This window comes from Megalops cyprinoides, chromosome 1 (assembly GCF_013368585.1).
Source record: "Megalops cyprinoides isolate fMegCyp1 chromosome 1, fMegCyp1.pri, whole genome shotgun sequence".
In the NCBI taxonomy this organism is placed as follows: Eukaryota; Metazoa; Chordata; class Actinopteri; order Elopiformes; family Megalopidae; genus Megalops; species Megalops cyprinoides.
The window spans coordinates 49,352,626-49,418,767 of record NC_050583.1 but is presented as its reverse complement, the minus strand read 5'-3'; the positions used below and the strand labels follow the sequence as shown (position 1 = coordinate 49,418,767).

At 43.4% G+C, this 66,142-nt stretch overlaps 2 protein-coding genes and 8 non-coding genes across 10 annotated transcripts; 1 reads left to right on the top strand and 9 right to left on the bottom strand.

Moving 5' to 3' along the window:
• Positions 1-7,933: 7,933 nt before the first annotated feature.
• LOC118794203 lies at positions 7,934-8,050 on the bottom strand. The gene has a single exon (XR_005005751.1). It is a non-coding gene; the product is annotated as a U5 spliceosomal RNA (small nuclear RNA).
• A 1,797-nt stretch (positions 8,051-9,847) lies between these two features.
• On the bottom strand, positions 9,848-9,964 carry LOC118794197. Its single transcript, XR_005005750.1, has one exon. It is a non-coding gene; the product is annotated as a U5 spliceosomal RNA (small nuclear RNA).
• Positions 9,965-11,294: 1,330 nt separating this feature from the next.
• Positions 11,295-11,411, bottom strand: LOC118794192. The gene has a single exon (XR_005005749.1). It is a non-coding gene; the product is annotated as a U5 spliceosomal RNA (small nuclear RNA).
• Positions 11,412-12,741: 1,330 nt separating this feature from the next.
• Positions 12,742-12,858, bottom strand: LOC118794185. Its single transcript, XR_005005747.1, has one exon. It is a non-coding gene; the product is annotated as a U5 spliceosomal RNA (small nuclear RNA).
• A 1,330-nt stretch (positions 12,859-14,188) lies between these two features.
• On the bottom strand, positions 14,189-14,305 carry LOC118794208. Its single transcript, XR_005005752.1, has one exon. It is a non-coding gene; the product is annotated as a U5 spliceosomal RNA (small nuclear RNA).
• A 1,206-nt stretch (positions 14,306-15,511) lies between these two features.
• Positions 15,512-15,628, bottom strand: LOC118794215. Its single transcript, XR_005005753.1, has one exon. It is a non-coding gene; the product is annotated as a U5 spliceosomal RNA (small nuclear RNA).
• A 1,095-nt stretch (positions 15,629-16,723) lies between these two features.
• On the bottom strand, positions 16,724-16,840 carry LOC118794181. The gene has a single exon (XR_005005746.1). It is a non-coding gene; the product is annotated as a U5 spliceosomal RNA (small nuclear RNA).
• Positions 16,841-17,944: 1,104 nt separating this feature from the next.
• On the bottom strand, positions 17,945-18,061 carry LOC118794175. The gene has a single exon (XR_005005745.1). It is a non-coding gene; the product is annotated as a U5 spliceosomal RNA (small nuclear RNA).
• Positions 18,062-18,363: 302 nt separating this feature from the next.
• LOC118772968 (alpha-centractin-like) lies at positions 18,364-34,052 on the top strand. The gene is made up of 11 exons (XM_036521675.1): positions 18,364-18,587; positions 21,776-21,840; positions 22,870-22,945; positions 23,113-23,238; positions 23,915-24,039; positions 24,445-24,661; positions 24,793-24,885; positions 25,864-26,038; positions 26,896-26,957; positions 27,477-27,517; positions 29,138-34,052. The coding sequence occupies exons 1-11, from the start codon at positions 18,540-18,542 to the stop codon at positions 29,238-29,240; spliced, it is 1,131 nt and encodes a 376-aa protein (XP_036377568.1). The 5' UTR covers positions 18,364-18,539; the 3' UTR covers positions 29,241-34,052.
• A 936-nt stretch (positions 34,053-34,988) lies between these two features.
• mfsd13a (major facilitator superfamily domain containing 13A) lies at positions 34,989-50,890 on the bottom strand. Its single transcript, XM_036551626.1, has 9 exons — positions 50,783-50,890; positions 45,771-46,019; positions 45,358-45,437; positions 44,053-44,502; positions 40,541-40,658; positions 39,780-39,876; positions 39,242-39,413; positions 38,285-38,478; positions 34,989-36,780 (listed from the first exon to the last, which is right to left on the bottom strand). Exons 2-9 carry the CDS (start codon positions 45,933-45,935, stop codon positions 36,533-36,535), a joined length of 1,524 nt encoding a protein of 507 aa, XP_036407519.1. The 5' UTR covers positions 45,936-46,019; positions 50,783-50,890; the 3' UTR covers positions 34,989-36,532.
• Between the last annotated feature and the right edge of the window lie 15,252 nt (positions 50,891-66,142).

The window sequence follows — 66,142 nt, the reverse complement described above, 5'->3', positions numbered from 1 at the left end:
GGATGCTCTCATTCCACAGCTAAAAAACAGCATGTATACGGTCTTATGCCTCTACCATGTGCTCTGTTACTGTGGGGTTCCATTCCCACCGATAGGCAAATCAATTAGTCAGATGTTCAACAACCATTTATTACTCAGCTGCTTCCATTTTGTTCAGCACGTCCCTTCATACCCAATATATGATGAACGTACAAATGGAGCGAGGTTTTTGAACAAATTATTTGTGATATTGCATCCACAGAATAAAGCATTCAAGGGGTCAATTACAAGACAACCAGGGATGTACAAGACTCATCAAGGGGAAAATATGGGGAGAAATGAACAGCTTTAAATTGCATATTGACATTACAGTGGTGAGCTGCCGACAAGCCAACAAATTAATACAAACAATCATTTTTCCATTCATGCTGGTTTCCTGAAGCCTCATGTTACCAGGAATTTACTGGCAAAAGAGTGTTTCCCAAAAGACATCTTCAGAAGACAACCAAAAGAAAAGTTTAAAGAGGAGAACTGGGCATCTAGCCCATTTAGACTTACTCATACTGTGTGAATATAAACTGTAGGACTCCTCTGAGTGTGTGTGCGTGTGAATGCAGCTATGCAGGTTGTGTGTGTGTGTGTGTGTGTGTATGTGTGTATGTGTTTGCTATGAGTTTCAGCTATGAAGTTATGCACTGTCAATATGTGTGTATTGTTAGTGTGCATGTGTATGTGTGTGTGTGTGGGTGTATGCTGCGTGAATACCTACATTACCACATGGGAGTGGGATGGTGTGAACACCTGTATGAGGACAATCTGGCACCATAGGCTGTGGGTTGCTCTGAAATCAGCAATCGACATAACCAATCCTCCCACTGGCAACTGTATTTGTTGAAACTTAGCACTATCTGCACACTAACCAGGCTGGCAACTAAATCCACCACTTGTGCACACCTGAAGAAGAGGCCCTCGTAGTCCGAGTGCCCACCTGGGCAGCAAGAGAGACAGAGACCCCAACACAACCAGCTTAAGGAAAGTGGCTGTACTTATTAAAAATAACAGGGGTTCTAATATTATGGCCTACGGTTTTCTGCGTAGGCCATGTTACATTACATTACATACATTTAGCAGCTTTCCAGTACAAGAGAACAGAAGTGTACCCATCCAAGTTAAATGAGCAACAGTGTTAGACCCGGCTAACAACACCCCCAGACAAGTGAGTGTGAATATCTCTCGAAAAAGTTTTGTATATCAATGAGATGAAAAATCTGGCCAAACGGAGGACGGGTACAAAGACTTTGATATGAAGAGAGAGACGGTAAAATAATTGCCATGGCAGCGCAAGATGAAGGGTGAGGCTTGGATCACTAGCATGCCTCTGTTCTTCCAACAATCTCATACACAGGGATGGAAACTGCATGCAAACACAATTAAAGTTAAATTAAAACTGTATGATGCGTGTCTCTAGGCAACTGTTATTACATAAATCATTCAACGACCTCCAGAGTTCGGGCGATGAGCTACATATTTATGAGCATGTGGAAAAAACTGAGGGTGGGGGTGAATATGCGCCATGGCAACGGCACACAAGACTAAAAAAAGCAAGGTCACCCACACAAACAGGCAACAGCGTTTGCATTAGAGGAGTTTTAATGAGAACAGGTACCACCGACACACACAGACTTGCATCTCCCCGTCAGAAAGGTAATGCAGACAGAGGTGTGTTTTTAAACTATGACACACGGGTTCGGGAGTGAGTGAAGATTCCTGTTCCTACAGGCTGAGGTCTGCCACCGGGCTGGGACACTGGCCCTGTCACCTGCTCATGATGGCTGCAAGCCTGCAGCAGCAGGACCAGTTAGCTTTGGTCAGCAGGGGATGGGGGCAGGAAGGTTAGCCAGGGTTCCCCCGTTCTGTTGCCTGCCAGTAACTTGGATAGCATCAGGCGACGTGCCTATATGCCTTTTGGTGTCTGCGTTCTGGTGCATCATGGGATTTGTAGTGTGAAAAAACTGCATTGCTTGCTAGTGTTGAAGGATTGCATGCACCTCATCCTGTACTCCAGCATAGGTGCACAGCCTGTTGCAAGTCTAATGTACAAATGATGGTTGCAAGTAGTTTTAATGAAAAAAGGAAGGAAAAAAATCAATGTTCCCTCAGTGTTAATAACTGATTTTTCTGCCCTAGTACTGTCAAAATACATTTGTATTTGTGACAGATAGGCAGCATGTGTCACACACACAAATCTCAATATAAAAACCCTCTCATCAGGAAGTAATTACTATATAAAAAGATACAGATGAATTGTCACCTTTATAATACTGAACACTTTATGCTTTTTAACAGCCCGGATACCTCACATGTTCCATCCAACTGACAACATACACAGCAGACCTTTAATAAAAATCCTTCTGACCAATGACAGGCACAACACACATATCATTAACCTATATAAATAAAACATATTTCACCAACCAATGACCAATCAGTATACTGCAGTAATTGTTTTACTGACATTATATTTAAAATAATGAACTATGCATTATACTCCTATACTATACACCTATGAGAAAGATGGATTCTTGCGATATCATCACCAATCAGAGCAGTCAGACATGAAGCGTCATACTCAATTCATAGTCAATGACATTCCACTCCTGTGGTCCTTCCATCCTCTGCCTCAGAGATGTTTCCAGTTAATAACAGTCCTCTCTGTGTTGCCATGCTATCTACGGATGCTCTCTTTTAGACCACGTCCCTTATGGAATGTTCACCACAAGCCAATGAATCAGAGCAATTACTCCTTGGACAATGGAAAAGATGGAACTTTCAGTGTGAAGGACACAGAGCTGCTTATCTAGTCTATATAAAGAAAGTCGGTATATTCCAACGTTAACTTACTTTCCTATACTGAAACATAAGGTTCTCGCCCTACTTTCTGCAGTATTCATATTGCTGTAGGGTATGTTGCACAGTTTGATTATTGCACTAATGAATATACTGTAGCTCATATGTTCTTACAACTACACTAGTTGTCACAGCACTGCATGAAGGAAAGACAAGTTCCAATGTGTTCATTTTCATGCTGCATTCTTGCTCCAGCTCTGTTAGGTGCGCTTTGCTCTCTTACTTTGAAAGTTGCTCTTGATAAAAAAAAAAAGTGTCTGCTAAAAAGTGTAAATGATAGGGGCAGGAACTTCACAGCAACACTACATTGTCAGTTTTTTTAACGTTTGTTGAAGCTACGCATCTCCACTGAAAACAGAAAGGACAACAGTGGGGGGATTATGGGACTGTGTATTCCATGAGGATAACAACTCTGCTGTTCCCAGTAGGCTGTCTGCCAGAGTGTTCCAAGGAGAATTTTGCAAAACTTTGCAATGTCACCCTTCTACCAGCAGAGGGAGATGGTTGGCTTTGGACAGCAGCGTGACAAGTCAAGAGGCACATTACACAGGAGAAAGCTTCTTCTCGATTCACCTTGACTGGCATGGCAGCAGGAAACACAGTGCTGTCCTGGAGCTAAATCATGACTGTTGCTCTTCCAGGGTGTACAGGGCTTCGGGTGGTAACAGGTGATGATGTCACTTCCTTTTACACCACTGACTACCACCTTTGCATACATGCCTAAGAGCAAGTGCAAACAGCTGGCCATGATCCAGGTTCTTATGTGGTTAAGGCAAGCTTTACCTGGAGGGCTGGGTGAGTGCTGAATAAAGTCTCCTCATTCCTCATGTCTGTAATTAGCAGGATGGCATAGTGGCAAGGGCTCTTAACTGAAAGGTTGCAGGTTCAATTCCCTGCTCACACACTGCTGCTATACTCTTGGGCAATGCACTTAACCCACAATTACTTCAGTAAATATTCAACTGTATAAATGGATAGCATATGAAGCTGTAACCTGTAATGTAAGTCACTCAGAATCAGAATTTTTATTCGCCAACTACAGATGTACAAGGAATTTCTCTTGGTGCAGGTGTCAACATTGAAAACATAAATGCAGACAGAATTATACAATACAAAACAATACAATAAATACAATAGACTACAATACAGTACTGTTACAGAAACTGTGCAATGCCTTTGGTTATGTGCATTTGTGCAATAACCTTACAGTTTTACAGTTCCATTGCGGGATCTGTGGGATGGACAATTAAAGTGCAAGTGTGCAACTGGACAGGGGGGGCGGATATGGGAAGGGTCCTTATTTGAGAGGATTACAGCCTGGGGAAAGAGGCTGTTCAGGTGACGTGTAGTCCTAGTCTTCATGGATCTCACTCTTACTCTGCATTTAGAGGGTGGCCGCTGGAAGAGAGAGTGGCCAGGATGTGAGGGATCAGCCATGATTTCCCCCACCCTCTGCCTCATCCTGGACGAGTACAGGTCTGTGAGGGGGGTGAGCTGATGGCCAATAACGTTCTCTGCACATTGCACAATGCACTGTAGTTTCCGCTTAGAATGCAAAGATGCAGATCCGAACCAGAAGGAAACAGATAAGAGGATAAGAGCATCTGCTAAATGACAATAATATAATGTAACATTATTAAACCAGTTGATAGTCAGGCATGTAACTGGCATGAGAAAGATGAAAACTCAAAACCTACGGCCTTACATATTTTACACAATTTCAATGATAAAAAAAAACAGCCAGCAAAGGTTAGTGGGGGGGGGGGTGGACTTCAGGCATTAGCACTGATGGGGGCAGGGATGGGGGTTTTCTTAAGAAGGGATGCAGAAAGGTATAATCAGTATATAATCTAAGATGTGATTATCTCAGCAGGAGGCCGTGACTTCTGTAGCTTATATGTTATCCATTAACCCAGGTGGATTGTTTACAGAAGCTATTTGGACGATGTCCTCGCTTTCATGGGTGTAATGGCTATGCCTCACCTTGGATGTGAGCCTGCACACCCTGAGCCTCCACATTTGCTCGTCCTCTCAGCCACAGACATAGAGTCACTGTCAGCAGAGCAAGGCCAATCCCTACGCGCTGAGGCAGAGTGCCATGAGGCTCAGGTTCGACACTGGATATGTCATCTGCTGACACTGACCAGAGGCCCACAGTGGCTCAACTAATTGGCTTCACTCTGCCACTGAACATTAAACACTGTTCCATCACAAAAAGTCTCCCGTTTGCTGTCTTCAGTTCTGAGAAACTTAGCCGTCTGCAATATTTGGGTCTTAAAAGTCTGCTGAGTTTGTTTTCAAAGCCACAGCCAAACCGTAAAATAATCCCTGAGAGAGCACAGAGAATGAATTACCATTTACAGCTGGCAAGTAAGCTTTCAGTACTCTCCTACAGAAAACAACGAAAAAAAAAATAGAACACATTCATACTCTGTCAAGACTAACGGTTATGTGCAGCAAAATGCTGAAATGAAAAAAAAGCAGTCCAAAGAGTTATTCTTGTTGTATCCAACCTGCAGGCTGGCTTATTAGGAGAACTGGGTCAGAGATACTCCTCATGGCATCAGTACAGGGAGCCTGTATCACACACAAGAGCACATCTTTGATTACAAACCAGGCAATGATTACAAGAAGTACAACATCAGTATAGGTACAGTTATTACACAGCAAGAAGGAGTTGCTGGTATTATTAGTCACATGAGAGCTTGTTTGGGGCAAAAAGAGAGGGCCTTCTTCTGCTCCTTTGCCCATTTGGTTAGACACGTCCCAGCTGAGCCACTGATGCACACAAGACTACAGAGCTGGGCATTCTGCTGAATCTGCTGTCTGCCTGTACTCTGATACATCATTCAAATTACATATAATTAGCCGCTAACTCTTCGGAGAGGAGGGGGAAAAAAAATGGACACTTCGGAGATGTGCAGAAACAGCACATTTGGATGGGATGACTCGACTACAGAGGACACTGTAATTGGTGCGCTGGACAAACTGCAGGTTCAGAATGGGAGTTTTCCAATAATAAACCCGGCTGACTTAAACGTGGTGCTTTAGGGCAGATCTTGTTACTAAGGGGTAAAAAAAATAAACTAAAAACTCTATAGGAACAGCTCTGGACCTGGTTCTTCCCCAAACGCAACCCTGCGCTTTAAGTGACTCAGACAAATCTTTACCATCAGTATTAGTATTTTCTCTACACTTTTGTACTGTTCTGCTTTTTCACTTTTTCTGGAATAGCCAATTACAGACATGTTAGCTTAATGTACTGTATCACCCCTGCTCTTGTGTAGAAATAATGCAACCCTCTGAAACACTCGCACGCAGCCCACAGCTATGTTTCACGCCAGAACCGGCAAACGCCCACCAGAAGACAGTGGCTCACAGGCACCTCCTATGCCACCCCAGGCCAAAGGACCCCACCCCACCCCTGTGGAACGCAGCCAATCACGTTACACTGCTGTGGAGTCCCGGTCGACGGTGGTGAATGACACTGCCCGGAACAAACGCCTTAAATGACCGATTTGCGCCAGAGCCCACGTCTCAGGCAAATTTAATTAACCAAACACCCCGAGCCTCATGGGGCACTGCTACACCACCGAGGCACTTCTCAGGGGAATGCCCACGGTTACTCTTTCCACAGACCATCCATGTGACTACTACACAGGTGCTTGCTGCGAGAAATTACACAAGCTCTCGCTGTAATGTTATTTCCAGTAAGACCTCATTTGTGCAAGCTTTCTGTGTATCTTGTGATCTGTATTTTTTTTTCCCTGCAGACAACTTGCTGGCAAGCTGGCAGCAAAAGAACTTCTCAAAGGGGCACAAAAGCCAAGCCCACCTTTGGCAAAGAAATTCTTGAAAAAGTACAGAGAAGTGAAATGAGACTAGTCACTGATACCAAACATAAATTGTGAAGAGGGACTCAAGAAACTAAATATGTAAAATATACAGATTTTACTCAACCACTTGATACTGGTTCACTTATGACATAATTTACAAAGAGGAAATGCTTTAATGGATCTCACAGTGCTGTTTTTGTTTTAAGACAAGCAAGTGCCGAAAACATATGGAGCAAGCAACATTTCCTGCCAGCCAATCTAACTTGAATGTGTTCCAATGATAATATTTCTAGATTATACTACAATGACTAAAAACCTTGGACAAGATGCTATTATAAAATCCTACTCTATTTTAGTGTGTGAAGAGGTATCGCCAAAGGGGAAACTGAATGGAATTTATTTGACTTATTACAAAAACTTCTACAGGATATCCTATCAAGGTGTAGGAGACATTTTTCACCCAGCCAAAACTAATTTTGAAAAACATGCTGAAACAGGAATACTCCCTCATACCCCTGAAAACACCCCAGCCAAACCTCTGTTTTTAGCCAAGACAAATCCCACCAAAATACAGGACAACAAAAAATTAATTTCCAAACGGAAAATCCCACAACAGGGTCCATCATGCTATTGCTATGGATTGCGGTTATACGCAGCCGCTCCAATTTAGGCAAAACGTTCTACAAACGGGAAGAGAAAACCCTCAGAGGACACAAGTCACGTAGAGTTAATCAAAACATCTCAAACGGTATGTATTTCCAAACAATAATAGAGATTACTGGGTAGTTCTTACAAACCGTAGCACAAGAAACCGCTTGCTGTATTTCCTAACAGTGCTGCCTCACATTCTGTGATAATGGTGTAATCACGCACTGATCCGGGATCAGTTATCCCCGCTGCCATTCAAACAGAAGGAAATGCCAGATCAGAACTTAAATGAACTGACAATAGGCTGCAGTCACTCATGGAGAGCTTTTATTATCACGCCACAAACAGCCACAAGAGACGTTTTACACCCCACACACAAAGGCAACGGTTCAGCGATACTCTACTGAGTTTATATTATGAAACAGGATCATTCCAAAAAATAAACATTACCAACGAAACTGCATACAGTACAGACACAGAAAAGCTAAAGAACCTGCCATAGAAACTATTTCTCTACCACCAATAACTTCCTCATAAACACTCTACTTTTTAACCAGGCAGAAAGCCCCGCCGTAAGGCAGGGCATCAAAAAATTAGTTGAAACTCATAAATGTTCCTCTCCACGGAAATCTTTAGTAAAAGGCGAAAGATTTATACGATCTGAAGAGAAACCAGAGTGTACTGACGTCTATGTGCAAATGCGGACAACCGCATCCAACGTGCTACCATTCTCGATCGCGGTTATGTGGAAGACGCTACGATCTCATATCAAAAGTGTGTCACAGAAAATAACAAAGAAAAAAACGGTCTCTCATGTGGTAAATATTTAAGTGGCATAATTTTTAATCGAAATATTACATTATATATGTGCAGATAATGACACGACAAAGCATGCTGGGTAGTTGCTGAAACTTGTAACACAACGCACTGCCATCTACTGTTAGCTCACGGTACGCGCAGCGTCGCCAAGCGCTGCTCCGGGACGGCTACCCCCATTGTGATCAATACTATTTTGTTCAAAACCTGAAGCAGCTTACCCAGACGGAGACACTATCCACAATATAAGCTGGACATTTCCAAATTGCGCGTTGTATATCGCCTGTGCCTGCGTTCAGTTTAAATTAGACATATACAAGGAAAGCCAATATAGCCTATTGCACTTCGCGAAAGGTTTTAAAAATACTGTACAGGCCTACGTTTTCATCATTCTATGCTCTTTGTAAGAAACAATAGCATAGCTAAGAAAAATAGCATAATATTACGCTAATTTCTATCGGACGGTCCAGTGTTTGCCGCTTAAGAAGAGATTCAGTGCAATGACAGTGCAGGATTCGTCCGTATATTTTCTGGGTTTCAACTCCATGCATTTCCTGGGAGGGTGACGAGACCGCAAAGTTGTTAGATTTGCAGTTTTACGCTCCTTTCCCCGAACTTAAGAGCTAAGTAACGTCTTGCCCGCAAAAGAGCGAGTAGCCTATGCTTGGAGTTGTGGAAACCCTTCTGGTAATTTCGGCTTCCGTTTCGTGTGTGAATGGACGGAGATCAAACGAACTCGGAAGGTTTGTTCACGCTATTTCAGCGGGGCAGCTAACTCGGCTGGGCAATAAAGTAAATCGAGTTCATTAAACGTGTTTGCATAACACAACCTTTATGTCAAGATTCCGCAATGCATCTACTGCCTAACGTCTTTTAATAAATGTTACCTTCATAAAACATTCAGAACGACACGAGACGGAACTGCAAACCAACTAAATGTTACACTCAACAGAAATATTTAGTGAGAAAAACTTAAAAAAAAAAAACAAGAATTGTACGATTTGAGAAGAGTGTACTGACTTCCAAACGAAACGGTTTGCTATCATGGATTGATAATACAGATAAATTCAAATTTCAGTCGTAAAAACAGCAATGTTAACAGGAAAATTACTCAGAGGACACAAATTTCAGCCACACAGAATTAATCAAAGCATCTTAACCTCTATGTGCTTATAAGATGACACAGAAAAGACACACTGGGTAGTTACAGCAAACTACAGTACAACGAACTGCCTAGGGGCTACAAAGCCGCATTCGGAAAAGGTGTCGCCACACACTGATCCAGGATCAGCTATCACCATCCCGACCATTGCAATTCTACTCAACATCTGAAGTAAATGCCAGGTCACCACTGACCCTACTAACCCACTGAGAACAAGAGGATACACCCATTCATGGAACGCTTTTATTGTGACGCCACAAACGGACAATAATAATAAGGAACACTAGAACAGGAGTGTGCTTACCACAACAGTAGTGGTAAACTAAAACCCTACATCTACGAAAACGGATTCTTCTAACACACATGTCAATCTGCATTACCAAAAACACGAACCCTTCAAACTTAACAAAACACAGTAATATAAGCCAAAACTCTTCAAACATCTCCTACTTAACACATCCAACAACAACGGCTCTAGTTTTTTTTTTACCAAATAAGAAGCCCCGCCGTAAGGCAGGGCATCAAAAAATTAGTTGAAACTCATAAATGTTCCTCTCCACGGAAATCTTTAGTAAAAGGCGAAAGATTTATACGATCTGAAGAGAAACCAGAGTGTACTGACTTCCACATGCAAATGCGGACAACCGCATCCAACGTGCTACCATTCTCGATCGCGGTCATTTCAGAAACACTGGAATCTCAGATATAAAGGGTGGAACAGGAGAAAAACTTTTTAAAAAGTAAACAAAGACAAACATTTCGGTCATAATGTTAATCAAAATGTTACAACGTAGATCCTATGTTTAATTAACGGCACGACAAAGCATGCTGGGTAGTTGCTGAAACTTGTAATACAACGCACTGCCATCTGTTGTTACAGTAGCCTACTTGCGTTTCTCCATACGCTGATCCAGGGTCAGCTATCCCCATCGTGATCGATACAATTTTGTTCAAGACGTGAAGCAACGTCTTGTCTGGAACCTGACCACAACAGAAGGCCACACACTTCCATGTTGCTCACTGTACTACAACCTACCGCCTATGCCTCGATGCTGAACATAAATTACACTACGAAATTATACTACATTTTAGCACAAAACTTCCGAATACTGACAAACACTAATTGTCTTTTCACTATTCTGTGCTGTGCTCCAAGGAGGAAAAGATACGATGGAATATTGAAGAGTAACATATAGTGAAGAGCATGTGCTGTCAAGTAAGAGTAACTTTACAGTATTTTCAAAGAGGAGGTCTAAAGTTTGCGGCAGGACAGATACATTGTAGCGACAGCGTAGGCTACCTCAGTTTAGTTTCAGCTCCTTAGAACTGCTCCATTTTTATAGTTTGCGTGGCCAGGTGTTTCAATATTTTGCACGCCTCCCCCCCGGAATCATTTTTGCGTGCTACATTCTACCTTTCTGGTAATGCCAGCTTCGGTGTCGTGTGCGCAGCGACACAGTGCGTTTAAAACGGAGCCGCTACGCTGCCTTTGCTGCTTTAGCTGAGTTACTTGCTGTTTTAAGAAATAGGTTTTTGGGCGGGGGAAATCATATTAATTCAAATAAAATGTTCGTAATATATAATGTGCCACATATGACGTCTTCATATCTTTTAAACAAGACCCATAGCCAAGAAACATGCAACTACCTGCAAACACTGCTAAACGTTGTTTCAGACGGTTGGGCTGCGTTTTACCAAAAAAGAAGGCCTAGCAATTAAGCTAGGCCACAAAAATTAGTTGATACTCATATAATTAGTAATATAGTTGAATGCATTTCATAGGACTGATAATTTGAGTGTCAAACATTTCAAGGAATTACATGACTTACGCTCCATTCACTATGAGAAGAAATATAAGTTCCCACACACACTTAGGACAAGATGGGTCTACTGGCAACACCAACATACATCTACAACTGATGCTCTACTTTTTAACCAAAGACAGAAGCCCCGCCGTAAGGCAGGGCATCAAAAAATTAGTTGAAACTCATAAATGTTCCTCTCCACGGAAATCTTTAGTAAAAGGCGAAAGATTTATACGATCTGAAGAGAAACCAGAGTGTACTGACTTCCACATGCAAATGCGGACAACCGCATCCAACGTGCTACCATTCTCGATCGCGGTCATTTCAGAAACACTGGAATCTCAGATATAAAGGGTGGAACAGGAGAAAAACTTTTTAAAAAGTAAACAAAGACAAACATTTCGGTCATAATGTTAATCAAAATGTTACAACGTAGATCCTATGTTTAATTAACGGCACGACAAAGCATGCTGGGTAGTTGCTGAAACTTGTAATACAACGCACTGCCATCTGTTGTTACAGTAGCCTACTTGCGTTTCTCCATACGCTGATCCAGGGTCAGCTATCCCCATCGTGATCGATACAATTTTGTTCAAGACGTGAAGCAACGTCTTGTCTGGAACCTGACCACAACAGAAGGCCACACACTTCCATGTTGCTCACTGTACTACAACCTACCGCCTATGCCTCGATGCTGAACATAAATTACACTACGAAATTATACTACATTTTAGCACAAAACTTCCGAATACTGACAAACACTAATTGTCTTTTCACTATTCTGTGCTGTGCTCCAAGGAGGAAAAGATACGATGGAATACTGAAGAGTAACATATAGTGAAGAGCATGTGCTGTCAAGTAAGAGTAACTTTACAGTATTTTCAAAGAGGAGGTCTAAAGTTTGCGGCAGGACAGATACATTGTAGCGACAGCGTAGGCTACCTCAGTTTAGTTTCAGCTCCTTAGAACTGCTCCATTTTTATAGTTTGCGTGGCCAGGTGTTTCAATATTTTGCACCCCCCCCCCCCGGAATCATTTGTGCCTGCTACATTCTACCTTTCTGGTAATGCCAGCTTCGGTGTCGTGTGCGCAGCGACACAGTGCGTTTAAAACGGAGCCGCTACGCCGCCTTTGCTGCTTTAGCAGAGTTACTTGCTGTTTTAAGAAATAGGTTTTTGGGCGGGGGAAATCATATTAATTCAAATAAAATGTTCGTAATATATAATGTGCCACATATGACGTCTTCATATCTTTTAAACAAGACCCATAGCCAAGAAACATGCAACTACCTGCAAACACTGCTAAACGTTGTTTCAGACGGTTGGGCTGCGTTTTACCCAAAAAGAAGGCCTAGCAATTAAGCTAGGCCACAAAAATTAGTTGATACTCATATAATTAGTAATATAGTTGAATGCATTTCATAGGACTGATAATTTGAGTGTCAAACATTTCAAGGAATTACATGACTTACGCTCCATTCACTGTGAGAAGAAATATAAGTTCCCACACACACTTAGGACAAGATGGGTCTACTGGCAACACCAACATACATCTACAACTGATGCTCTACTTTTTAACCAAAGACAGAAGCCCCGCCGTAAGGCAGGGCATCAAAAAATTAGTTGAAACTCATAAATGTTCCTCTCCACGGAAATCTTTAGTAAAAGGCGAAAGATTTATACGATCTGAAGAGAAACCAGAGTGTACTGACTTCCACATGCAAATGCGGACAACCGCATCCAACGTGCTAGCATTCTCTATCGCGGTCATCTGAGAAACACTGGAATCCCAGATGTAAAGAGTGGAACAGGAGAAAAACTTTTTAAAAAGTAAACAAAGACAAACATTTCGGTCATAATGTTAATCAAAATGTTACAACGTAGATCCTATGTTTAATTAACGACACGACAAAGCATGCTGGGTAGTTGCTGAAACTTGTAATACAACGCACTGCCATCTGTTGTTACAGTAGCCTACTTGCGTTTCTCCATGCGCTGATCCAGGATCAGCTATCCCCATCGTGATCGATACAATTTTGTTCAAGACGTGAAGCAACGTCTTGTCTGGAACCTGACCACAACAGAAGGCCACACACTTCCATGTTGCTCACTGTACTACAACCTACCGCCTATGCCTCGATGCTGAACATAAATTACACTACGAAATTATACTACATTTTAGCACAAAACTTCCGAATACTGACAAACACTAACTGTCTTTTCACTATTCTGTGCTGTGCTCCAAGGAGGAAAAGATACGATGGAATACTGAAGAGTAACATATAGTGAAGAGCATGTGCTGTCAAGTAAGAGTAACTTTACAGTATTTTCAAAGAGGAGGTCTAAAGTTTGCGGCAGGACAGATACATTGTAGCGACAGCGTAGGCTACCTCAGTTTAGTTTCAGCTCCTTAGAACTGCTCCATTTTTATAATTTGCGTGGCCAGGTGTTTCAATATTTTGCACCCCCCCCCCCCGGAATCATTTGTGCCTGCTACATTCTACCTTTCTGGTAATGCCAGCTTCGGTGTCGTGTGCGCAGCGACACAGTGCGTTTAAAACGGAGCCGCTACGCCGCCTTTGCTGCTTTAGCAGAGTTACTTGCTGTTTTAAGAAATAGGTTTTTGGGCGGGGGAAATCATATTAATTCAAATAAAATGTTCGTAATATATAATGTGCCACGTATGACGTCTTCATATCTTTTAAACAAGACCCATAGCCAAGAAACATGCAACTACCTGCAAACACTGCTAAACGTTGTTTCAGACGGTTGGGCTGCGTTTTACCCAAAAAGAAGGCCTAGCAATTAAGCTAGGCCACAAAAATTAGATGATACTCATATAATTAGTAATATAGTTGAATGCATTTCATAGGACTGATAATTTGAGTGTCAAACATTTCAAGGAATTACATGACTTACGCTCCATTCACTGTGAGAAGAAATATAAGTTACCACACAAACTTACGACAAGACGGGTCTACTGGCAACACCAACATACATCTACAACTGATGCTCTACTTTTTAACCAAAGACAGAAGCCCCGCCGTAGGGCAGGGCATCAAAAAATTAGTTGAAACTCATAAATGTTCCTCTCCACGGAAATCTTTAGTAAAAGGCGAAAGATTTATACGATCTGAAGAGAAACCAGAGTGTACTGACGTCTATGTGCAAATGCGGACAACCGCGTCCAACGTGCTAGCATTCTCTATCGCGGTCATCTGAGAAACACTGGAATGCCAGATATGAAGAGTGGAACGAGGAAAAAATGAGAAAAAAATGAACTATGACAAACATTTCCGTCATAATGGTAATCAAAATGTTACAACGTAGAGCCCTGTTATTGTGTTAAACGACACAACAAAGCATGCTGGGTAACTGTCGAAACGTGTTATGCAAAGCATTTCCGCCTATTGTTGCGCTATACAAGTAGGCTATCTTCAAGCCCTGACCCAGGACCAGTTATCCCCATCGTGATCGATACAATTTTGTTCAAGTCTTGAAGCAGCGGCATATCTGGAACTCGACAGTATCCACAACCGACGGCTACACATTTCCATTTTAGCGCGTTTTCACTCCCCTGCCAGTGCCTCGATACATAATGTTCACATTCGCTGTGCAATAAGGGATCTGTGCAATTAATGCTCAGGGTTCTTCACTCTGCAACATAGGATCTGTGCAATTTTTCTGATCTGTGCAATTTTTCATTGTAGATATCTCTGGGTGCTTTTACTTGTGTTCTACCTTTTTTACTTTTTTATAGTCTACTTTTAAATTATTTTTTATAGATTATTTTACTAGTTTTTTATTACTATAGTTTTTATTGATGTTTGCACTGTTGAGGATTGCACTCAAATTTTGTTGCACATGTCAATAAAGAAATTCTGATTCTGATTCGATGCTCAACTTAATACTACGAAAAACAGCAGGTCTATATTGCATTTTTGTGGAAAACCACTAAATAGCCTATAATGCGTAACATATAAAGTTTGGAAAAAGACCTACGGGCAAGAGGCATGGAAACACATTCCTTGCAAACACTGCTAACCATTGTTTCAGACGGTTCAGCTACTTTCTAACCAGGAAAGAAGGGCAGCAATTATCGGGTTAGGGTTAGGTAGGACATAAAAATTAGTTGACACTAATAAACGTAACTGAATACCTTGACTTTTACTGGGCAAAAATTTGAGAACGGCGAACATTTTTTTGTTTCAAGAAATTTCATTAAGTTCAATTCACTATTGTCAGCTCCCCATCCTACCATTATAGAACATGACACACCTATCCTTAATCCAAAGGCGGATCTACTACAATCACCAGGAGATATTTAAAACTGACCCTCTATTTTTAAACCAAGATTGAAGCCCCGCCGTAAGGCAGAGCAACAAAAAATTAGTTGAAACTCATAAATGTTCCTCTCCACGGAAATCTTTAGTAAAAGGCGAAAGATTTATTCGATCTGAAGAGAAACCAGAGTGTACTAGCCTCCATGTGCGAAAGCCAACAACGAAATGCACAGCGCTATCGTTCTCGATAGCGGTTGTACAGTTAACCATTACAAACCATTACATCATAAACGTAAAATGAAGACTAATATTTGATAATGAAATCTTCAGTCACATACTGTGAATCAAAATCTTAAAACATATGTGCGGTCCACGTAGATAGCCTGTGTAAATCAAATACTGGCAAAAATGTACGACGGGTAGGCCTATACACGTGAATACTGCTTACTGCAATACCATGCACTGCCTACAGTCGGCCAGAAGCGCATTTCTGTCGCTACGCACTGATCCTGGATCAGCTATCCACACTGTTATCTTAACCACTTACCACTCTGAGCAAAATCTGAAAGAAATATCAGTACTTAAAGTCACTTAAATGTGCACAACAAACATCTACACATTAGTGGCGTTTTCTTCCAAACCCAGAAATTACAGTGCAAAGTAGGAGGCTACTTTAAAAGGTCATAGCTACGAACATAAGACCAAAAAGACAGGAACGACGGTTTCTTATTACCTGTATATCTAGTGACAAACAGCACACAAGAAGGGTAACCGCTGCAAGTAAAACGTTTTTTTGTTACGAGTCTACGTCACATTGACTTGTTGTGAAAGGAAAATTAAGAGGTTATTTATAATCAAATATGGACCCCAAACAAAAATAAAAGGGACATGCAAGAGTCCGTATTTTCATTTTTAATTACAGTTTTACTCATAAACGGAACCAGGTGACAACATGAAAATAGATATGTCGGTAGGCTAATTTACAACTGCTTATTCGAACATGTTTTGTGTTCTCCTGGTGGTAAAATTCCCACTGAACCTCAAAGAACGCAGACTTTCAGAGCCAACTGCAAGAACCTTAGTCCTCCTCAAGTCTGGTTCCGGAGAGTCGCCAGACTACAGGTTTTGTTCGAGACAAGCTCTTAACTTTTAAAAGGCCAAAAACTTGAGAATATCACAACTTTTTCTAGAAAATTCAAATGAAACTGGGTGTTTTCAAAAGCGAGGCTATACTAGACACGCTAAACAAAGAACTACAGTATTGATTTTAATTTTATACCAAGACAGAAGCCCCGCCGTAAGGCAGGGCATCAAAAAATTAGTTGAAACTCATAAATGTTCCTCTCCACGGAAATCTTTAGTAAAAGGCGAAAGATTTATACGATCTGAAGAGAAACCAGAGTGTACTGAATTCAAAGTATAAAAGCCAACAGCCGGACCCAGCGTGCTGTAATTATCGATTGTGGTTACTTTGAGTATACGTCAGTACCTCACATATAAAATCAGCAAAAAAAAAAAATCACGATTAACGGTCCGGTATACTACTTTAATGAATAAACATACTACAATTAACTAAATCTTAACACCGGGTGTTTAAATACCCCTATGCCACGAAAACAATGCACGCTGGGTAAGCACTTCAAGTTGTAATACAACGCGCTGCCAGCTGTCGTTCAGAACAGCGCTGCAGATCCAAACTCAGAAAAAGCGTCGCGAAGCATTGATCCAGGTCAGCTAAACTCTTAATCCTTGTTACCTGTGCCTTATACGAAAGAAATGTCAATGGCTGGGGGTCACTCCCATTATTATTCCCACAACAGAAGACTGGACATTTTCAGTTAATGTTTAAACCAAGAAAGGACCGCATAAAAGGAGTACCTACTTCACACTGTCCGAAACAGCAGTCGTTTCTATCCACTGCACTACGACAAACACACTTCGTAAAAGAACACTGATTATAATTATTGACATATTTACGTCAGTCCTACAGATTCACCATACAGGCTACTGGTTTTGTTCCAGCCGAGCTGTCACTGAAACTTTGACTGAGATGTTAACTGACATATGGATTCTATCCAGGACTAGTTAGTTCTTTGTTTCTGATGACCGACATTTTAGTTGTCCATCTCGCGAAACTAAGGCTACTGGTTTGGCAGCTGTTTCGGTAAACGACAATAACAGTGTAGCAAGCACACCAATGAGCTAAAGAAGAATGATCGCAGTAAGAGATCAAATCTCTCTTTGTGGTCATGCAACTAAGCGATTTTCACTTAGAATCCTCAGTTTCCACAAAGAGGAGTGTTATGTAGTTGCTTATATATTGTCAATCGTAGATGTTTTGAGCAGCTCCCTGACTCAAGTATCGTGGGTAGTATAGAATAAAATGCGCATATCTTCATACATCATGACATTAGACTCCATACGCCACCACAACGCCACTCTCCCCACCCCTCAACAGATATTTACGTTTACCAATACTTTTAGCTCTTTCTTTCCAAACCACACAGAAAGCCCCGCCGTAAGGCAGGGCATCAAAAAATTAGTTGAAACTCATAAATGTTCCTCTCCACGGAAATCTTTAGTAAAAGGCGAAAGATTTATACGATCTGAAGAGAAACCAGAGTGTACTGACTTCGTTAGGTTTCTGTCCACGACGGGATCTGGCGAGCAGTAACTCACGTTACCGGTTGCACAAATTGGCCTTTTCATTATTCAATTTACGAAAACTGCAAGTAATGCGGCTACCTGTGAAAGATGATAGCCTTGCTGCTAAAAGATAAAATTAATGAAACCGTAAATGTATATGTTCAAAAGAAGACACCACAGATGCACGATGGGAAGTATATGCAAATTGTAACAGAACCCCTGTGTCTCAAAACAATGTGCCCAATGGTTTTTAGTTAAAACCTTTATCGCATCCCCCAAGGCGGGAAAGAAAAAAGTAAAACAGAATGTTATGAGATCTACAATCAGCTACAACCTCACCCGAATAACACTAAGGTGAAAGTGCACACCGTTGTCAAAAAGAAAAAAAAATCGTGTCAACGCTCTCGATTCTCTTGCGCTTGCGCACAATAATCGGACGACTCATCTGAAGACATACCATGGAGTCTTACGATGTAATAGCCAACCAGCCGGTTGTGATAGATAACGTGAGTATCATGGATCAGGTTATTTCTATCTTATGCGATTGTCGTTATTTTCAATCATGTCGTTGATCGTGTGCATGTAGCTATTTTTTTTAAAACTGGCAATTATATGCGGTCAGGCAATGTCGGCCTCTCCAGACTACCAACCGCACCCGATCGAGCTGTCATTGTGGAAGCAAGGGATAGCCGCTACTTACAGAATAATAAGCTGTATCAGTCATTTAATTTGCCTACGTTATATGCAATAATCGTGGGGTTTTTAACGTTTTACTCTGAGTTATACATTTACGTACAATGCGTATTCATACAAGCATTTTTCATTCTCATTTGCGAACAATGCGGTCGAAAGTACTGAGGTGAGATACAGTGATTGACACACCGTCTCCGGCAAACAGACTACATTGCAACTAATTGTAACTGAACAGCAGGGAGAGCTTTGATCCTATATTGCGCATATTACATGGAATTCTGACTGAATAACCAATTCTGGATACGAAATCGATGTGAAAGGTTTGCTTCGCCGGACAACCAGTTAGCTACAGAATTGCAGAACTTTTAAGCTTCAGACTACGCTAAAGCTGTCCGTGGCCATTTTTTGAAGTTATCTAGGTAATGCTACATTTACATTCGTTAAAAAATTATTCCTTGAAACAATTATTCCTAAACTTTATCCTGGATTTGGACGACAGTCCTTAAATCAGTGTTCACAGAGAGAAATTAAAAGATGTTCAACGGGATTGTACTGTCCTCTCATTGTTGTATGTATCTTGAGGGGATAAGCGGTGAAGCCAAGACAATCCCTCACTATCCATACACATTGTGTCGTGGTAGCTATCTAAAATACAAGCTGAGATGTCTGCTGAAGGACTAACTAGCTAGTATAAGCCTACCTCCAAAGTAGCCTAACGTAGGCCTATGCCTCATCCTCTCCCAAGATGCCCATCCTCAAAGACCGCTAGAATAGGTACCCTTCCTCCCATGACAATGTTCTAAAATACACCTCCATTCATAACATGACAAATATTCTATATATAATCGCAATGTAGACTATCTGTCTACATTGTATATGTATATGTACAATCTCTGTCTTAATTTTGCTTTTTTACATCCGGGTCAATGAGCATTCCAACTTCTTAGCAACGATGATGTGAGGGTAAAGGCATATTGCCATATTAGTGCATGATAAAGTTGCCCCTAAGTGCTAATCTTGGGCTAATTTCCTCTTTATCTTTAAAAAAAGGATAGACAACAACATGAGTTTAATGACAACAGGCCGTTCAGCCGAGTAGACTAGCCATGAGAAAAATTGAGAAATTTACAAACATCAAATGTACAAAACACACTTATCAACCCCCCACATGGATTTAAATTCATCATACGTTTTTTTCAGCTAGCCAGCTAACTTTCAGTGGCTGTGGCAGTGTAAATCCCATTTGCTTCTTTTACATGATTTGCTCTATGTATTTGGTTCAGCACATTATTGCTGAGTCATGTTATGAAAACCACAGAGCCGACCTGATATTCACTTTATAACAACTGAAAGGTCGTTACAACTTACATTTAATTAATCGCTGAATGACAGTATATTTGCAAAACACTTTTAGGAGTACAAACTAGTAGCCTACTTTTTTCAGTCAGCATTCTATGCCACATGGTACATGCTATAACATGCCCAGACAGCTACCGAACTCTCATTTGCAAAATCACATGTTCAGCGTAAAAGGAGGCACAGTGGACTACAGTTGATTTACTAAGCCTGCCTGGCGCCCTATTCACCCGAAAAGCCAGAAAAGCAACGAGAATGACATGAACGAAAACTAGTCAAACTGAGAAGCGTACCATGCCACGCCGCCCAATTACAATTAACCGATCTGCCAAATTTAACGCTGCATTAGCAGAATTAAACTTCCACAAGTTACAGTGTTTTGCAGCTAAAACTGACTGATTGCACATGTAGAGGTCGTGCGCATATGTTACCGAACCGTTTTAAATACCAGGAACATGGCAGGTCAACAGAAAATGTGTACAATTTACAGCATTTTCTTAACAGCACTTTAGTAGGCCGGTTTGATTAAAGATTTTTTTTTACGTTTGCCAGTGTCAATTAGAATAGCTCTCATCCAGACAACAATACAGTTAACCAGTCTATCATTCATAGGCAATAATGTAAGAAAACCATAAAACAGACATATTAACGTCCCATCATTAGCCATAGAATACGACCCAGCTATAGCGTTTCTCTGGTGTAGGACTACTTAACCCCTGTTGAGAATGCTCAATGGATTTTTTTGGATTTTCTCTTCTGCGGAAACGCTGAATAGCGACTTTGCCACGAAGGCAACAATCAATACATACAACCAGTGTTTTTTTTTTTAAGATAAATTTTGATGCAACTAAGTTCTCCCGATTCTGTCCCAAATCATTCGAGGGACAATCGTAATGCTATGCTAACCGTTGGTTAAGACGATTTGCCATTGAACTAGTCTAATAATCTAAGTGGCCACCCTTACCATGTGTGCACCTTGAACTATGGAATAATTGATGGCGTAAAATAAGCAGTTTATATCCCGTTGGAGTTTTCTTTCTGATAGCACACACCTGCAGTTCAACGAGGTCTTGAACTTGATACCAACTTCAATGGTCCCACTGGCAGCCTTGCAATTAGCGTTTCACTCCACCATTCGATCACACTTGCGGAAAGAACGAAGAGATTTATAAAGCATCTTAAAGTACACGAAGTAGCCTAACTAAGACTCTAGCACCGTTCAAAAGTAACAAACGACGGATATTAGTTATTCTCTGAAGAACAGAGGTCATCCCAACCAACGCAATTTTAAGTCTCCGCCAGCGAGAAAATTCTGTCCGTTCAAAATGGCGATCGTTCTTCCCTACAAAGGACTTTCGTTGGCCACGATGTGTCGGTTGATCAGAGAGTAAAATAAGTTACACAAGGAAGCTAGCAACGTGTTTGGAGCAGTTCCACTTCATACGGAGTTTAATTTTCACCAAAGATTTATGTTTGGTCGATCTCATATATAACATGTAAAGCTCTCTGCTATATTGAGGAATATGTCAGAAAAGTGTAAGAAGGCAGAAAAGCATTTCTAAGGAACACAAAACCCATCGATTGTGTACATTTGATTTTGTAATATTATTTTTTCCAAATTAATTCATATATATTCCTGTTGCAGGGTTCTGGTGTCATAAAGGCTGGTTTTGCTGGAGATCAGATTCCAAAATACTGCTTCCCAAATTAGTAAGTGCACCCTTATATTCTAATCTAATTCCGAATCACTGTTGCCCCTATTTGTTTGTATTTAGATTTCAGTTTTGCCAGGGGTAAGAATCCAGATACTCTTGGTAAGTGCAGTGAAATTCTTTGGTGATTTGGTGTTAACCCTTGAAGGAAATGTTGTTTTCCACCCACAGCCACAGGGCAAGTTAAAATGTGCATGCAGAGACAATTATTTGCGAACACAGGGCTCTTTCATCTGATGCAAAACCTCACCAGCTCACTATCTGAATTTGCTTCACACGTCCACATTTGCAGCTTGTAGAGGTTCTTGTTTTTGTTTTTACCCATAAATGAATGGATGATAGAGAAATGTTGTGTTCCAAAACATGTAGTGAATATCACACTGTGTCCTCTGAAGTACTCTGTCTGCTGTCCTGGGGTAAATGTTGATATAAAAGTTTATTATTACTATTATTATTTTTGATGGCATTGTATATTATCATATACATATAATGTTGTTGATATATTGATTAACTGAACTTTAAACAGAGTGTCTGTCTGGACCTTGTGATGTTTAACAGACTTCATGTAGGCTCCAATTGTATCTTGATTACAGAAGAGATTCTGAGGCTGTTACACAGAAAGATGTTTAACAAGGAAATGTTGTTGGTCTTGAAAGCCATCAACAACTGTGGTTCAGTGGAACCACAAGGGTAGACTGTTGCACACAAACCCAGCAGTGACTGACCTGTCAATCTTCATGGTTTCATGTGTGATCCCTGCCATGATTGTGAAGGAAAAAAATACATTATGAATTGAACTAATGCTGTGATGAAAAATGTTATTGTTGGGTGCTGTGAAATATATAGTGAAAATGTCAGGTATTAAAATGCAAGAAACATGTCTCTGTCACAATGACAATGGTAAATTCTTGCTCCTCTGGGTCAGTTTAACCAACCTGATGCTATTTTGAGCGGGTTAGCATGCTGGGATACACTAGGGGGCAGTATAGCAGAGTGTTACCGATCTGTCACGGACACTGTTTTTCAGTGTGGGCCGCCCAAAGCATGTCCGGGTCATGGCTGGGGCGCTGGAAGGGGACATATTCATCGGGCCAAAAGCGGAGGTGGGCAAGCGGCGTTTTAACTCTCATGTGCTGATCTGACCTTTCCTGCTCCCTCTGGTCATAAAGCCTTTCCCAATGTTGTCGTTTTCACTTCCTGCTATTTGTAAGCTTTGTAGGTTTTTGATGATGGGTATGTCCTGGGTTGGCGGGGTCCCCCTTTTTTGCAGGAGCACAGGGGCCTGCTGACCCTGCGGTACCCGATGGAGCATGGGATTGTGAAGGACTGGAACGACATGGAGCGGATATGGCAGTATGTCTACTCCAAGGACCAGCTGCAGACCTTCTCAGAAGAGGTGCTGCCTCCTCTGTTGCCTCACATGACGCCCAGGCTGGGAGTTACCCTGTAAAAGCCTGACATATTGTTTCAGATTGGGAGAACATTTGTATTGGAAGGGGTGGGACTGGTGTACTCCTGGTGATGGTGATGGTGGTTGAAGGGTGTCATTTAGACTTTGGGTAACATCTTTTATCTATGACATCAGTGTTTTCCTCTCAGAAACAGCTCTCACAAACACCTGCTAGTTAAAGTAGAGCTAGAATATGAATAGTTTTTGGATTGAAATAGCCAATGAGGAGAAGCTGGCTGACACATTTAACAAAAAATGAAACAGAAGTTAGAAAACTTACAAGAATAATTTATTTTAAAAATCCACAAACAAAAGAACCGTTCTTGGACGCACATACAGCACGTAGCATAGAAGGCATAGAATGCTGACTGGCATATATCTCAGACAAAAATGTTCCTCATCCCAAACACACATGTATTATCCTTGCCCTTAATTCATGACACCCATTAACCAATGGCTGGCTCATATAGACAAAGACAATCACAGTTAAACAATTAACAGTTAACATGTTCAAATGACATTAAGCTGAAATGTTGAAATTGTGGGACTTAAGATCCTACACAGATCCTATTAACAAACATTTAACAAACACTTAACAGTGCTGTCTCGCTGTCCTCTCTAGCACCCGGTGTTGCTGACGGAAGCCCCGCTGAATCCGCGGAGGAACAGGGACCGGGCCGCTGAGGTCTTCTTCGAGACCTTCAACGTCCCGGCCTTCTTCATCTCCATGCAGGCCGTGCTCAGTCTGTACGTCTCCCTCCCCATCTGTCTCCATAAGGGTGCTGCGCTGGCCTGAGTCCATTGAGCAGCAGGGTAGCCATGTGGCTCAGTTGTCCAGGCATGCCAGAATATCTGCCTTGGACCAAATCATAAATTGCGCCTTTGAGATGTAGAAAAGCAGGTAGCAGGATGGAAAGCCTGGAAGTATGAATTCTTGCTCTTTGTACATGGTGTTCGAAGCACGGTATACTTATCTCCTTTGCTCTTTGCATGTCTTTGTTCGCTGCATTTTATTTTGGGTGTAAGAGGAGAACCTTATCCGCTTACCTGAGTTTAGCTCAGGGCAGATCCTTTTACTTGCTGCTGTCCTCATGTCCCACAACATGTTTGGTTTTAGTTCTGATGAGCTTCTCCTGTCCCATTCAAAATCAGGTATGCGACGGGGCGCACCACGGGCGTGGTTCTGGATGCGGGTGATGGGGTCACGCACGCCGTCCCCATCTACGAGGGCTTCGCCATCCCACACTCCATCATGAGAATCAACATCGCTGGGCGGGACGTCTCCCGGTTTCTTCGCCAGTACCTGCGCAAGGAGGGCCACGACTTCCGCACCTCCTCCGAGTTTGAGATCGTCAGGGCCATCAAAGAGGTAGTGCAGGGCAATCCTGGGAAATGCCTGCCCCCTGAGGGAGATTGTCACCCGGGACCCTCCAGGCCTAGAATGAATTCCGTGCCCAGAACTCTGTGTGAGTAACCTGTAATGCATTTTCTCCACACCAGAGGGCGTGCTTCCTGTCTATCAACCCCCAGAAGGATGAGACGCTGGACACGGAGAAGGCACAATACGCGCTTCCAGATGGCAGTGTTATTGAGGTACTTGCTCATGGCTACTTTGTTGACTTGATGATATCTTGTGATATTCAAATTGTTTTATAACACTGAGAAAGTAGCCCTAGTCTGGTATAGCACTTTGAAAGTGTTGTCCTTGATCATCTGTGGTGCAGCAGGAACAGTAATGAAATCACGAGGACTGAAGTGAAATCATGCACGCTGAGAAAGAGGAACAGAGGCTGCTGATACAACTGGTCAGAGTGGTTCCTGTAAAGAGAACTTTCATAATACTGAACTGCTATTAAGCACTGAAACTCAACTTGCAGCTTCAAAATGTGTCAGTTTTTGTGTCAGGATAGCTCAGTAGTTCTTACATACCACATTCGGTGTGAAATGAAACTTTATAGAGTAGTGTGTTAAACACTTGATCATTTTGTGAGCAACCACAGTGTCTTCTTGTTCCCAGTCTCTGTCAAAAATGTGATTGTATGTTTATTTCAGCATTTCCCAATATATATGTTGTATATTTTCCAAAAATACGAGTTAGCTCAGCTTAAACTCCCATTCAGTTAAACAAGTACCTTCTTGGACCTCCTGAGACCACCTTCTCAGACTTACTCATAACTGTCCATGCCCATCTTGATTGGGTCATTGATGCTCCCCCCATATTTGTATTATCCAATCACAGTGGGAATGGTGTGAAAGCCCCATGCTGTGAAGGGTTGAGGTATGCCCTCCTAGCCTCCACCCCCCACTCATTCTTCACTGTGAGGGAGTTCTCCACCCCACCCCCCTTCGTTCTTCACTGTGGGGGAGTAATTCACACATGCTTGCTTATATAGAGTAGGTTTGAGACTAGTATAGATGAAAAGGTTTTGGTTTTCTCTCTCCTTCTATAAATCTCTGTGAAAAGAAAATGTGCTTTTTTGGGTTTGGGGTTTTGTGGGGGGCTGTGGTAAAGGTTTCACAGCACACGTTAGCGACGCTCAGAGGAGGTTCTGGCCTGTTTTCGCCTTCCAGGTTGGCCCGGCCCGCTTCCGAGCCCCCGAGCTGCTGTTCCGGCCAGACCTCATCGGGGAGGAGTGTGAGGGCATCCACGAGGTCCTGGCCTTCGCCATCCAGAAGTCCGACCTGGACCTGCGCCGGACCCTGTTCTCCAACATTGTGCTCTCGGGAGGGTCCACCCTCTTCAAAGGTGAGGCCCTCGTCCCTGTGGAGTGTCCAGTTAGTGCCGCTCTCAACCCCAGTCTCACACAGGCGCACGCTGCCTATGGCCCAGCAGCAAAACTCTGCTGAGACTGCTCCGCAAACCCGGCCAGAGGTGAGGGAGAGCTGCATTCATCACTGGGGCGAAAGAATGCGGTGATCACAGCACCCAAGTGGGCAGTATATTGCTCCCGGAGAGTGACGCATAGTGGTCTGCGAGAGGCCACAAGTGCTAAGCCCTGGGTTTTTTCAGCCGCCTTTGACTCTTCCTGTACCACTCCCATTGTGGGAGCTTTCATGATGTAAGTGACAAAGCAGAAGCTGGTGCAGAACTGGTGTAGAAAAACAAGGAATCGTGGTACAGGAGGGGGCATACTGTTTTGCCCCAGTTTGTGACTAAGTGCTGGCTGACTCATACACGTAACAGCATAATGCTCTCACAGTGGAGTGGTCAGAAATACTGTGGCCAGACCGATTCCTTGGCTCCGCACAAAATTGCTAAGGGAAACTCAAGGTGTTTCTGCCACGTGACCCAGTTCTACACATCCAGAGCATGTCTCTGAAAAATGCATCTTAAAAGTGTTCATTTTCAACCTCAACAGCTATGCATTCATACTAATGTGGAAAGCTCCACTGCTGTTTGTCTGAGTTGCATTTGAAGATTCTTTGGATAGGAGCATCTGCTAAATGAATGTAATGTAATGAATCACACCACAGACTGGGGGCAAAAATGTCTCTGTAAGACTCTACATGTGCTGTGCTGGCACAGTAACAGTGTGAATTTTATTACACTCGGAATCACACGACTGTAGATTGACTGCAAACACTGGTGGTTGTTTTTTTCAGGATTTGGAGACAGACTGTTGAGTGAAGTGAAGAAGCTGGCGCCAAAGGATGTCAAAATCAAAGTGAGAGCCCCAGTTTTTTTATATTCTTCTACAAAGGTGTTGGTAATTGTACAGGTGCTTACCTAGCAGGTAACAACATTGAGAATACTTAACCGTAGACTGGAACTATCAGCACAATAAAGTTCCATTCAGTTGAAACACCAGAGAACACTCTGGCCTGTTTTTGAGAATTCAGTGTTAAATGTCTCTCTGACCTGAGTACCTGGGATTTGATTGTGACCGTATTTCCTCTTGGTCTGTTTCCACTTGATATTTGAAAAGGAGATGAAAAGCTGAAATGTTACCGCTTGGTTTTAGATAACATGATAAGTGAAAACAGCTTTGGTGGTAACACTGAGAGGAAAAAGAAGCCTACGGAGGATAAGCCACTCAGGTTTCAGTGGCAAGATACTGGATGAGGCAACAAAAGTTTATAGATAGATGTGTGTGTGTGTGTGTGTGTGTGTGTGTGTGTGTGCGTATAGGTGTGTTTAAACCTTCTCTTTCAGCTTCACTGATCTCTGTTTCTGCCTCTTCCAGATCTCAGCTCCCCAGGAGCGTCTGTATTCCACGTGGATTGGGTGAGCTATATCTTGTGTCTCTTTTTCTTCAATCACCTAAGATAAGGCAGTCTACCTCCAAATCACAGCGAAAATCAGAGGAAATGTCTAGGCCTTAACTGGTTATTGCCTCTCCACTGCTCTTCTTTCTCAGTGGGAGTGAAAATGCCCTATTTTTGACCAGGCATCCTGCTTTTGGAGTAGAGTGTCTGACTGGGTTCCCAAAAAGCATTCTTGCTTCCTGTTCTCTTGTATTGTGCTACGAGTTAGCTCAGCTTAAACTCCCATTCAGTTAAACAAGTACCTTCTTGGACCTCCTGAGACCACCTTCTCAGACTTACTCATAACTGTCCATGCCCATCAAAATAAAATGTCTGTTATATACGCAAATAAAATATGACCAGGCTATAATGGGCTCATTTGGGAACGAGGAGACAGATATCACCGGTAGCTCTGTGGCAGAGCAAGGACTGGCTGAGGAGAAGGGTGAATTAGACAGAACTACCCGCTCCTCTAGTGAAGCATTTACCATACATTAGCCAAAATGGAGAAGGTGAAAGCATTCAAAAACAAGGAAACAAAGCTTTTAAAAGATTATACATACAAGATGGGATGGATCAATTCCACAGCAGTTTTTGACTATTTGTTTTAGTGCTATAGACACTCTGATCTGACTGTCACTTAGTCAGAATTTACTTGGTGGGAATAGTAGAGAATGGTTTGGAAGGATAATTGATGGCAGGTGGAATGGGAGAAGCAAAAAATGTAATATTAAAACAAATGAGGCACAGAGGATCTCCGCAGTATCTGAGGTAAAGTCACCCAGGCTGTCCTAGCTGATTCCATTGGGGTGAGCGGTTTCCATGACGACAAAGCGGTAGCCCTCTTAAATAAACATTTTCCTTACCTCCCAATGACCTGTCATCTAGAACCTGCCCTTTGTATGTAACCATGGTAACTACAGGAGTTTATATGCCTGCCTAGACTGTACTTGGTCTTTGTGATGTCACAGTGGAGATGTATTGTGCCTTTCCACCGTTGTGTCAGATGATCTCTGTTCCATTACTGTGCAAGTTATTTTTGGTGCGGCACTGTGGGAGGCCAGGGGTGTCTTCTTTTTAAAGTGCTCATTTTCAAATGCAAAAAAAAACTGTAGTGTTTTCTTAGTTTTAAAATCCAGCTTTGCTGGATGTCTGGTCACAGACATTTTCTGGATGGCTGGTCACAGATATTTGACATTACAGAAACAGCAATGACTGGCTGTTGTAAATAAATTAAAAAATAAATGTAAAAAATTTTTTAAAAATTAAAAAAAAAAAGTTTTCCTTTTGTCTAATCTTTCTTTCCAACCTTCTATACATTCTGTTCATTGCAATAGTTTAAAAGTTGCCTGTATCCAAGGTAATGACCATACCTTAACTTTACATATTAACCATTCTATAGCTGTAAATTTACTGAGGCAGTTCCCGTTGAGTTTAACAGCTGTAGCCCACCTGAGACTCAACCCTCAAAACTTTATTTTTCCCATTATTTACAGTTCCCCAATGAGTTGTTCTCTTCCTATTTTTTATTTTCTTTGGAGGTGCAGAATTTTTTCCAGATGATTTAGGTTTTTGTTTTTTGTTTTCATGCCTTATACAGGGGCTCCATCTTGGCCTCGTTGGACACCTTTAAGAAGATGTGGATCTCAAAGAAGGAGTACGAGGAGGACGGTGCCAGGGCGATCCACAGGAAGACCTTTTAAAAGGCCAGAAGGGGTCGCTGCTCACCCCCGAGAACCTCTTTTCCCTCCACCGTGGGCTTGGCTGATGGTGTGTGCGTGTGGCTGAAGAGACGATTTTTAAGACAAAAGATGGAGAGAAAAAGGCAAGAGAGAATGAGTATGAGAGAGAAAGAGAGAGGCCAGGAGGAAGAAAGAAAGAAAATCTGATCTGAGAAGCAAGAATTGGGGTTTGTGTCGAAAGTCACCGATGACTCAAATAGGACACACTCTGTCCCCTTCACTCCCAACTCCTCGTCCCTTATGGGGTTTAGTGTCTCACCCCTTTCTATGCCCCCTCTCTTCCATCCCTGAAGTAGTCTCGCTTGTTTGCTTTACTCATCTTTTGAGACCTGCTGTCACAGTTATAAGAGTGGTTGTTTAGCTCTCCTGCTTCCTAGCCATGACCAGTATGCAGAGGGGGTATTCTATACATTGTTGTGCCCTGCCACCAAAGCACAGACTCTTCCAGTCAAAACCCTTCAAAATGGAAAGAGTCATCCAAAATTGTGTGAGCACCTGGGCATGTGTGTATGTGTATTTTGTGTGTGTGTGTGTGTGTGTGTGTGTGTGTGTGCGCATGTGTGTACACACGTGTTCGTGAGTCTGTTTCTGTGAGGGCCAATATTCCTGTGCAGAGCAGGGCATCATTCAGTATTATCTTCAGGAAGTTGTTGTCCCATGCTCCTTTGGGAGTTGTCACTGGGTTTTGTAGTTTTTAATGGAAGAACAGTAACTGGATTTGTAGTTTGTAAAGACTGAAAAGTAAGTCATTTTGTAGTTTCTAAAGGTTGAAAATAACTTGGTTTTGTGGTTTGAAAGGATGGAAAATAACTCGTTTTGTAGCTTAAAAAGGTTGAAAAGAAGTTGGTTTTGTGGTTTGAAAGGATGGGAAGAAACAGGTTTTCTAGTCTGAAAGGAATATGATGTTGAGAAGTTACCTTAAACCTGGAGAACTTGAGATTCAGTTGAGTTTATCATCACTATGTTTTTAATGACCACTGTCCATGTCAGAATGAAATGACAGGACCCCCTCTGTTGTATTTTGGACAACAGTCTCTTTTATTTAGTATTTATTGGCCTCAGTTCAGGTGAAGCCCTGTGTTTTTTGTTTTTTGGATGACACATTTATGTGAGATCAGATAGGCCTGCTGGCCAACTGCTGCCGTCCTGTCCGCTCAGGTTTCGAAATCACCATGGTTACTGAGGTCTTTGTTAACTAAATGACTGTACGTGTTTCCTGGGGGGCTTTAAACACAGAGGTGTTGATGTGGCCTTGTCCTTGTTTTCTGTGCTTCAAAATGACATCACAGTCTTCAACCTTTAACCCCACTCTATTGAGACTGCAAAGCAGGATTTGCAACTACCAGACTGCTAGATTTCAGTGGAAATGTTACATGTGGTAGCCATTGAAGGCTTTATGGAATGTGGGAGGCAGTTTTTTTGTACAGGCTGTTGATTGCTGGACGTGGTCAGTTTTGTCCCACTGTTGTATTAATGGTGAAACTGATGTGGTCTCAAAAGTTACCATAACGAAGGACCATCACACAGTCTGGCGCGTGAAGTTCAGGGGAATATCAAGGATAAGGGACAAGAGCATGCGCTCAAGAAAATGCGTTTACTTTTTTTCTATTGATCATATTTATCTTGCTAATTGAAAATACAGGGAATAATGTTGTTTTTTTTAAATCTACAGAAATCTTTGGAGTGCACAAAGTTTTTGGGTGCAAAAACTCGCCTTGCCATTGTCTTAGTTCCCACTCATTGGTGGGAAATCAGTGAGGGATTACTCTCGGGCAATCTCGGGTTACTGACAGCTATACTCTGTTAATCAGTTACCTGCTTTTTGCCTGCATCAATTGTATTCAGTTTTCGTGTTTCCACAGCACCCATCCTTATCCATTTTATGGCCACATCAGATTTGCAGCTGCATGACATGATTGTGGCAGTCTCATCACACCTTTCCTGCTTTAATGAAGACTTTGCCAGAAGCCCTGAGATTGAGCTCCTTTTCATTGTCTCAGTGATGTATGTGGTGTTAATTTCTCCAAGAAAACATTGAGAACAGTTTTAGTGATGGAACCTGTACAAGAACTACGTAAGGCCTTCATGATCCCTCCATAACACATTCAGATGAGCTACACGGGCATTCATAATCACTTCTGCTGAATGATACAAACTGTCATGAGTGCTGTGTCTATGTAGTAAGTGACATTATCATGAACATCCTGTTTTAGGTATGTCATTGTAATCTTACAGCATTGATGTCAGTTGGCATAAGTGTTCATGAATAATAATACCATGAGGATAATATATATTGCTTTACGCTGACCCTTGTTAAAAGCATAGCAACTTTTTACTAAGCAATTATACTTTAACATCATAATTTTGCTTTAAGGCCATGGTGTAGCCTTTTATTCAGTTGTCCACTGTGGCCTGCTGTAAACTCAGATGATATATAACCTGTTATACAATAATAATGCACTACCTTTCATGTAAAAGCATTTCACACAAGGCTAGTTTTAGTGTTGTCCCAGTCAGGTTTCACGACATTTCCCAAGAGCATTTTTGTGGTCATTTTACCTACTGTTTTTGTGATACATTTTATTTAGATTTGCGGTAAAGCTCTTGAAACTCTTTACCCTTAAAACTCTTCAAAGAGGCACTACATAAAGTAGAAAGTCCTCAAGTTAAACGTAAATCAGTTGTTTGTTAAACATACAAATAAGACCTGTTCTCAGAGTAAAGTGTACGATATCTTTACGACAAAGCCCATACTTCAGCTAATAATCAGCAGCTTTATTCAGTTGACTTATGTGTGTTTGCCCGAAAAAGCCTGCAAATTGCTGGAGTGCCACGTCACAAAAGCGGCATGTTGAAACTCGGCCTTGGATTTAATCCTCTTTGAACCTGCGACTTTTTTTAAACAAACAAAAAATGCAGTCGCTCCTTTTCTCTCCACAAACACACCCCAGGTGAGTTCAGCGATGACCAAAAACAAAGTGCGCGTTCATTTGAAAGAACTCATTACATTTGCGTTTAAGTCAAGGTAAAGGACAAGCGTTGACTGATTCAAGTGTCCAGAGACTAGCCCGCTCGCCAAAGGACACGAGGGAAAGTAGCGCAGTCTGCAGTGTTTTATGGGACAGTTAGTGCAGAGGAAGCACAGCGTGAGCGGTCGACTGTTGCGCCGTTGACCTCTGTCGCTCATAACGCCTCTCAGCACATTCCTAGCTCCGCGCTCCATGGCATAAAACGGAGAAAAAAAGGGCCGAGTGCCCCTTGTTAAGTTTTCTTTCTGGCGAGATTACCTCTGGTTCACCCATCTGTTACAATGCATTTACCTCGACAGGAGCTTTAAATTAGTGATAAGATGTTTCTGTATTAATTGAATGAGCATCAGAACATGAAATGGGGGGTAAAATGTTCGGGCTCACACCCCAGGCAGGCATCAAGTACTGAAAGCGGCCTCTGGAAGGGCGATTTATAAAATGCTTGGTATGTCCAACTGCGCAATTCCCCCTGTGTTTCATTTTTTGATCAGAGAAAAAACATACTGTCAACATAAAGGAGAGAGCAGCTGGGTCTGTACTCTCGTCAACGTCATTATCATCGTCACAGCTTCTTCCACTACCCGTTTACCTCGTGTTTTTAGGATATGATAAAATGAAATAGTTTTCATGGTCCAATGAGGACTAGGCCTGTTTCATTCCTGATGTGGAGATAGGTTTTTCCTTTGACTTGAGACCATTCAGACCAAGGAATATATATGTATACATATATGTTTGTCTTTGAGGCACAGTAGATGAACAAGCTCTATGCTACTATGACAATAACGCCGTCAAATTATACATTCCAAACATTAGATTCAGCTTTCGCGAAACATAGACTGCCTCTCTCTGTCAGACGGAGAATTTAGGACGCTGTTTTGGCTCAGGAAGTGTACCGAAATGGCGCTGAACAGAACACTGTTCTTATGGATGCTGGCAATGTAGCTGACATATTCTCAGCCTTCACACACTCCTGACAAAAAAAAAAAAAAAAACAACCTGGTTGAAAGACATTATCAAAGCACAGGTGGACTCTTTCTCTCAAGGTCACTAATATCCACGACTGACTCGACAGTGTGCTATATCATATTATTGTTTACTGACTTGGCATTCTTTTTCTTCTTCTTTGACACTACTAAGTAGTAAACATGCTGCTGGTGAATGATTATGATCTTTCCTGCATGCCAACGTTTCCAGGGACAGGATGTTTTAAGTTAAGAGGTAATGTTATTTTTAACTTTATGTTGTTATTGATTTGTTAGAGTAGGAGAATCATTCCAGCTTGCAAGTTAGCGCAGCCTACACTGTTATCTCAAGTATTAAATGTAGTTAATAAAAGTAGAAAAAAAAATCTTTTATTTACAAAGATATGTGTACTTTACTACAAACTTTGGTTGTGAGGGGTTATGTATTTATGTATTTTTGCCTGCTTCCATCTACACATTCAGCAGGTGCTCCTACTGTGCACAGAATTGCCAATTAGTGGCTTGAATCATGAAATTGCTGCTCGTAAATCAAAGCTATTTCCTGGGCTTTTATTAAACTGAGCATTTATGAGATTAGATTTTGCCATTTGGACGTTAAGTTTTAGGCAAATAAATCCATTAATACCCCCTTCTTATTAATCCGGGGTTCTTAATGGATGCCAGTGTTGTACCTTACCAGTTTGTTTGATCAGCTTTGATACATTGTACCCAATAGTACAACAAATAAATTGCTATTGCAAACCTGTTGTGCCACTGTAAAAATCAATAAAATTGATCTGTAAAAGACCATGTGGATTGTGTGAACCTTGAGTGATTTCAGAATACCCTGATAGTGTTAGAGTATTTAAAAAATACAATTAAATATCTACAACCTCACATTTACAGTACAGAACTTTATATGACTCAACACATAAGGGAAGCTATGTTGCTTGTACGCTAAGTAATAGTAATGAAACAAGCCTAAATCAACTAGGTTTCCTTGACTCATATCACCTAAATGAAGGGACTATGGCACCATCATTTTGTCATCTTGGGGGTGCGTCAAACAAAATGACAGGTTTTGTTCAAGAGGAGGATGAACTAGTTAACTACACTTGAGCATCTAGATGAATCAAATCATAACATGTTTTTTTAACGCAGAGATCTCTTACCAATTTTGAACCATCCCCAGGTACCACTAAAAAGGAGTGAGTGAAAATTACCTGCATGTCTCCAGGGTTTCCACTGGAATTTGGGGTCTCAATAGGACTGTAATGGCTGTTATGTAACAAGTGAGACATACAGACCAAATTTTACTTAGAGCCCTACACATCCATGAAGCAATTTCAGACTTTTTTGGGGGTGTCCACTGTAAAATCCCAGACAGTGACTGCTGTAATTCATGGTCAAGCTAATGCTTATCTGCAATATTTTTCATAACCATAACAATTATATTCTAAACTGCATGAAATTACACCACTACATAGCAGATCCCAGTAGATGTAATTGTGCGATTCCAGTAAGTGAAAAATGAACCAGTCACAGTGGTATGTATCAGTGTATAAGGTTGCTGGCTCTATTCCAAAGTGGAGCATTGCTGTTGTACCCTTGAGCAAGGTATTTGACAAATTAGCAAATAAAAAATAAACATGAAGAATACACCCCCAACCCCATGCTGATTTGCACAAAACACCTAAACCGCACACACACAGGCAGAGGTAATCAACATTTATTCATTTACAAAAATGTTCTGAAAATGGCACATGCTACACCGAGCAGAGATTAAGTTCGTGTTTCTTTTTTGGGAAAAGAGAGTGAGTCTTGATTGTGCCCCTCCAAACCTGAGAACTCTCACTAATCCTGCTTTTCAAAGAGCACTCTGCGTTCCAAAAATTCACCTTCATTTTTATGCACAGGCTTCTTAAAGTGTCTTCAGTCATTTAAATTAAAGGGGAGGAAATCAAATGCCATAGGACCTGGTTAATTTTCTATTGTTAGAAAATGTAAACATTTGTAAATTTCCATTTTTTTCTCTCCAACATTTGGATTTAAGACTCATGGATACACACAAAAACAAGCTCATACAAAAACACCTGAATTAAACAGATCTGAAGGCGTAATGAAGTGGGAAGTATCATAAAATAAACTACATCCTGATGAGAAGTTAAGGAATGTGTACAGTAGACAGCTGTCAAAATGGCAAGTAGGCAAGTCCTGGTACTCGTCACATTTGTAATCATTCTGAGCAGGTTTAAAAACTGTGCTGGAGGCCGTAAGCACCTCAAATCTTTCAGATCTACAGCAACTGTGTTCGCCCTCCAGATATACAAATATACAAAATGATGCTAGCAAGCTTTGCCTAAACACAAAACTGAAACACCAATTTCCACATAGCTGCATACTGCATCACAACATTTCAAAAGTTAAAAGCGAGTAAGAAAATAATTTATGTGTACGAGACTAGATTGATAGAAAAATATTTGGCGGCGATGCCTCTGTGGCCCGCTGGGTCGAGCTCCACGCCCTCTGTCCCCTTGGCATGTCACCCTGACAGGAGAACCTTGTGTTGCTGTCCCTGTTCATCGACTCCAGCTGATGGCACAGGTAGCCCTGTGCCGCTGGGCCAATGAGAAGGTACAGTACCCTAAACCCCTCCCCAGCAGCCTCTCGACATGGCAAAAGGGCGAGGGGCTTCACTGTGTGTACACACGCCTCTAGCTGGTACTGACGGTGCTGATCGGCACAGGTGGAAAACCCCACGTACGCCTGTGGTTTTGACACCTGTGGAATTTGGAATGCCTCGAGATACTCAGCAAGATTGTTTTCTAAAAGCAACCGTTTCTTCACGGAAAAACACAGAAGAAGAGAAATGTACACAAGCATACATAAACACACACACATGCACACGTGCATGCGAGCGCACACTCTGACATGAACATAAGTGTACACGCCCGCACACACGCACACGCGAGAGGCTTGGCAACCTCAGTCTGAGTGAGGTGATTTGGCAGAGAGATCCCCACAGCGTGCCTCAACTTCACTCCCTCACCCAGGCCTCACCCCCCACTCCCTCTCAGCATCCATCGCCATTCACCCTCCTGTGCTTTTCCTCCTTCCTCCCATTTTGGTCATCAGTTCATACATAGATAAGCACTCATATGATACTCTTCATATCAAAATAAGGCAGGAGTCCATTGGCAGTGGGATACATGGGTCCACCCATAAACCCTCCCAGGGGCGTCAGCAGTTCCCCCCCCCCGGCTCAGATGGTCTTGACATCAGCCGGGTGGCAGTGCTGGGCGCCCTGCCGCAGGGCCTTGATGTTCTGCAGCCGCTTGCCGTGCAGGGTGAAGCGGGACCAGGCCAGCAGCTGCAGCAGGGCGCAGGTGATGGGGACGAACACCAGCAGGTAGAAGCAGCCCTGGCGCAGCGTGACGGCCAGCGCCGGGCTGGAGACGGCCGCCGCCGCCACCGCATCCTGCACGGGGTCACGCTCGAAGATGTCGTAGCCTGGGGAGACCGAGGGAATCATGGGGAATGTTTTACTCATCAGCTATAACAATTTAATACGAGTGGACTGTTAGACATTAGACCCTGCTGCTTTACCATTGGGCAAGTTACTTAACCCAGAATTGCCTCAGTAAATATCCAGCTATACGAATGGGTAGCGTAAAAACTGTAACCTATGTAGGTTGCTCGGGATAAGAGTGTCCACTAAATGACAATAATGTAATGTAATGTCTGTTTTTCCAGAGGTTTTACATTTGGTATTTGTGAACTGTACTTGCTTTGTGCTTTTCAGCTGTGTGACATTTGTCAAAAATGTGATTTTGTTCTGGCAACACAAGCGTTTCTTTGTTATGCCAAAAAACAAAGCTTGTTTGAGCTGAATTGAACAAGAGGTGAGAGAGCGAGGGAGAAAGGGACAGAGAAAGAGGAAGAGGAAGAGGGGGACAGAGCTACAAGGAGAAGGGGAAAGAGGGTGCAATAGAGATGGAGGAAGAGTGGGAGGAGAGAAAGGGATTTTTTAATGCTTAAAAACTCTGGACTGAACAGCTGTCAAATGACTATAAATGAACAGGTAGACTAAGGAAAAAAAAACATACAAAATACATACAAAATACAGAAATACCACAAACCAACAAAACAAATGAGAAAAAATGAGAGCAAGAGCAAAACACAGAGAGAGAGAGGGTGAGGGAAGAGAAAGAGTGATGGAGGAGAGAAAGCTGGAGAGGAACAGAGAGAAAGGGAGGAGGAGAGAGGGAATGCAAGTGAGGCGTGGGTAGAAAGGGAGCGAGTGACACAGAGGAGGCAGGGCTCACTCGGGATATAGCACACCCTCAGGAGCATACAGACCAGGCCCTCTCCTTTCCCTCTGCAGCATGTAGCGCTAACACACAACATCCCCACAACGTGGCAACAATGTTACCATGCTGTCACAACATCGCAGGGAAAGTTATATTCTCTCTCTGTTCCTACATCCCTCTTATTCTATATTCTGTCCTACTCTCTTCATCCTGTTTCACTGTGCAAGGACTAGTGTTGCCCCACCCTGTCTATAAAACACACAAACCCCACCAAAGGGAAAACACAGCTGGCAGTGTATGCACAGCTCCATAGTCTGGACAGGAAGCAGGAAGAGACCAGGGGAGACCACAGATGGACAGAGAGAGAGACCAGGAGAAACCACAGAGAGACAGAGAAAAGCCAGGAGAGACTACAGAGAGACCAGCAGAGACCAGAGAGAGCTCACAAGACACCATTGAGGGTAAAGAGGCATAACAGTGAGAGACAGAGAAAGAACAGTGTCTCCCTTCATTCATTAAAGTTTCCAGTGTAGTAAGTGCACCTCATCCAGAATAAGTTGGAACACAGTGACCTTTGATAGTGGAAAAAGCAGTGATGAACCAGAGGAGCTGTCTAGGCAACTCCCACAGAACAGAGATCTTGACCTGGTCAACTACACCTCTCTTTACCTGCACAGAACCACAACAATGACAGACCCCCCTACCTGTGTAGACACACAGCAGCCAGGTGCCGACGAGTGGGGCGAAGGTCTGACCCGGTTTGGTCACCAGCGCCACCATGCCGAACAGCAGCGCCGAGGCGGCCTGCTGCCGCCGGTTCAGCACAAAGTCCTCGTCTACCAGGTCCGTGATCACCAGGTTCAGCAGCTTGCAGGTGCCCTCAGTGAAGACCCGGTTACTGGAGGGAGACACAGACAGGCTTTCAGTAACCACACCTACTGTCACCATTACATTACGTTACATTACATTATTGGCATTTAGCAGACACTCTTATCCAGAGTGACTTACATAGGATACAATTTTTACATGTCATCCATTTATACAGCTGGATATTTACTGAGGCAATTGTGGGTTAGGTACTTTGCCCAAGGGTACAGCTGCAGTGCCCCTGCAGGGAATCGAACCAGCAACCTTTCGGTTACAAGTCCTTCGCCTTACCACACGCTCGTTACCATTCATGCTTATGTTATTTTTTGCAGTCTCTTTGTCTGAACTGCTTATTCCCTTTGAAACACTGGAAATTTGTTGTATAGCCATACCAATAAAATTTAACTGAACTAACATGGCTGCCAAATGAAGCAGCCCAGATGTCTTTTTCCATACCCGTTGTGACTGGACTTTTCCTGACCATTCCAAAAACCTCAGCTCATGGCTGGTAAACACTTTCTGACCGACCTGGCTTTTAACTACAAGCCACACCTTCTGTACAGGGGCTTGGTGTTGTCCACTGACAATGACAGGCAATGAGCAGAAAGCCGCACGCATGCACACACGCACACACACCCCCTTCCATGACTGCTAGCTGATGTCTGTAGAGGGATTGGCCTATTAGCAGAACCAAACACGCCCATCAGGATGGACAAGCAGACATCACCCTCCTCCGCGCCTCACGTCAGCGGTGACAGAGGCTCGTTTGTTGGGGCGGGGCTCCTTCTCCTCACCTGGCGATGAAGATGCAGAGCAGGTACACCTGGTCGGCTCCCGCCAGCAGCATGGCCACGCTGAGGGCCAGCTTCAGCAGGAAGAGCCAGCGAATCACCGCGTACACCCCGTATCGCTGGCACAGCGTCAGGAAGTACAGGTTGTTCAGGTGGGGGGCGATGTAGGAAATTCCTGGGGGGGAAGAGACAAGCCATATGCGTACTATAGGGGGAGTATTCAGTATTCAGAGGAGGGCTGGGGCTTACCAAGCCACGTCCACTTTACATTACATTACATTCCTTTAGCAGATGCTCTTAACCAGAGCTACTTCCAGCACAGTAGAACATAAGTATACCCATTCAAGTTGAATGAGCAATAGAGTCAGACCAGGCCAACAACACTCCCAGACCAGTATGAGCATAGCACTATTCAAGCCCTACCACAAGTTAACTTATGCAACCTGACTAGACAAGGGAAGCCAAGTACACTCCCATACATCATAAATCATATATCAGTCACTAGATCACTCCACAGGAATGCCCCCGACTGGATGCTTACCCAGCAGGAAGGAGCCAGTGGAGGCCGAGATTCTGTCTGACAGCAGGTGCTCCAGAAAGAGTGGGAAAAAGTTGCTGTTGAAATGGCAGTGAAATACCTGCAGGGGGTGACAATGCAAGCGGGTTATGGGCAGGGCACAGGTTTCAGCCACTGAGGAGCTCCTCAGGGGGCGTGGTCTAAAAATGCCAAACTCCACCCAAAAATCCCCCCTTCAAAATTTGAACCTTCAATTTTGTAATATGTACATCAGAATTACTAGGGGGCACCCTCTACTAGTCCATACTCATTAAGCAATTCAAATTCCCAAATAGGGTCCCTGTTTGAGGGCATAAATCATAAAACTGAGTTCTCCAGCTAATAAACTGGAGACATGAATTCATAACTAGAGGGTTCCACATAGTAATTTGAGGCTATGAATCGTGTGTTTTTAAAATGTATTTATCTTGACCATGTCCTCTAAGGAGATCCACAGAAAACTGGAGAAAAATGTGGATCAAAATCTAAAATAAATCTACCACAGAAACACTTGTCTCATTCCTTTTAAATCTGAAAGGCTCGTGGTATGAAGGTTGAGACCTGTTATCTCAGAACAATGGGAAAGTGTGACACCTGTAGAAATGCATTTCTGCACAGTTTGTTTTTACGCCTGATGGGACAGTTGCCAATGTCAGCCCGAATAGGAAAGCTAGGCATGTGAGAACGTGTGCCCTGCCCCGGCCCGTCCCACCATGTGACCGTCTCACCTGGCCGCTCCTGCTTACCTGGACAAGGTTCATGGACACGAACCACATGAAGTTTCTGTGCTTAGAGAGCTGCCTCAGGTACTCCCCGAGGGTGACGGCCTTGTCCTGGACCAGAGGGGCCTGACCAACGCACAGCCTGCTCCACAGAGAGAGAGAGCGAGAGAGAGAGAGGGAGAGACAGAGGGTGGGAGGAAGATGGGGAGAGAGAGAGCAGCAGGGAGAAAGAAAGAGAGGGAAGGAGAGAGAGAGCAGTCAGTATTGCGCGCGCACGCACACTCACAGTCTCCAGAGGGCAGGGGCGTAGAGGGCAGGGGTGACACAGTAAGCAAAACTGTGGACAATTACATTATTGTCATTTAGCAGGCACTCTTATCCAGAGCGACATACACAGGTTACAGGTGACAATTTTATCCAGTTATAGAGTTGGATATTTACTAGGGGTGTGCAAAAATATCGTTTTTTTTTCGATTAATCGGTTTTTAAAATTCGTCCGATTCGATGTCGATCTGTAACATTTATGGATCGATCTTTTAGGCTAATATGCATTTTTTTCCGGTTTTCTAGGTTCATTTCCGAATTGGTTAAATATAGCCAATATAGGCAATTACTAGTCCCCCCCATTAGATGTCGCTCTCTCGTTTAACTTTTAACGTTTAACGACCTGCGAACGCACAGAGGAAAACCTGTAACATCAACTTTTTTTTTTAACTGTGACGGGACCTCTCAGTGTTCACCATGGGTAACCCTACGGTCACACGGACGACCCAGGAGAGAGACAAAGCGACCGGCTGCCATTCATTTTCAGTGAGAGTTCGTGATTTACAGCGACAGGACACAAGTGGCCGTTGCAAAGCCAACTAGGTGGGGCTAAAATAGACTAGACTCGAGGTCTGTTTTATGCAAATACTCAGCGATGCGGCACGGCGAAGGCAGCGTGATACACGTTGCTGAAACGAAGGATTCAACATTTTGGTTCCAGTCAAACATGGAGGGAGAGGCTTATCGTGGCAGTGTCGGGTTTCCCCATACTCTACAATTTGTCTCTTGATACGTACAGAGATATAAATTTAATATGCGTGGAGAAGGTTGTCCGAAATCGTCGAGATGCCTGGTATACATATTTATATATATATGTGCACTGCAGTTTTTTTAGCTTTAACTTTAATACAGTGCACAACCACTACCTAGCTACCTAACTAGCTAGCTAGCTATACTGAACAGCAACACTTGCTCACAAATGCAATGTAATTTAGCGCAATTCAAGAGAAACGTAGTTGTTCATATTCGTTTGCTAGGTAGTTAGCTAGCTAGTTGTTCATATTAGGCTAGCAAGAAAACGTTGTTCACAATTTCAAAGTTGCTACTGGCAGTCAGCTACATTTTGTCAGTCATTATAGCTACCTTACAAACCAGCTTTCCCTGAGCTAACTAACGCAAACACATTGTTGCTTCGTATCATTAATAAGTAGCCAATGATACACGTTGTTTTTGTTTTTAAGGAACTATACCCATGTGTTCCTCAAATAAAAAGATTTTGGTATACAGCCATGCGTCGCTTAACGTCCACGATACGTTCTGTGAAATAGGACGTTATGTGATTTGGACGTTGTGCCAACACCATACTATATGTTTAACAAACCTATGTGGAATATGCACGAGATTGGATGCTGCTGCTTACGAGTCGAAGCATACACTGTTATACGGTAAACTTTTTAATTGTAAGCATGCAAAGTTCATATTAAAACAACGATAGAAAGTACAGTACAGTACATACATAAGACATGAGCATAGGCGTTTATTATGACTGTCAAGATGTATTATACGGTATACTATGTACTGTACCATTATACGCCTGACAGCGCAATCGTTTTATTTCCATGAGACATGAGATACACGTGTTGCCTGCGGGAAGCGTTGCCTTCACTACGCCCGGTTACGTCCCGTTCTGCGATCGGGATTTTTAAACTTTATTATAACCTTATGGGACTACGGACGTATATGCGTTGCCTGAATGGACGTTAAGCGGCGCATGACTGTACAAGCCTTTGGCCTTTTCACAATTTGTTTCCAGTGACTCTGCATGTGTAAATTTGTGTTCTCTTTAGAGCTTTTTAAACATCTCTCCAAATATGGAAAGCTGCTATAGTATTTCACATCTCATTCCTATCGAATCGAATAGGATTGAATCGCATTGTTAGCATGTGAATCGGAATCGAATTGGATTGGGGCATCTCTGCCAATACCCAGCCCTAATAATTACTGAGGCAATTGTAGGTCAAGTACATTGCCCAAGGGTACAACAGCAGTGCTCCAGTGGGGAAACTGAACCAGCAATGTTCTGGTTACAAGCCCTGCTCCTACACCACTATAACAAACATCACACCAGTCTGACAACCTGGCTCACCTGTCTGTCTGCTTCTTAGAGCAGCTCTGCTCCTCAGCAGACTCTTCTTATGACACTCGTACCCATTAAAAAGATTTAGTCCAGCTCAAGAGACCCAACACCCCCACATAGTCCAACAAAAAGGTAATCAACACAAGCCCAAGAGCTGGAGTCCCTCCAAGCTATTCCCTCGACACACTGGATGTATTATTAGACTTGGCTGTAAACGACCATGTTTTTAAAAGTAGGGGTGAACTTTTGACTGAACAAAGATCAGGGGAAATGTGAACTACGCTGACTCAATAAAACAGTGTACAAAATAACAGTGTGTGTTTAATACAAAGAGCATGAGTGAAACATAGCACAGCGGTAAGGAAGCAGGGCTCATAACTGAAAGGTTGCTGGTTCTATGCCCTGTTCAGGCACTGCTGCTGTACCCTTGGCCAAGATACACAGCTGGACATTTACTGAGGCAGAATTGCCTTGGTAAATATCCAGCTGTATGAATGGATAACATGTAAATATGCTAAGTGGCTGTGGATGACAATGACAATAATGTACTGTAACAGGGATGGTAATGACTGACACACAATGGATTTTGCAAAAAAAATGTGCATGTATGTACACTGATTATGGACATGAATACAAGGCTGCATGAGTGAAATCACATACAGAATCATGACAGACAGACACGAGCTGGCCTTTGTCAATGCTTATTCAGCATCTACATTAAGCTTCTGGAACAGACAGAGGGAGAAAGGGAAGAAGGAGAGGGAAAGGAGAGAAGGAGAGACGGGGAGCAAGAGGGGAGCAAAAACTGTATGTATGCTGATTATGGATGCGAATGTGAAGCTGCATTAGTGAATACACTGCTTCCATTCACCATACACAAGAAGTAATGAGTTGGCCTTTGTCAACATTGAGCTTTTGAGACAGACAGGGAGAGAGAAAAGGAGGGAGAGAAGGAGAGAGAGGGAGCAAGAAAGAAGGAGAGAGCGAGGAAGGGAAAGAAGAGGGGAGAGGGACAGACAGCAAGAGACACAGAAAGCAGGAGAAAGATATAGGTACACAGCGCCAGCGAGAAAACCCAAGATGGCTGCCAAGGCACAGACACCACAGATGAAAAGAGGGAAGGGGATGGACATACTCCTTGAGTGCCTCGGCTTCGTCCTGCCGTCGCCGCGCCTCGCTCTGGAACTTCTGGCGGAGCAGCCGTGACGCGGCAGTAAAGCCCAGCGCCGACAGGCCGGCGAGTGCCACGCAGAAGAGGCGGAAGGAGAAGAAGTCCTCTTTGTCCCAGAAGGAGTAGGACAGGAAGACGGAGAGCGAGCCCAGGGCGCTGAAGAGCGAGCAGTGGAAGTTGAGGCGTGCCCGCTCGCCTGCCGACACCGCCAGGTCGGCCAGCAGGGCATTGTGGTTGAGGTCCACTGCCGTCAGGAAGCCGTCATACAGGCAGAGGCACACCAGGAACTGCAGCGCTGGCCGTGCCCACGCCACCCAGAAGGCCAGGAAGGAGAGGGCCAGCAGCGGCCCGTTCCGGGACACCGAGCGCAGGCGCTTCAGCACCACCTCCGGGGACAAGATCTGCGGCCCCGCCCTGCAGAGAGAGAGAGAGAGAGAGAGAGAGAGAGAGAGAGAGAGAGAGAGAGAGAGAGGGGGAAACCGAGAGGGGGGGGGGGGGGGGGGGGAGAGGGAGAGACAGAGAGAGAGAGGGGGGAGGGAGAGGGGGAAACCGAGAGGGGGGGGGGGGGGAGAGAGGGAGAGACAGAGAGAGAGAGGGGGGGAGGGAGAGAGAAAGAAGAGAGAGAGAGAGAGAAAAAACAGAGGGAAACAGAAAGAAAGAGAGAGATGGGAGATAGAAAGAACACAGAATAATAAGAAAAATCAGAGACAGAGAGAGGGAAATACAGAAGAAGAGAAGGATAGAGAGAAGAAGCAAGAGAAAGAGACAGAGAGAGAGAGATAGAAAAAGAGAAACAGAGAGAAAGAATCAGACAGACAAAGAGGAAGAATGAGAGAGGAGAAAGAACAATAGAGACACAGAGAGACAGAGAAAGAAAAAAAGGGAGACAGAAAACCCTCTTTTAACCAGCTTGGGCCAAGAGCTGCTCCTTAAACATGCAGAGATTATTTGCTTTCATTTAGCAGCTGGCTGACTCAAGAGCTGCATGTTTGTGGTTGGTGTAGCTTTAGCGAAACGGCTACAATGAGCTCAAGTGAGTTTCAGGTCAGACTGTGGAACAACATGAGAACAATACAATACAATACTCCCCCCCCCCCCTAACCTTGGGGGGAAAAGAAAATCACAAAACACAAAAAAATATAAATATAATCTGAAAATCTTGAAAAAAATGGAACTCAGAAGCACCCTTAGCTTAAGTCAAAAAGAGAAAATAAATCATCTAAAAAGCTGGACTGGATATGACGGCTGGGGTGTGGAGGCGGATCTTACTGTGGGGAGCTGAGAAAGGAGCGGTCACTCAGCCATCCGAAGAGGGGGTCATTCAGACTGTTCCATATCAGAAACACAGTCTGCGGGAGGGAGGGAGAGGGAGAGAGAGAACCAGAGAAATGAAGAAACAGTGAGACAGGGAGGGGGAGAGAGAGAACAAAGGACAGACAGAATGAGAGTGAGAAATAGAGAGAGAGACAGAGAGAGGGAAGAGGAAGGGAGGGAATGAGAAAGAGAGCCAAAGACAGACATTAGATCATCAGGCCTTGAAAAGCCACACCCTTTGGTTAATGCATGACAAAAATTCGATACACAAAGACACTGGTTTATTTAAAAATTAGGAAAGTGAAGTGAAGTGTCTCCACGTTCTGCCCTCCCCGCCACCTCCACCATGTACCTGACGCGAAACTCACCTCTCCCACCCAGAAGGAGACCTTGTCGATCTTGTAGACGGACACGAAGGTGTCGACGTAGTAGAGGAGGAAGACATTGTGCAGGATGGAGACGAAGAGGGACAGGGAGCCGTACAGCACCGCGGTGGGGACGTCCGGCCGGCAGCGCCACGCCCTCGCCCCCATCGCTTTCTCTCACGCTTCCCCTCCCGGCTGCCGTGCCTCGGCCATCTCCCCCGGCCCGCGCCCGGGTCAGCCTGAGACTGTGCCCTGAGAGAGAGACACGCACACACACACACACGTACACACACACAGGCACACACAGATACAGCAAATGAGTTAGAGAGAACTATCCCCCGCAGGGCACATACGGTTCACACAGGAGCTGTAGAGTCAATAACTCAAACAGCTGCACTTGACAGTGCATAAATAATTTTTAAAAAAACCAAACCAAGCTGAACCAAGTTTAACAACTGAGTTGAGGCACGGGCAAACAGCGCAAGTGTTTTCTTTTTTTAAGTGTCCCTGGGGGATTTTTGCGGCACTCAAGCGATGATTTTAACTGGAACACCCCCCCCATCCCCCTTCAGTTATTTTCCATTGGTGTTCTTGGAGGGTGGGGGTGGGGGGGGGGCAACTGAAGTCCTACTCAACAGCAGCTCAACAATATCTGACAAGGAGGCTGTAAAGAGTTTGACAGGGATCCAGGATCACAGGTGAGTGTGAGACCCTCCTTAAAACCGCTAGCCTGTGACACTGCAGAACAACAAGACCCTGAGAGCAGCTAGTGGGAGCACTAATATATGAGAAATGGGTGGGAGAGCAGGATTTTTAGCAGACTGTAGGGGAAAAAAAGAGCAGCCATCCTTAATTTAGCTGTGGTTATCCACTGATTACGTGCTACAGAGGCGAGTTCCCTGTCCTGGAAACTCCACTGTTGTGGCTGCCACCATCGCGTTAAAGGTTTCCTCTCAAAGGTCTGCATGAGTGTACGTGCACGACAGGGTGTGTGTGTGTGTGTGTGTGTGTGTGTGTGTGTGTGTGTGTGTGAGAGAGAGAGAGAGAGCAAATAAGCACCCTGTTTGTTTAAAACTTCCGCTTCAGATAAACAACAAGGCCGGGAGGCGAGCCAGAACGGGGCACAAAATTGACTCGGAGAAACACACACACACACACAGAGCAGCGCTCCCACGCTAATGACTGCCAGGTCCAGACCCAGGGCCTAATAGTGTTTCCACGTCATTCAATATCATGATCTGGAAAGCAGACAAACAGCGTCTGAGCCACACAGGGCTCCGTCCTAGTGCGCCGCTGTCACCAGCCTGGAGGAGACCCGACTCACAACTAGCTTCTAAGGGTAGTTAGACTAGTTAAACTAGCTGGTTTAGGGTTACGGCTCAGTGTTGTCATAGAGACTCCCACATCAACTTTGATACGACACTTTGATGTGGCAGCAGTGTGGTTTAGTGGTAAGGAGCAGGGCTCCTAACTGAGAGGTCACTAGTTCGATCCCCCTGGAACACTGCTGTTGTAGCCTTGGGCAAGGTACCTAACCGACAAATGCCTCAGCAAATATCCAGCTGTATAAATGGATAAGACTGTAACCTATGTAAATCGCTCTGGATAGGAGGGTCTGCTAAATGACAGTAATGTAATGTAATGACACTCTGGGCAGTGTTCCACATTTTTCCTTTGTTTCAACACAGCGGCTGGACCCTGTCCGAGGGAGGAAAAAGTCCACCGGATGATGAGACTGTAACCTAAGCCTCCCAGCGCTGTGATTCCGCTCGATCTCTCCGACTGCCCCACCCGACGCTTGGCCTCCTGTATCATGCGCTACCCCTCGCTACAGAAAACACAGCTTGGCCATTCAACACCCACCTGGCACCGGCCCACTCTCCTGCTGTCAAAATGGCACCATCTGCAACCCCAAAGTCGCAAAAAAATTAAATACTTTTCTGTTTCAAAACCACAACCTGTGGCGTTAGGAGTTTCCATCTATGACTCCAAAGCCCCCCCCCCCAATAGTATAGCCATAGTATCCCAGCTGTTTGCAAGATAAATTTTCCTACAATGCATTGCCTGCCAGCAGGCCTTTTCCTCCTCAAAGAGCGCAGTTCTCACACGTGGCTTCGCAGAAGCAGGTGGCCTCAGGTTCCTCAGCTGACGTGTAAACTGTGCAGGACCCGACATGCCCTGCTGCGGACTGCCAGAAACCACATTCTACTGAACAGGAAGGAGTGAAAGCCACCTGTATCCATATCTCTCCCCCTCTCTCTCTCCATCTGACACTGATCTGATCAAGGCAGAGATTGGCAGCCACAGGCCCCTTCCACTGCATATACAATCCTATCACCCTGTAAGTCCCAGCGCTTCAGATAGGGGATGTAGACACAGAGTAACTGTTATGATATGCTGACAGATAGGAGGAAGGACTGTAAGATAGGAGGTAGGAGGAAGAGCTGAACACCTGTGCCCTTCTCTCCCTCTCTCTCAGATCAACTCAGTTCACATTCAAATTCACTCTCGGCGTCACAGTACAAGTGTGCTGCCAGAGCATTTCAAAACACTAAACAGGCACAGTACCATACGATAGTATCACCATACGATATATGCAGAAATTAATTGTCTGCTTTCATTGTATGACCAGGGCTACTTTTGTTTGAACAGTTCAAATACCCCCTTCTCCCCCTCCTGTCTCACACTTACTGATATATGTGCCCCCCCCCTCCCCCATATCCCTCCATCTCCGGGCCTGGGAAGAGACAGCGGAGAGGCGCATTTCTCCCTGAATGACGTTAATCTGCCCTTTAAAATAAATACATAGAAACAGGGAATGTTGGTCCCCGTGCCTCAGTGGCGAGGGAGAAGCCGGCGACCGCAACGGTCTGGACAAACTATCGGACAGAGTGGACGCACCCAAACGCCCCATCTGCGCGCTCTTCTGCCACCACGTCTCATTCCAGGGAGTGAATGTGAATAACAGCTATCTCTACATTTTGTGTGCGGACACGATTTCCAAGTCCTTAGCAGAGCTGTGTTTTTTTCGCCATGAACGCGGCAGGAAAAGTGGAATGCTGCCAAGTCATGCCCACGCGGCGTTTTGGTCACCAGATCTCGGGCTATTTAGAGCGACTACTTTACGAGACACGTGGTAAAGGAAACATACATTACATAAACTCGCCTTACCCGTAGCGGCCTTCAAATAGCGACTTTTGGAGGACTTCCAGCTCTGATGAGTTGATGATGCAGAACTGGGTGGGTATTAGAGTGTTTTGGTCACTACTTAATCCTATCTCAATTCCTGCTGTGTTTTTTCGGTAAAGTCATCAGCTGGCATGAGTGATGTCTCTACTGTCCTTATTAAATATCGCTTTGGTTAAAATTGAGATTTTTTTTTCTTTGCTGCACTCCTTTCAAAAGGAGCGCTTGTCATTTGCTTCACAATATCAGTGGAATTACAGGTTCATTACTTTGAACTGAAGAACCAACTAATACAATACATATATTATATATAAGTATATATTATACATAAAATATGTTAGCCTATATATAAATATTTCAAGGTGCAGTTCGTGACTACAGCATGGACGTCTCCTCCTTTACACGAAACATTTCAACGAACGAGATGTTACCCAATAAGCCAATTAGCTACCTACAACCGACGGCTTGCTACCAAGCACGATACCCAGGTCTTAAAATAGTTAAGATATAAATAACCCTCTCTCTAGCCAACACACATGCACTAGATATCTTGTCAGCACGTTGCCAGGTAAACGTGCCCCGTAATCTTTATTCCTTAGACTGACATTAGTCAGACGAGTTGCTCCAGCTGACGTAGAGTTTCGCTGGTGTCTGTGGCACTTTCAGAGGTTTAAAATATTTACAGCAGAGGTGGACATGTTTTTATTGTTTGAACAGTGTCTCAGTAACATCATCCCATACACAGAGTACTTTTGCTGTTGTTACTTTTGCTGTTTTACCTAACACATTTAAATATTTAGAAACATGAAATATTAAGTGAATCTGTAGGATACTCTCCCTGAACGGTTGTTGTTAAACTATTTAAACATTGGGATTTTGCATGTTGAAACTAGGATAAATCATATTAATCGTGCGGATCATACACCATACACATACAGACGCTACGTGCTTTTCCGATCAGTCTGAAAACGTGTCATTTTTCCAGCGATCAAGGCGGCTTCCCCGGCGGCAGGAGGTCCCCTTAGTCACGACTACACGGCGCCGAGGAAACGCCTGGGATCTCCCTGCGTTTACACATTTACGAAGACGATCTCAGCGCGGAAGAACCCCATATCATATGTATATTATTTTTCCCTATACAAACATGCAGACTGTAACCGCACTAGAACGAAAAACGAGAATTTTCATTCACAACAGCTGACCGTTAGTTCACAGGAGGCCAACAGCTGGGTAGAGCTAGCTAAGTTAGCCATTTTCTAACAGTTGGTGTAATTCAGCAGGATATTAGCTTGCTAGCTAACATGAGCCGTCTAGACATCGAGATTTCGACTATATGACAAAATTATGTTAATGAGCCACGACATTTTATCGACTCGGGCTGCTTCTATCGACAGGTTTCCCTCCACAGGTCCTACCCAAGTTAGCTGGCTGGCTAGGTGTGGAAATAGCCATGTGATTTCAACTACCATTGGGTCACTCTGGATTTCCTTGTGATTTTATGATTGTCTTTTAATATGTCGCTAGCTGGCCAGCTAGTGGAAAACACACACTAGCAACCTACTCAACATAACTGGTATAGCAGGCTACCTAGTTGGTGAACACGATGGCTTTGTTTGAACTTGTTTGTTGTAAAAAAAATGCTCAGCCTGTATGTAGATAGCCATCTAGCTAAAGTCTCAGAGAATCGGAAATCACAGGTCAGCTAGCTAATGGTAACTAGTTAGTCTAGCCGGCTGGCTACAACGCTAGCTAACTTGACTAGCAGGGTCGCTATTTCTTCCATTCATCTAGCTAGGATCACACCGATAGGAAAAAGAAAAGTAGCTTACCATATTTGGAAAAAGCACCTTAAATGTTGAGCTTTTGAAGACTGCCCCAGTAGAAAAGATATATATGTGACAATTTCCACGGCTAGTTACACCACTCCTCCGCCCCCCCACCTCTCTTACAACCAGCAATGGCACATTAAGAAGTCAGGAAATCTAAACACGTCACCACGCAGCCCTCCAATCAATGGAGCCTTTCGTTCATGACGTCGCTAGGTTGGCAATCTGCTTTATCTGGGTTCATTCACCTGAAACGGCTGGCCCAAAGCGCCATCTACTGGCTATATTAAGAAGAGCCTGAAATTCTCACGCCGGGCCCTGCACCTTCAGTACCAACTTGAAACACTTCGTGATGCGGAATTGCCATCCAAACCAATTGTAAGTTGTAGGCCATAGAGAGTCACATGAATTATACTATTTTTCTTTTTATCCGTGAGATTTAGCTCCTTTACTAAGAGAGACATTGGAACCGGAGTCAAATTCTTTGTATGTGTAAAAGCATACTTGGTCAATAAAGTCTGATTCTGATTCTTTATCAGCTGTGTTGTTAATACAGTGATTTAATCATCAAGGTTGGAAACATCTAGAAAAAAAACTTGAAATTGTATACATGTCACATGGCAGTAAATAAATATAGTAAACATAACAATAACAATAATATTATAATTTAGCTACTGCTACTTTTTTTATATTATCAAGGGTTTTACATGTGATGTATGTGTTTGTCATACAGTACCCAAATACCATATGTTGGAAACATGCAAGCAGTAGGCCAAATTTCATTTGATTTTTGCCTCCCATAATAATGTATGGCATGTACAGGGAAGCTGTTTACCTGCTGCCAGGACACTGTACCTTACAACAGGTGACAGGTGGCAGGAAAGCTTGGGCTTCATAATTACTTTTGCTGTTGCATAAATCATGTTATTCTGCTGCACCTGGTGCACTCACCCACCTCAGTGCAAATGTTGTTTCAACGAAAAATGCTTATTTAGCTCCAGAAAGAAACTTGGGAGCTCCTTATGTTTATGAAGATGTCTACCAGAAACAAGGAGGTTAGAATAGCGTTTTGGTCAAAACACTGCTTAACTGTTTTTGCTTAACCTATTACGAGAAGCTACCATTTGGGGGTGTGTATGTAACAGCTGCCAATGAAAATGCACAGAACTGTAATATATGCATATATCCCACCATGCATCATCACTACGGTTCTCTTGTTAACCTGAAATAATTAATGGGTCTTTTATCTTAAGGTATCATCTTGAATTAGTACAGAATATCACAAGTGTAAAGAACAGGTGTCAAAAATGAAAGGCCATCTTTAGAATACACTTTTTATGTTATTCAAATTAATAATGCAAATCCATTTGGGAGAGTTGCAAATTACCCTTCACACATCGTCAGAGTGCATTAGGTTTTATGGTTTCCTTTTTCAGAGAAAAATATTACTGAACTAAGTTACAACAATAGTTGTACTGCCCCATCTTAGAAAAAGATTAACTATGAATTAACACAAAAAGGCATGCTGGGAAATATGCAAATTTAACATAGAACATTCATCAATCATGAATAGCACAATTATAATATGGCTCAGCAGCACAATTTCATTGGTGGTTAAACTCTCTGTCTCTTTGAATGATTTTATTGTCAATATATTACATAATACATTATTCCCTTATCTGAAACCCTTTTCCAGAGTGACCTGCATATCTTCCATTTATACAGCTGGATATTTTACAGAGGGAATCATGTGAAAGTGCTTTGCTCAGGGGTGTAACTGCAGGACCCTGGTTGCAGGAAATTCTCTCTGGGTTTATTTTCACACGAATTTGTGATGAGTGAGCCGTGTCAAAAATGGAGTTAATTTAGCATCTTTTGTCTCTCAATCTCATCATCTCACAAACTAACTGATCACAGTGAAAAATGTAAATGAGTATACCTTGTATAATGCACATTGTGTACGCAGTTTTGCTAAATGCTAACTATATAACAATGTTCCTTGCCTGAATATGTTAACTCATCCTGAATCCTTTACACATTGTTCTGATAATAAGACAGTGGTCAAGTAGCTTTAGACGTAACTGCTACTATATTCAAAACTGTAATCCATGATGGTAACTGCTGAACCATTTATTGAAAAATTAATATTTTCTTCTCAACAGCAGTCTTTCATGGGATTCTTACGAGTTCAGCATATTTGTGGGCAGTTGGAGAGCTGTGATCTTAAAGCTCCAGGGTCTTGGTTTTCTGCTGTCCAAAGACATGCTGGCTATCTGCTATACCTGTATTTCTCCTGTGACTGTGTTTTATACTTGCGTCCAGCCCTGAAGGAAATCCCACCATGTGTCACTTTGCTTTCTGGTTGACCTTGACCATCAGTTTATTGATAATGGATGTATGGGGGGGGGGTTAAGTTGCGTTATAGGACGTGTTGCTGGACAGTTATCAGCATTGAACAACCTTTGAGGGCTGACTATTATAAAGGTATGTGCTTCAGGATAGTTTGCTAAGAAGTTTTTCTTGTAGGTCTGGTGACACCCTTAGTCTGATAAGGCATCCCTGTACCTGTGGGATTAATGAGTTTAACCTACCAGTGTTAATGAGTTTCCCTCAAAGATCCTCATCCAGAATCAAATTCATTGTAATGAAAGAGACCAGGCAGATCAGTGCAGCATGAAACTGCACCTGTCTCTCCCCGCAAGAGACATTAATGGCTGTGGAAGAATCTGAGGGAAAATTGTGGGACAGGGGACCTAGCTGGTTTGATGCCTTAAGAACCCTGGGGACCAATGGGATAACAGAGAATGCGCTTGTGTTCCCCAGATGAATTCGACACCCACTGGAATTACATGTGTTCAGGGACAATGCTTTCCTGTTCTAGAATACACCTCATTCTGGAATCCATCTGTGACACAGGTCCTGGGTTCTCATTCTGTCTGCTGGTTTCTCCTTCCAGCTGAGCTCTCAGCAATGTTTGCCCAATGTGGTCAATAGGATGTTGTTCTAACTTTGACATGACATATGAAATGAGTCAGCTCTCCATTCTTCCTCACAGATATGGATGGCTGAAAACATGTACAAAAGGGTTCAGATAAATTATGTTATTTCTGTAAGTCATCTTTATTCATTTGAAACCCATAAACAAAGTAATCCACACGGGTATCTATTTTTTATTGCTGAGGAGTAATTCATCATTATATTAAATCGAGAAAAGATAATTGATTAGCCAATTGATGTTAGATGAGATAACTACTGATTTTGTTCGATGGTCAGATGGTAATAAAAACAACTTTAACTTTACAACATCAGCATACAACAACAGTTTCAGCTGTCTTTCACAAAGCTTTCTTTTCAAATTAAGAGATACAAGTAAATATCAACAAACAGCTCAGTCAAATCTAGCTAACTGAGCATCTGGCTTAAAAAAAGAGAGGTTTGGCAAACTCTTTTCAGCAGTATATTTAGAACAAGATTAGCATGCACCAAAAAAGTGGAAATCAGCCAAGAGCCGAGCTGATAACAGAAATGAGAAACTGAAATTTCCTCTCTCCCCCACCTCTCTCTCCCTCCCTCCCTCCTTCCGTCTCTTTCTTTCTCTCTCTCTCCCTCTCTCTCTCTCGCTCTTGCCCCCTCCATCCCTCTCACTCCCTCCCTCCCTCTCTCCCTTCCTCCCCTGCCACCTCTCCCTCTCCCTCTCTCACTCACCCCTCTTCCTCTCTCCCTCCTTCCCTGCCCCTCCCTCTATTTCTCAGTAATTTTCTCAGGATTCGGGTTCATGACCTCCCCTGTTTACCCACCCTTCCCAGCCGCACTGTCAGAAATCTGCACATGGCTCTTATCTTGTCTGTTTATTCTTATCCCTGTCCAAGCATATCTAATCGTAGGTATCCTAAACACACACACACACACACACACACACACACACACACATACACACACACACACACCTCCCACACACACAGGGTGGAGAGTGACTGTAGTGGCAAAGCAGCCTGGTGTTTCTGGAAAGCGAGATACAAATCAAACATGAGTCAGTGATTATTCTTATTTTTATTTACATCAAAATGAACGAGGTTTAGAATCCAAAACAAAGGCAGACAGTAAGGGCCAACTGTCAGTTTGCTCACGGACATCAGTGCAGAGCAGGTGCCAACATCCTCACGTGGATGTGTACATTTGCACCCAGAACGAGCTCATCTGCATGATATGAGGATCAGTGTATCTTCACAGCACCTGCTCTGACCTGATGCCTATGAAACACAGAAGAGATTCTCCCCAATATTTTTGATTACATCCTATTGTGCCTGAAAGATCTGAGTTAAAAGCTGAAGACGCAGATCAGACACCTGACAGCTGGTGTCTTTTGGGTGTGGGAGAAACTCCCTCTTCAGCCTCCCACAGACCTGCCTGGTGTGGAAATGATTAAAGTGTGAGGAGGAGAAAAAAACCCTCATTCACCAGCTGGCTGCTCGCGTTTGCTCAGCCTGGGTCTGCACTGGAGTTTGGAGGCTCTGACTGGTCAATCTGTGAGCTGTGCTTTAATCATCACCCCCTCGCCGTTTAGGAGGTTTCAGAAGGAAAGGAACACTAGTGGTAGTGGAAGTTTATGACAGTTTTATTTATTTATTTATTTATTTAAGAACATACAGTCAGTGTAGTAAATGGTATGATCTGTCTATCTGGACATGTGCTCTAACTGAGGGATGATATGATAAACCATTTACATCTTATGGAAAAATATTAATTTCTTGTTACATATAATTGTTATGATATTCTTATTATATACATATACATATATATATATCTATCTATCTATCTATCTATATATATATATATATATATATATATATATATATATATATATATATATATGTATACACAACACAGTATGCTATGCTTTAAAAGGACTCTGATACTGTAAGTATTGCATTTACTAATGCCATGAACACAGCCATGAAGTTTGGATACACGTGATTAAGATATTGGGAAACACGCATTCAGACATTTTGATATATAGACTATAATAATAAAGTAAAGATAAACCCTCTATGAGTAGGTGTGTCTTATCTTTTGATGACTATATATTATATATATATTTTTTTCTTTCTTTCTATACATTCTTTCTTCAAGGCATTAGCAAATGCTACACATACATATTACTGTTACATGTTATGTGTAAGTATATTCAAATAGCTCTCTGTTTCTGCAGTCTTTTTCACTCTTTCACTCCATCTTGCTGATTGGTTGAAACAGTAATTAAAAAGCCCCACTAAATCAGCTGTAAGCTGCTGACTCCTCTGTAAAAGCAGTGGCCATCCCATAGTAACTCTGGCAGGAGGCAGACGGAAGGCACATACATTAGTCTCCACGGCGATGCCCGATGACGGTCCAGCACGGCAGATCCGCTGCGTTGCGGCAAAGCCAGAGGTCTGCCGATAATGAAGCTCTGCCCCGGTTAGTGGATTTTGAGTGCCGGCCCAAAAGAGCTGAGTCCATAGATGGGTTTTTGTCCCTGTTATCCACCATCTATGGAATTCAGTTCTCATGGCCCGACACTCATTACCTTCAGATAGGTATCAGCATAGGCTGGGGGCAGCTCCCGTTTTACCTGCGAAGAACACACCAGCCATGAGCCCGGACCCAGCCAAAACGTCTACATGGGGACAGCAGGCAGCAGGGGGCAAAACAGCATTTTTCAACTTACTGGTGCTTTGCTGGCAGGAGACTCCAAAGCAGAGTGGCCAAAGCAGTCATGTACAATGTGAAACGTGACAACCTAAATTACAGCTACAGATCTGCGTGCTTGAATACATGTACATGGATTCACACACAGACTTGTTGAATCTAGTACCTATTTGCAGTATAATGTGTATTTCTGCCATAAACGTTAGGTGGACTTACACATATAGGAAGCAAAGTGAAAAGGGAACCAACTCAGAATGATACAGTTCATCTTCCTCCCCCTCTTTGACATTCCCCAGAAAACAACCTAACTTAAAACACCAAGGCATAATATACGTGCCTTCACAGGCGCCCAAAGACATTTTGGAGCAACAACAGGTTGGTGAATTACCTTGACCCCCCTACTCCCAATCCATCTACTCCCCACCCCCCCACTCAGACACAAACAGGATAGGGTTTTTTTTTCTAAGCAGGAGTCAGTGCTCATCAGGTCAAAGGGAAACTATTTCACAACAGGAGGTTTGTGACAAAACTGCCGGGGTGAGTCTGGCTTATCTTGTGCGCATGCCGACTCACGCCGCGTGGAGGTGTATAACTCGACAGTGACTCAGAGCCCTGTCGGGCGAACGAGGCCTCACTTTCGGGTGTTGAGGGTAATTTGGGGTGAGACGCATTGGGACGATCTGAGCCTGTGGTCACACACACCCACACCCACATCCACATACACACGCCCACGCAAAGCTAAAACCATCACGAGCTAACCACCGAGAATGACACAGTAACACAAATCTCACAGTTACGAAAGTGCTAGTGCCGAGAAGGGATTACTCATCTCTTTGAGGCAGATGGTGTGAGTACACTTTTTTCAGACTCGCTTACTGTACATCAGCTTTCTGTTCCCAGGGAGCTAACCTTACCAGTCATACATTTTATTTTATTATTTTTTTTTGCAACATTGCCACATTGTTACACAAATGTTGTCAAAATGTTACTCGCTGCCTAGAAAAGTGGCACCTCAGGTTACCGTAAATATTCCCTCCCGGGGTTTTTAACGTCAGGTGACCTCATGTGACTCTGTGTCTTTTGTCTGCACTTATCGGTTCCAGGTATGTGTCAAGGAAATGTTTTACGGCCTTGGCTTTGTGAGAGGGCCCCAAACCTCCGTTATTACAGTGACTTGCCCATTTCCATGATGTCATTTTTTTCCTGCAAAATGACAAAAAAAAAAAAACTTCACACCTAGGATGACTGTAAACGGTGACATGTCTCTTAAACAGTTTATCTTTAACTCTTAGGTGGCATCATGGGAGTCTGTCAACACCGAATAAGTTAGAAGTAAAGGTTGGCAGTTTCTCTCTGTTTAGGTAATCAAGTCTTAACACTTTTCCCTGTTCCCACAGCTTCCTCGACTGAATGTCAAATTATTACTTGCTTCACATTCATGAATACCATGACAAGCCTGCAAGAGACCAGTGTTGTCTCAGTCACTAATGCTTTAGAGCCACACAAAAATGTCCCATTTACTGATAATCCTGTAGTCAGTTGACCTTATCCCCTATAATCCCACAGTAAACTACCCAGAAAGGGGAATGTTTACATTACAATGTCCAGCATTCTTCAGCTCACATGGACTCACTGCGACTGTGTTAACATTCCTAATCCAAAAGCTGTTAAAAAAAAGACACTGGCCACACCTGACCCAATGCTCCCCCAGGAAAATGCTCTTCTCCCTCCCAAGTTCACCCCTCCTGTGTGTTAGAGCCAGTTTATCTGCCCTGATCAACTCGGGAGATCAGGACACTGGTATCCGCCTGGATCCAGGCCCGGCATCTCCCATATCCTGCTAAATTAGCCATTGTAATCACATTAGCTTTGTTGGCACTGCTAAATACTGTATGTCCCCTCGTCTATACAAAGGAAGAGAGCTGGACGACCTGACTAGGTGTTTTTGTGTTTTTTTTTAAACCTCACCCTCTGTGCTGCTCCCTGTTAGAGAATGATATCAGCAGTTATTACAACGCTGGATACAGGATACTCTGGATAAAAGGAATAAACGTGGCTATTTCCTGCCTGCCCTAACAGAAAGACTGCTCGCATGTGTCACCTCTCTCATCCTGATTTAAAACAAAACATAAATCAGCTAAGAGGGTCACTCCAGCACAGCACTGTTTCAGGGCTCTTAAATTGAAATTTCTTACCTGGGTCCTCCAAGACATGGGTCCTCCAAAGGTCCTTCATCCCTGTCTGAAAGCCCTCTCCTAGCCCACAGCACGTGCATACGCTGACACAATCTGGTACAGAGGGGACCAGAGGAGGTTCTTAAATACCAATCCCCTCCATGTCTGCCTCTTTCCCTCTCCCACACCCTCTGTCCCTCCCTCCCTCTCTCTCTCTCTCTCTCTCTCTCTCTCTCTCTCTCAGCGAGCAATGAACCCCGGCAGTCACTTCCCAGTAAGAAGGAAAGGGTGGGTGTGAGCCTCACACCCACTCACTGTGAATCAATACGAAGCAGTTCTGAGGAAAACCAGCTGACTGGCTCAGCCCTCAGTTTCCATAAAAAAAAAGAAAAAGAAAAAAAGGCACGAAACGAGCTTTGCTGGCGCCGAAGCAAGGAATTCCCCCTGTTGCTCAACAGCAGTCATTCAGAGAGGAGAGAGGTGGCAGAGCGGCTTGCATTTGTGACAGGCGGTGCAGCCCTTTGTGAGTGTGTGTGTATGTGTGTGTGTGTTCGCGTACGTGCTGGTGTGAGAGGCGTATGTGTGTGTGTGTCCCAACCTCACTCTCTGCGAAACTGAAAGATAAAGTCAAAGCCCAAGAGCGCTCGCTCTCGCCTCCCCACCCCCCACCCCCCAGTCAGCGCTGACCTTCAGCCGGTGCTGTGTCATGTTTGCGATCACCCGGTGCATTCGGGCCATGGCTCCAAGTCAGAGAGTTCAGCAAACCTCCTGCGAGCTTTGGTACAGTTCAAAAAGTAAACGTTAACAGCAAGTAATTCAATAAAAAATAACATGGACTATTTCAACACCAAATACAGTAGAATACAAGCACCCACTGTAGACTTAGGGTGGGAGCTAAGCCAGTCTGTCGTATCTGATTTACCCAGCGCCGTTATTGAAACCACAACGCTCACAGTGTTGCTCTAACACAATCTTGATTTGCCCCTAAAATCTGCAAAAGCTGAAACAAGCCTGTTATTTCTGACGGGGGGTACCAAAAACCAGAGAGAAGACCCTTTCTCTCTCTCCCTCTGTGATTTTGTCATCTCAATATTTGCTGCTTGACTACCCTTTTCTCACCAGCAGGGATTCGGAAAGATTTGTCCTGCCATCTTCAAACCTCAGACGTCCTCAATCACCCCACACCAGAGGTCCACACCATTCCCCTGTCCGGGATTTCGCCTATGGGGCAGTTTCCATGTGCCGTGGGCCGAGATGTGAACTTACTCATTTACTGACTGCAATTTCAGTCATTTCAGAACATCTGCTTAGCTAAGAATGAAAGAAAATAGAGAATCAGAGAAAAAAATATATAGGTTACCATTACATGTAATTTGACATTAATCTGCAGGGACTTCACTTTCAGATACAATGAAATGTACATGCAGAGAAGTAAAATACAATAAACTTGGCCAATAAAGATGCAAGTAGTAAGTGTCCGACGATTCTTGGGAGTGTGATTCACAGAACATGGTAGTGACAAATACGAAATTGTTCTCTCCAAGCTCCAGTCTCTCTACCGTCAGAGCAACTTCCTGTTGACATTTCCCTCTGAGGCAAACCTGGCTCTCGTGCCGTTGTCGAACTAACAGGGGAAATCGCCTGAGAAGGTCACCGGGCCCCGCTTCCCTCTCACAATCCCGTAAAACTCTGACCCTCAAACCTCCCCCCTGCTTCACCCACCCCAGGACCGCACTTACGGAAAGGTAACCAACCTAATGAGGCTCTCTGTTATGGGGAAGTTTTCAGGGATTACCACAGGCATGAGGAAGATGAGACAGCACATTTTTAAAACATGGTGCTTCCCCCTTATGGTTACCGCATACAACATGTCCAGTAATGCAAGGTCTAGCAGAGAAAGACCACCAAGTGACCATCATGCTTTGCAAAAAAAAAACCTGTACAGACGCTACATGGCTCACTGCTTTCTGGTACTTCGACCAGCATCATATTTGACACATTAATATTGATTGTTAATCTATGATAAAAGGACTGTTCAAACAAAACTAAAAACACGAAGACTGCCATTTGACAGGAACATTGTTTTGCTTCATCCAGAAATTAGTGTCACTTGAGTGAGAGTGTGTATTTCACTCAATAGACATAATCTTTTCTATTTGCAATGAACTATAATATAATATAATATAATATAATAAATGTGTTATTAATAGACACCTGTCATTCAAATGTACTGTATGTCCAGGAATATGGCTGACTTCGTGTTCCCTGTACTTATGTATGTGTGCATTCTTTTTGTGTATGTATGCATATTTTTCTGACATGGCGTGTCATCGCAGAAGACGAACAGCGCAAATATATTCTTGGCAGTGCCTTGAGTAGGTAAAAGCTGAGATAATCTGGATATTCCTGCGGGTGTTGAAGAGATGTGTATCTCACCCACCAATGCCTATGGAGGAAATAACCACTGACTCATCTATCGCAGCACGACAGAGGAAAAAAAAGCACACCACCGCCAATAACCACAAAAATATACTTGCGCAGTCATACACACGCTCATTAACCCACATGCCTTTAAACGCCTAAATCTCTCCACGGAGGCCGACGATGTCGAGAAACCGATCTGCATCGTCCACATGTTCCTGGTGACATATAAAAAAGACACACACACACACAAACTCATACAACTCCTTTTGTGTAAGCAGTGTGACGTACACCCCACCAAGTGCCTTGCAAGTCATGTTGACTCAACTCACACAGATAAGAAGGAGACAGAGGGGCACAACAGGTGAGTGAGAGCATTGTGGATAAATGAATGCACACAGAGAGCATTAGAAAACATCACAGCATTGTGCTAATGGGGACAGGCTATTTTGCCAATCCTGTAATGTCATTTTACCCATAAATCAACAACGTGATATATTCATGATGCTAATGACATTCAACCAGTAACAGCAACAAACAGAGCAATCGCATGGTTAAGACAACAAAACACAACAACATGTGAAATTTAGAGATGACTAAAAAAGAATGTCTGAGTAAATCACAAGACAGATTACACATTCAGATGACAGAACAGCTACACTAAGACTAGCATCGTGGCCAGTTTCGTCTTGAATGGTCCTCAGGTCTCAAGACTCTTGTAAATTCTGGCGAGCTGTTCCATGCTTTCTAACGTTTGTCTGAAATCAATAACACAGACCACAGAAAGGGATGCACCAACTGAATGAAGACTGGGTGGGCGTCTGTGACTGTGAGAGCACACGGCACAGAACACGTAGTGTGCACAAGAACACTGAGCTGAAATGTTGTGAGGACATCACACAAACGTTGTGCGGATGTTAGCCTTTGGGTATGAGGCCCACAAAAGAGAGAGTGGCTCGTTTTGAATGGCCATTGTGTGGCCAATGTGTGGGGAGTGGAACTATACAAGCAGTGCGGTTGGGGCGGGACTGCACAGTTGAGGAGTAGCAGTGCGGTTGGGGCGGGACCACAGGGTTGTCTCACCACGCCCAGGGTGGAGGGTACAAAAACGACGGCAGGCACTGGAAAAGATGCGGGGGAGAAGCACATAAGGGTGACCGTCTAGTGGAGAGAGTGGTGGAGTGGGAAATATGGGGAAAGATAAAACCAGGAGCAGAGCAGCGGAAGGTGAAAAGAGATCGCAAGGAGGAGGTTACTGCAACGCTACAGCACAGGGCAGGGGGAGGAGCACAGAGAGAAGAGGGAGAGAGAGGGAGGGATGGGGAGAGGACAGAGGGTTGCTCTTGCTCTGGGAGACATGAGATCATAGAAAAACAAGACACTGCCTGCCTTCAGCCTCCCAAAGGACATAGCTGGGTAAGGACGCTTGTTCAGACCACATGCTGAGGCCCACAGTTCAGACCCAGGCTCGAGTCTGAGGCGCTGTCACACAATGACCGGGAATTTGTAATGCTGTGTTCTGCTGGGAAAAGGGTCATTTTCATTGGTCAGAGTCCAAATGTCCTGCTCCCCACTCTCTACTGGCTCATCAGGTGCCTGAGAGTAGGTCAGGTTTTGTCAATGGAGATCCTCCAGCTGGCATTTGCTCTGCCATGGTGCATTGTGGGTAATTCAAAAGTTGTGCTATGGCGCTATTGACCAGTGCTGGATAATTATAAATCACTCAGCAAAATTAGTAGAATTACAATTAGAATTAAACTAAATCTTATTAATTTTAATATTAATATTTTTTCAACAAATATTATGTTGTTATGCATACCCCCAGATATCGTCAGACTTATCCGAGTGATTTTGATCAGAGTTTCCGCTTTAAAATAGGACAACAGCAGTAGAACAAAAGCATAAGGACCTCAGTGAGCCCTATTTGAATGGCCAGGAAAATACAATACAGGGTGTATCTTTCGTCGAGCTGGACAGACAGTGCCGTAGCAGAAGTGTTTCGGCACCAGGAAGGAAATTTCCCTGGTGGTTAAAATAATAACGATAATAATTTGTCATGCCAGTGGAGGAGGGCAGGAAAGCCTACCTAAAGCATTCTGGGATATTATTTTTTTAAAGTGATGGCCCTGTATGCTTTGCCCTGCCTCTCCCTCTGTCCTGCTCTTTCTGCTTTTATGCCAGATCTCCATTTTTTAACTCAGCCTTTCTCCGCCTTCTATCATAGATAGGATTTGATTGGATTCTGTGATCTCGTGACTTATGGTAGTATACTTAGCTTCCCTTAGGGGTTTAGTCAGGTTGCACAAGTTAACTTGTGGTAGGGTTTGAACAGTGTTATGCTCACACTCACTGATCTGGGTCTGTTGTTGGCCTGGTCTGAAACTGTTGCTCATTTGGCTTGAATGGATACACTTCTGTTCTCTTGTGCTGGATGTTGCTCTGGGTAAGAACATCTGCTATATGATTGTAATGTAATGTAAGGTATACAGTAACCAAAATGACAAACTCACATTTTGAAATTCACCCTTCATGCAATGCTTATTTTGGAGTTGCTACATGTAAATGTTATGCTTGTCACTGTACACATCTAGAAGCACTGGGCTGCAGTGAATGTAGTCCTCCAATTCACTCACACCCCAGGAGTGGCTATTTTTCCACACTGCACATCACCTGGTGAACTACAGTGAGCTAGATGCCAATCAGAGGAAGGGTGTGTCTTCAGTGACATCATCCCAACAACCTGTAGATGCAAATGAGCAGCAAGACAAGCGACTACGGCCACACCCACACCTACCCCTGAAGATGGAGACCAACACATTCTGCCGTTATAAGGTGTATAACAGAGGAGAGGCACTCGACTCTACCACCATGCAGGGGTGGTACTTTCATGATTGACTCCCCACACTGTGCAGCATACTGATCACCATTAAGAAAGTCAACAAATACTGAAGCAACAGGTGAGGGAAGCTCTCTCTTGCACGTCATGTCATGCCTTTCGAGAGAAACAGAGGAACAAGCAGGAGTGACAACCGGTTCCAGAGGTGCTGAACGAAGCTGAGAAAGTCTGGCCAGAGCCAGGCGCTGCCTGCTCCCACACCTACACAGTGTTCTGTCAGCAGCCAGTGCTGGAGTGTGCTGGCCGAGCGGGAAACCCCTGACATTCGCAGTATGTCAATTCAGTGGTTTTGAGTATTCATGCCAGGCAGCTCTCCCTGTTCCCAGCTTTGTCCTCTGAGCTCAGAGTCACCACAGAAATCAGCGCTCTCTAGCACTACTTTTACTGGTTACTTGTGTTCATAGTTCATTGTTATGTGATTATATATGTATATATATATACACATTCCTTTATTGGCATTTAGCAGATGCTCTTATCCAGAGCGGCTTACATCAGTTACATTTTTTTTTACAGTGCAATCCATTTAGTGTCCTGCTCCTTAACCACTATGCTATCCTGCCACCCCATTTATATTGATCACATAAATGTATTGCAAGTTTCCTGAGTCATTACATTATTTTTTTTTTGTACAAGAAATATTTTCTATAGGGAGCAAGTCTCTTTTGTGGAAAGGTCTTTATTACCGGTGCTATACAGTATTTGCGGATCTTGCTATACATGGGGATTTCTAGAAGGCAAAGGTCACCTGTGTGATGTTTGTAACGCTGCCTCAGACAGCTCCTCCTCTTTGCTGTCTTCATGCTGAGGCACGTATTACCTGTACTCAGGTGTGCTCGTCTGTCGGGTTTGATTAGTTTTTTCCACTCCGGACGAGGAAGGAGGCTTCTCAGGAAATGAGCCTTTTAATGGGCAAAGCATACTGTCAATCAATCATCGCCATGTATGAACCAATGCAAAAGGCTCTCTGTAGGGAAAAAAAACCATGTTAATAGAATAGAATAGAGTAGAATATATCTTTATTGTCCACCAGGGTGGAAATTTGTCTTCAGCTCACCAAAACACAAGAACAACAACATAAGAAACAGACAGGCAGTTAATAAAACAAACACGTAGACAAGCACACATTGCACAAAATAAATAAATTAATTAATAAAAAAAAACAGGTCATGCCAATGTCTGTGGCTTGAATCTTATCAGTCACTTGTAGAGTTAAGAATATTGATGGCACTTGGAATGAAGGACTTCTTAAATACATTTTTATTTGCCAGAGGGACTCTATAGCACCTCCCAGAGTTCAAAGGCTCAAAGTTGCTAAAGAGAGGATGGGAGCGAGGATGGCCAGGATACTCCTCTCCTTCTTCCTCGCCCTTTCTGTAAAAAGTCAATGCTTTAATATGGTGTTTTCAGTGGCAGCACATGCCTGTTCCTGTCATTTTGGCTCAAAAAACCTTGGTTTCCTTTTAATTCTATTCAGACCTTATTTGCTCTTCCTTTTAAATGCCCCCCATCATATGTTTGGGTAAAGAAGTAAAAGCATGCATGACAATATGTGCGTCTGTGCGTGTGTTTCTGTGTGTGTGAGGTGTCAGTCATCTGTTACCAGTTTGATGTCGTTTGCTGGCGAGTTGTACACTTGTAGCTGCCTGCGATTGCCCAGTTTGGTCACAGCAGGTGCCGGGAACCAAAGGCGAGGTGAAGCTCTGTGGTGCTCGGCACCATTGTCTCTGCATGGGGAACCTGGGCAGCCAAAAGGAAAACTCATCACGCCAGCAGCAGAGGCAGGGGGTGTGGGATCTCACAGCTCTTTTGGGTTTGTCTGTGAATGTGTGAGCTGAGTGTTTGTTTCACAGCAAAGGATTAGAAGTCACGTGAGCCCAATATCTGAGATGATTCTAAAAAAAGCACTTCTGTAAACCTTTCCCTTCCTGGGTGGGGGCGGAGTTCGGGGGGTGGATCTTCTGACCTCAGGTCCTCCCTGTCTCTTTCTAAGATAAATATCTAGTAAAATAGGAACATAGGCTTTGCCATTTAAGTCACAAATAGATTTTATTTTGCACCAAACCACTGGAGATTTTTTTAAATCTCCCCTTCCCCTGTCTAGGTAAAAAGAAATGCCGGAAAAGAATCGACGTTTCTTTCGCTATAATCGTAACATATTGAGTTCATTTACACCAGAATATCGACTTC

Coding starts and splice junctions, on each gene's coding strand:
- LOC118772968 (XM_036521675.1), top strand. CDS start 18,540: ATGGAGTCTTACGATGTAATAGCCAACCAGCCGGTTGTGATAGATAAC. Junction 21,841..22,869: donor AAATACTGCTTCCCAAATTA/GTAAGTGCACCC, acceptor ACTGTTTTTCAG/TGTGGGCCGCCCAAAGCATG. Junction 26,039..26,895: donor AGGGTCCACCCTCTTCAAAG/GTGAGGCCCTCG, acceptor TGTTTTTTTCAG/GATTTGGAGACAGACTGTTG.
- mfsd13a (XM_036551626.1), bottom strand. CDS start 45,935: ATGGGGGCGAGGGCGTGGCGCTGCCGGCCGGACGTCCCCACCGCGGTG. Junction 39,414..39,779: donor CACTGGCTCCTTCCTGCTGG/GTAAGCATCCAG, acceptor CTTCCCCCCCAG/GAATTTCCTACATCGCCCCC. Junction 38,479..39,241: donor CTCTGCATCTTCATCGCCAG/GTGAGGAGAAGG, acceptor GTCTCCCTCCAG/TAACCGGGTCTTCACTGAGG.